General features: G+C 53.6%; 2 protein-coding genes and 1 pseudogene across 14 annotated transcripts; 1 reads left to right on the forward strand and 2 right to left on the reverse strand.

Moving 5' to 3' along the window:
- The first annotated feature begins 4,520 nt into the window (after positions 1–4,520).
- TCOF1 (treacle ribosome biogenesis factor 1) lies at positions 4,521–41,802 on the forward strand. Of its 12 annotated transcripts, none has more exons than XM_031036696.2 (28): positions 4,521–4,697; positions 7,293–7,348; positions 10,208–10,353; positions 12,408–12,481; positions 13,235–13,421; positions 14,037–14,110; positions 15,814–16,044; positions 17,180–17,392; positions 17,613–17,834; positions 17,999–18,163; positions 18,323–18,505; positions 18,669–18,920; positions 19,011–19,211; positions 23,393–23,530; positions 23,721–23,906; positions 23,992–24,177; positions 24,340–24,480; positions 26,621–26,731; positions 30,973–31,159; positions 32,873–33,006; positions 34,549–34,662; positions 35,013–35,232; positions 35,884–35,966; positions 36,465–36,645; positions 38,504–39,052; positions 39,764–39,861; positions 40,599–40,642; positions 41,331–41,802. In XM_031036696.2, exons 1-27 carry the CDS (start codon positions 4,590–4,592, stop codon positions 40,623–40,625), a joined length of 4,467 nt encoding a protein of 1,488 aa, XP_030892556.1. In that variant the 5' UTR covers positions 4,521–4,589; the 3' UTR covers positions 40,626–40,642; positions 41,331–41,802. The 12 variants fall into 12 exon arrangements, 11 of the variants coding, with proteins under 11 accessions (XP_030892556.1, XP_030892555.1, XP_030892558.1 ...); XM_031036695.2 differs by having other exon boundaries at positions 41,423–41,802; XM_031036698.2 differs by having other exon boundaries at positions 41,426–41,802.
- Positions 41,803–42,959: 1,157 nt separating this feature from the next.
- CD74 (CD74 molecule) lies at positions 42,960–51,740 on the reverse strand. 2 transcript variants are annotated; one of them, XM_006741266.3, is made up of 9 exons: positions 51,473–51,740; positions 47,516–47,688; positions 47,230–47,309; positions 46,608–46,670; positions 45,853–45,948; positions 45,466–45,550; positions 44,295–44,486; positions 43,812–43,874; positions 42,960–43,555 (listed from the first exon to the last, which is right to left on the reverse strand). In XM_006741266.3, exons 1-9 carry the CDS (start codon positions 51,547–51,549, stop codon positions 43,545–43,547), a joined length of 840 nt encoding a protein of 279 aa, XP_006741329.1. In that variant the 5' UTR covers positions 51,550–51,740; the 3' UTR covers positions 42,960–43,544. The 2 variants fall into 2 exon arrangements, with proteins under 2 accessions (XP_006741329.1, XP_030892564.1); XM_031036704.2 differs by lacking the exon at positions 44,295–44,486 and having other exon boundaries at positions 51,473–51,730.
- A 1,974-nt stretch (positions 51,741–53,714) lies between these two features.
- LOC115943609 (U4 spliceosomal RNA) lies at positions 53,715–53,830 on the reverse strand (annotated as a pseudogene).
- Positions 53,831–61,290: the final 7,460 nt, after the last annotated feature.

The raw sequence follows: 61,290 nt of genomic DNA on the forward strand, positions 1-61,290 counted from the left end.
TGAATTCTATTAGGAACAAAACAAAAACAAACAACCTGTTGCCAGACAGAAGGTATTAGACCATCCTGGTTTTGTTTTTGTTTTTTAATTTAATATCAGTTCTTCCTTTTTCCCAAGGTCAGCCAAAGACTCATGACCCAGTACCCTTTCCATTGACTTCTAGAAGCTTCCACATTTCTGCTTCCAGGCTTGTACTCACAACGTGTGCCCTGCCTGCTCTGCCCTCCTTTCTTCCTCAGGAGACAGACTATAATCACCCTTGCATTTGCCAATATTTGTTGACTGGTGTTGGAGATAACACAGCCAACAAGACAACCCCAAATCTGCCCTCGGGAAATTTATATCCTATGACAATTCATTCTCAATGAGGGTGATAATACCCCATGGGGGTGAAAATAAGTTCTTGGAGGGGTAAAAAAAAGCTTTGATTTACCCAAAGATTTGTATGCTCATCAGCCTATTGACTTATCTCAGTCAGTGGCCCATCCAGCCCCCCAATCAGGAACTTGGGCATTGCCATCAACTGGACTTGCCAACTGTCTTTCAGCTCCGGCTGCTGGTTATCAACCTCATGGTGGCCCATTCCCCAGAGGCTTCCACTCTCTCCCTGAAAATTGACTCCATCTGTCTCCACTTCCCTCCCTGCCCATTCTAGATCCCAGAGCCCAGAGACTGAGCACCTCTCTTGCCAACACTTTAGACCCCTGTGCCTCTTTTCCTCACCCATCTGGCAAAACCCAAGGCCTCTAGATAAACCCCACTAAGTACTTGCCCCCGGCCTGCACCTGGGTAGGTGAGCTACGAAGGGGGAAACCTCTTAGTGGGACGGGACAGGACGCGCGTAAATTAACCATCACCATCCTCAACTGGGTTGGTGACACTATCAGGCAATTGGGGATTTTGTGGGCAAGTTTGCTTCCCAAGTCTGAATGCTCATTCTCCTCCTTCCTCCAGACTCTTCACCACCTCTTCCTCGCTCTCAGCAGAGGACCTTGCCTCCCACTTTGCAGAAAAAATAGAAGCTCAAGATGAAATCTCCCTTAACATCCCACTACAAACCTACATCTACATCTGCACCCATCCTCTCTTTGTTCCTTCTTTTGGTTCTAGAGAAGTCATCCCTCCTCCTCTCTGAGACCAACCCCTCCACCCACATGCCTGATCCCATTCCCTCTTGCATATGCTCCTTATCCACATCACTTGCTGATTATCTCCCCTGTTCCCTATACCCCTAATTAAGCTCTCTCCCTTGATCTGCTTTTAAACAAACCCAGCTCTCTTGCACCTTATAACACACTTCCCCCAGCACACACACTGACCCTGTCACACTGTCTCTCTCCTTGCCTTTGCACAGAAACTTCTCCAAAGACCCACTGCCTCCTTCATCGCCCCCTTCACTCATCAGACCACTGCCACCTGACCTTCTCCATCACTCCACAGAAGAAGCGCTCCCTAAAGCCGTCAACAGTCACCACAGCCATCATTAAACCAAAGCTCATGGTCCCATCCTCATCCCATCTGACTTCTTAGAGCCTTCCCCATGGGCTCGCCCCACTTCCCTGAAACTCATCCCTTGCCTTCCTTCCCTACACCCACCCTCCTGGGTTTTCTCTTACCTCTCTGTTCGCTCCTTCTCAGCCTTGCCAGGCACATCCTCCTCTGCGCAGTCCTACCCTGTGGGTATGCCTCAGGGCTCCCTCCTGGGCCACCTTCTCTCCTCTGCGTTCTGCTCCCTGGTCAACCCGGCCCTCAGCCACAGCCTCAATCATCATCTCTCTTCTGACAACTTCCCATCTTCGGGTGGGTCCAAGCCCAGGCCCCCAAGTGCCTACCCGACACCTGCACTCCATGTCTCAAAGGCATTTCAAGCTCCACCTGCCTAAAGTGGAACTTAGCTTTTCATGGCCCCCTCGTCACCCTCCCCTCCCCACTCTGCCCCCATCCCTGTCCTCTCCAGGCTTCCCTTTCTCAGGGAAAGTCGCTGCTTGCCAGGCTGCACAAAACCTCACAGTCCATCCTGACGCTCCCTCTGCCTTGCCCTCCATTCCAACACATCTCTATGACAATTTTACTTCCTTACAACTCTGGAATCTTCCACCACTCTCCACCTCCGCTGCTACCAACATTGCCCCATTATATTCTCCCTGGATGCCTGCCTGCCCTCCTCACCCTAACTTGTCTTCTGGCATGGACGCACACACACCCTACTCCACTCTCCACAGGCATTCACACAGGTCACATTAAAATGAAAAATCATCCTGTCCTTCTTGGGCCTACACTGTCAGTGGCTTCCTATCATGCTTAAGATGAAAAGAAAGATTCCTTAATGTGGAATCTGCCTGTGCCCACCTTCCACATTCCCCAATCCCCCTGCTCTCCCCCAAGCCTTCCTACCAAGGCCTTTTCTCGCCTCTTCTCTCAGCTGCACCTTCTGCCTCAGGCCCTTTGCACGGGTTCTTCCCTCTGCCCAGGAATCCCGCCCCATCATCACCTACACATCATTCAGATTTCCTCACAAATATCACTTTCTCAACAAATCCTTCCCTAACCCCCAAGAAAGGATAGATCCCTCCTTCCTGTTAAATGCTTTCACAACAATCGCTAACATACATCTAGGCACAACTCTGTTGTTAGAAGCTCTTCTTAGCATTTCTGCTTAGAACTCAGTTACTCATGACAACCCTATGAGGTAGATATTACAATTATCTCTATTTTACAGATGAAGAAGCTGAGGCACAGAGAAGTTATGTAACTGACGCAAGGTTCCCTAGTTAACAAGAAGCAAAGCCAGAATTTGAACCCCAGCTGTGTGACTCCCGCACAGTGTTTACTGTTCCATAAGAAAACTCTATTCTTTTCCTCTCTGCATGGACTCACTGTTTGTAACAAAGTGTTCATATGACTGTTTAGCCTGTGTCTCCCCCTTTAGACTTCAAGCTCTGTTGGGGTGGAGACTACTTCATCCCAATAGTAGGTACTCAATAAATATTTTACTAAATGGCTGAATGCAGATTCCTCTCCTCCTTCTTCCTCACTCACTGTATTCAGTCACCTGGTCCTATCCCTGTTGCTTCCTGGAGCAGTAGTTCCTAACTCTAGGAGGTTCATTTATGTGCTTATCCACATCCTAAAATTGGTTTGAAAACGTTATGTGTCTGTACACATTCAAAATTTTCTACAGCAAAGTCTAAGTGGTTCATCCTATCTTCAGTTTCTCAATGGGTCCATGAAGTTAAAAAGAGCTGATTCAAATATTCCCCAGCCTACCTCATCCCCTCCCTGCCAACCTCCCCTCAACAAGTACAACAGCTTCACATCTGGTTTGTTTGTTTTTTTTTAAGATTTTATTTATTTACTTGAGAGAGAGAGAATGAGAGAGTGAGAACACATGAGAGGGGATAGGGTCAGAGGACGAAGCAGACTCCCTGCCGAGCAGGGAGCCCGATGCGGGACTCGATCCGGGGACTCCAGGATCATGACCTGAGCCGAAGGCAGTTGCTTAACCAACTGAGCCACCCAGGCGCCCCGCTTCACATCTAGTTTTGTTCTCCACAAATCCATCCTCCACATTTTGGTGATAGAAATCTCTTAAAAACACAAACCCGGGTCACCCTCCTACATAAAACCAGTCAGAGATTATCTATCACCTTTGGAACAAAGTGCAAGCTCTGCTCAGCAGGAGAGGGTGCTGTAGGGCCTGTTTACTTCTCCATCCTCCTGTGTCCTTGCTCATCCCCTCTTCCCCACAACTACAGCCCACCAGCACAGACCGGGTTCTATGTTTTGGCTTCCCAGCCTATACCAGGGTGGTTTCTCCTGTCTGTATACAGGCAGTGCCCTGTGCCTGGAATGCCAGTCCTCTCTTCTGCACCTAGAAATTCCTGCTCCAACTTTAAGCCTCAAATTAGATGTCTCTTTGGGGTTAGGTGCCCCTCCTCCTGGCTCCCATAGGCTGTGCCTGTCCCTGACAATGCACTCAAGGCATTGAACCATAGTTGCTTGGTTACCGAATCTCCCTTGAGCTTTGAGGGCAGCCACCATTTCTTATCCATCTTTTTATCCCTCCATTCTAGGTGAGCACTAGCCTAAAGTATGGTGCTCAAAAACGATTTAGGCAATGAATGAATAATGACGAATAGTCATGGGTCCTAAAAACTCTGTGAAGTGAATAAATGAGTGGGTAACTGGAAGTTCGGGACCAGAGAGAGATGCAGATTAAGATGTTCAGAGATGAGTAAAACCCTATCGCAGACGTCACAGCGAACATGGAACACAAATGCCTGCAGTGAGCAAGGCTAGAGGATTTAAGAGGGAGTCATTCAGCTCAAGGCCAGGAGGCGTGTCTAGGCCTGACCACGCCCTCCCCCGCCAATGGGAGGCCTCGTTATCCTCCAAGCCTCCGCCCCTTTCACCCGCCGGGGCGGGGCCGGCCACTCCAGGAAATAAGACTACATTTCCCGGCGCACCGCGCGGCGCGGGGCGAAAGAGGAGCCGGAAGTGGGGCGCGCGAGGTCTAAGGGCACGAGGGAAGTGGCGGGCGGGGACTGAGGGGGGCGTGCAGGTGAGCGGACGGGCCGGGTTTCGCCGGCATGGCCGAGGCCAGGAAGCGCCGGGAGTTGCTTCCCCTGATCTACCAGCATCTGTTAAAGGCGGGCTATGTGCGCGCGGCGCGGGAAGTGAAGGAGCAGAGTGGCCAGGTAAGCGTGCGCGAGCCGTGTACTAGGGCCGCGTGCAAGATTTGGAGAGCGACTACCTGCGCCCCCTCCCTTAGCGGCCTGGCGGGCGCCCGGAGCCGGACCCTGCGGTGCCCCGGGAGGCGGCCAGGGGTAGTGAAGGAGCCGCAGCCTCTGCCCCCTGCGGCTCCCTGTCCTTCTGGGCCTCAGTTTCCCCAGCTGTGCAGTGGGCGGGCCGGGATGTGAGATCCGACGCGCAGGGCTTTGTAATTCCCGCGCCCCTTACCTCCACCCCCTTCCTGGTAGTGGCGGTTTAAACTTTTCGAAGTCTCGGGCCACGTGGCTCAGCGCGGCCGCGGAGGGCGAGAGGGTTGCTGAGAGTCTGAGGGGTGAATTGCGACCAGACCCCGGGAAGCGTGAGGAGGCGAAAGAGCGCCGAGGGAAGGGGCTTGTGGCCCCTTACTTGAGGTGAAGCTCCGGCCCTCATCCCTCCCTTACTGGGTCAGACAGCTTTGGATTGCGAGCTTGTGGTGGAGTCATTGCTTACTTCATTCATTTTTTTCAGCACTCAACTCTGGCGCTCAGGGTGCTGGTGATAGAATGTTGAGCACGGTCCCCCAGCCCTCCTAGGGTTTACATTCTAAATCTAATAGGGGAAGTGGACATAAAGCAAAGAATCACAAAAGTAACTGTACACCTAACACATTAGGTGCCAAGAATGAGAGACATAGGGTGATAAGACAGGATGGCAAATTGTCCATGTCAGGGATATCCAGGACTGCTTTCCCCGCGAAGTGGATCTTGATTTGAGACCTGAGAGAAGGAAAGTGGATATTCCAGGCAGAGGTGCAAATGCTCTGTGGTGGGAGGGAACTTGTTGCATTTGTACTGGCCTCTGGAAAGTCCACTGTGGCTGAAGCATGGAGTACAGGGTGACAGTGGGTAGGGAGCTGGCTAGAGCCCTACTGTAGTTAGTTTGGGCTTTATCTGAAGAGCAGTGGTAAGCCACTGGAGGGTTTAAAGCTGGTAAAGTGGATATTGACCTGATTAGTCACCCCTTTGGCTGTGGTGTAGGCTCTGGTCCTGATGCTTGCTCCCAGGATCTCCCTGAAGGGTGATGGGCCCTAAGACATTATCCTAGTTTTTCTCAACCCTCTCTGGACCTTGATTGCCTTCTTACTCCATTTAGGTCACTTAACGGGTAAGTGGGGTAAGAGACAGTACCCATCTTCACTGGGGCATTTGTCTAGGCCAAAGTATTTTGTCCTCATGGAGCATACAGTGTAGCAGGAGCAGACAGATGACAAATATTTAAAAAAAAAAAAAAAGGTTAATGATGTAGTGTGTTAGGTGATCATAGGTGTTAGCTCTAAAAGTAAGGCAGGCAAGGAGGATAAAGAATATCAGGGTTCAGTTATAAATAGGGTGATCAGGAAGCCCCACTGAGAAGGTGACATTTCACCTGACATTTCACCTCTGAGAAGGCAGAGACCTTAAGGAAGTGAGGGAATGAGCTATGTAGTTAGCAGGAGAGAGCATTCCAGGCAGAAAGAAAAGCAGCACTTTTGAGGGCCAGTGAGGAAGCAAGTGTGCCTGGGGCAGAGCAGAGTGAAACCGACAATTGGAGTCTGTGTTATCAGCTCATGTGCTGGGCACTGACTAGAATATCTTGTTCAGGCCTGATAGCATCCTGCTAGGTGGGTGCTGCTCTTATCCCTGTGTTATAAAGAAGAGCCTGAAGTTTGAAGAGGTGAAGAGATTAGCTCAGCCAGTTAACAGAGGAGCTGTGCCTGACTCCACATGCAGCCTCTTGGCCATTCTGCCCGGATCCCTGATTCTGCCCTCACCTCACATTGCTCACTTGATCTCCCTGGGGCACTTGACACCCTGGGTTCTTGACATTTACAGAGTGGGCCATCTGGCCTTGGCTCCAAAGGGCTGGATTCCACCCAGTTCCCTCTGCTTCTATCAAGGGACCGGCCCATTTGGTTCTAGTCTCTTCCCAGCGAATGAGTGGACCGCGGTCATGCCACCTGGACGCCTTGGGTGTCTGGGCTGTGGTTCGTACTGCCCTGGGAAGATTGACCCACCTGGCCTTTCAAAGACTTTGGAAGGTCAGGGGTGGAAAAAACTCTGTCTTGTGGCCTCTAAGCATGGAGAGTGCAAGGGAGGTTGGGGGCTGCTGGATAAATGCTAGCCTGGAACATTCTAACTCCAGTATCTCAAAGGTACCTCTCACTAACATGTTGTCTTAAAGGTTTTTAGCTGCGGGGCGCCTGGGTGGCTCAGTTGGTTAAGTGACTGCCTTCGGCTCAGGTCATGATCCTGGAGTCCCGGGATCGAGTCCCACATCGGGCTCCCTCTCATGCTCTCTGTCTCTCATTTTCTCTCTCGCAAATAAATAAAATCTTAAAAAAAAATAAAAATAAAAATAAAAAGTTTATAGCTGCAAGTACTTGCTCTGCTTGTCTCTGGAAGGTTTGAGTGGTACTGACAGGGCCAAGCAGACATATTTTCCAGAGCAAAAAGTCTCCTGTGAGGTCGTGGAGAGTTGGGCCCCAAGGAGGACCCATATTGTGCTGGGGGGTTAATTGCTGCTTTCTCTTTACTTCTCTGCAGAAAAGTTTCCTGACTCAGCCTGTAACCCTTATGGACATCTATACTCACTGGCAACAGTAAGTCTGATGGGGCTGAAAGAGTGGAGTAGGGACCCCCCAACCCATCAGCTTGAAATAAGCTAGGATTCTAATCTGATCTGCGATCTGTCTGCATAGCCCACTGTGGACACCGGCATTGCCCTCGAGAAGCCAGGTCACAGGTATGGGTGTCTGATAGTGAGACAGAACGCTGAAAGCTGAGATCAGTGCTTTCAAGGACCACAGCTTCTCAGCAGCTTGTTACTCATTCAGTCAACAAACATTTATTGAGTACCTACCCGCTAAATGGCAGGTCCTATTCTAAGCATGGAGATAACGGTCATGAGTGAGACAGACATGGTTCCTTCTTTCCCGGAGCTGACATTGGAGTCAGGGAGGTAAGCATGCCTGAAAGAATGAAACAAATAAGTGGAAAATTAAAATGGTAGTAACAATTATGAAAAAGGACCTGGTGCCAAAACCCCATAAACGGGTTAGCTGGGCCTCATTTGGGGGTTTAGGAGGGGTTTCCCTGTGGTGACCTTTGGTATAAGGGCTGCAGGGAGTGGAGGAGAGAATTAGGCAATAGGTCTGGAGAGGCAGGTAGAGTGGGCCTGGCAGAAGGAACTGTGGTGCTGAGGCCGTAGCTGCAGCCACAGGCCAGAGGAGGCTGGACAGCTCGCAGGGTCCACCCCATGCAAGGCCTCATCGTCCATGGTGAGAAGTTGTGTCTTTGTCCCAAGGGCAGTGGGAGCCATGAAAGGGTGCAGTAGAGAGTGGTGAGATCACTCTGCAGGATGGCATGGCTGGTTGGGGCTGTGGACACCATCATCCAGGCAAGAGCCGATGGGGCTTGAGGCAGGAATAACAGAGGGGGTAGAGCATCAGATAGTCAATTCCAGGAATATTAGGGGATGAGACTGGGAGCTATGGATGGTCTGGAGGGGTGGGCTCCTTGACTCCCAGGTGCCTGGCTTGTGCCCTTGCATGGAAGGTGGGCCTGAGCAAGAAGCAAGAAGCAAGCCCAGTTTGGGGGGAGAGATGGAGGGAAGGGGAGGACATGTTGAGTGTGAAATGTCTGTGAAACATGCAGAAACAGGAAAGGGGGGATAATCCAAGGGCATATCAACAGAGGAATGGTGTGAGAGGGAGGGAGGGGATAATCATTCTCTCCGTGAACTGGCCTGACCACAGTCATCCAGGGGAGTGAAGGACCTGCAGTCATGTCCCATGAAGAGTGATTAGAAACTACTGAACTGTCCAGGTTGGACAAGAGATGGCAAAGGGGCAGGTGATATGTCTGCACATCTCTGAGGACAAAGGGAGTGGGCCGTTCCCTGGGGCTCTGAGAGACTAAAGTGGGACCCAGATGTACTGCAATAGGGAGACAGTCTTCAGCTTCTGAATATAAGCACTTGGTCATCAGAGCTATCCAAAATGAGGTAGGCTACTGTTTCCTGTCATCGGAGGTGTGTAAGCAAAGGCAAGAATGGTGTGGAAGAGATCCCAGCTTCCAGTGGAGAGCTAAGGTCTGTGAAGGCCCTGTCAGCTCTCAGTTCTCAGCTTTCCTCTGCTGTAAGGTAGGGTCAGAGTGCAGTGCACACCCTGCGCCCTGCACTTCCTCTCCCTCACCCGCTTCAGCGTGCCCAGGGGTCTGGCACTTCCTTCCCTAGAGAGCTGCTTCAGTGAGCCCCTTCCTTGTCACTGGTCCCTTCTGTGGGTGAGGGGTACTGAATGCAACGAGGACCTCACACCCACCAGAGGCAGCCTAGTCTAATGGTTCTCAGCAAAGTTCAAACCCCACGAGCTGTATGACCTTGGGCAAACTTGGCTTCCTTGAGTCTGTGTCTTCATCTGTAAAGTATAGTAATAATAAATAAGGGGCTAAACCTGGCCATCGGAGGTACCCCCCCCCATATTTATAGAGCAGCAGCTACTATGAGCCAGAACTGTTCTTGATATATCTGGAACCGACCAGAGAAAAATCCCCGCCCTTGTGAAACTTAGATTCTGTTGGCGTGAAAGGGGCAGAATGAATTGAGAAGTGTAATAAATGAAACCTCAGGGGAGTCCCAACAAGTGGCCTTCCTGGGAACAAGGGACCACAAACTGGCAGAGCACGTCTAGCCCAGCTGGAGAACACGGGGCATAGACAGGGATTCTGTCGGGGTGGGAGGGTGAGGTCAGAGGAGATGGTCCTTGCACATTCCAGGGATTCAGCCATCTGGGTTCTTGTCCTGCCCGTGCCGCAGACTTCCAAACCTCCTGCTCTCTGACCCTAAGCAAGTCACTTAGTTGTTCATTTTTTGAGATGTAAGCTACATGCTGAAGATACTTAGTGAGCCAGCAGAGGTTCCTGCCAGCCCCCCCCCCACCCCCTGGGGTTTGACTACGTAGTTGGGGAGTCAGGCAGGAAGTAAGTAGAATAGCAGAAGAGAGAAAAGTGCTCTGAAGAAAATGAAACAGGATGGCAGGGCAGAGACTGGCGGGGGTGGGGCACGATCAGGCAGGGCCTTTGAGGAGTCTGTATTGGCGCTGAGTCCTGAAGCACAGGAAGGACCTGAGCAGGGTCTTCCAGAAAGAGGGTAGTGCAGGTGCTGCAAGTTCTGGAGGAGGGGGAGCCTGGACGGTTCTATGAACGGCCTACAGGTGCTGGCTCATCCCACTCAGTGATTGTTGGCCATTGTTATATAATGTTATTGACCCTTCCTGACTATTTTGAAGACTAATAGTTTACGAAATGTGTGAAAATGCAGAATACAAGTGTATTACACCATGTTCTCAAACTCTCTATGCACATTTCCTCAGGGGGTGCGCGGGGGGCATGTCTTTCTTTTCAAATCTCCTGGAGGTGTCCTTGTCACCTGGTTGGTATAGCCAGTCACCCTTGTCCTGCAGAACCTCAGAGGTTGGTCAGAAGCGGAAGGCAGAGGAGGATGCGGCGCTGCAGGCTAAGAAGACCCGAGTATCAGACCCCATTAGCAGCACTGAGAGCTCAGAAGAGGAGGAAGAGGACGAGGCAGAAGCTGAAGCCACCAAAGCCAGTAAGAGTCCTGCACGCTGGGGGAGCTTCCATCGGTGTGTTTGTAGGGGCTCAGCCCAGGGCCCTGCAGCTTTGGGGAGCAGGCTTTTGGATATTGGGTTGTTCTGGGGGAGAGCCCCCCCCCCCCAGCTTCTCCTCCAGTGAGTCCTGGGAAGACCAGGACCTTTTAGAGAGAAAATTGGAAGCATCTCACATACCTCTTGCAATATTTAGTTGCGGCCTTTCTCGTGCCAAACATTGTGTGCCGGGGACTGGGAATCCAGTGGTGAGCAAAAACTGAGCTGGGCCCTTACAGCCTGATTTGGGGTACAGCGGCTACGTTGGTACAAGCCCCCAGGGATTCTGATAAAGATGGAAAGAAGCCCACACTTGTAGAAGAACTGCTGGAAAGATCTCAGAGGGCAGCTGGTGGGCACCCCTTCTGTGTGGCCTGTGGGCTGTGGGAGAGGGGCTGTGCTTTCTGTTGTTCTGGAAGAGTACGAGGTGGCTTGGGGAGGCTGTCCTGGGCGCTTTGCTTTCAGAGCTCTCGCAGGGGTGACCCCGTGAGGCCTGCCCAGCCCCTTCTCCCCAAGTCCTCAGGACAGTTCGTGCTTTAACCAATACAGCTATAACTCCACAGAGGAATTGTCCTTTTTCGCTGCAAGGTAATTGGGTTTTGCTTACGTAGAAGGTAATTCCTTAATTTTAGGTATATTTTCCGATTTCAAAGAAATCTGGGATTCACTGTGGACTGTTCATTATAGGATATATGAAAATGACTGGTTAAAAAGGCAGGAAAAAAATTATCCATACTCTTGCCACCTACCATTTGGCAAATTATTCTTCCATTTATTTTTCCTGAGCCTGTTTTCAAAAATATTCAAGATCATATTGAATATATATCTTATATCTTTCTTAATCTTTTAAAATTACAGTTGCAAAACAAGTTCACTTTGAACCATACAGAAGCATGTGGAAGAAAAATGAGAGGTTGTCTGTTCTCCTATCCTGGTTCCCTTTTCCCCCCTAAATGTATCCTGGTGGGTAGCTTTACAGCTCTCCCCTTTGCATCTAGTCCTACAGACAGCCGTCCATACATGCACACATCCATATCTACACACTTTGTAACACAAAAATTGGTCAATTTCATAGTGACTGATATTTGATATTAATGGATTTTTATTTAGTGATACTGTATGAATTTTTCCAGTGATAACAGAATCATAATTGAGTCCCCGTTGAGAGAAGCATATGGAAATATTTGTGGGCAGTGTGGTACAATGTCTGGCATTCTCTTCAGAATCATACTTGATGCCAGAAAGGCTGGGTGACATCACATTGGCCACAAGTTGCTAATGGTTGGGGCTGTGTGGTTCGCTGTACTTCCTCTCCACTTACAAACGTATCTAAAATTAAAAAGAGAGGGAGATGGAGTTAAATGCCAGGAAGGGAATTAGACCATGCTGTTCATCTCCACAGTGTCCTCTCTAATTCACAGCACACCCTAGAAATCTTGTCCTGTCTGAGATCTGGGGAGACAGTCTCCTGGTGTAAGAGCACCAGGAATCTGTGAGTCTCAACATCTGACCAGTTCCCGGGCCCATGGTTCAGCTGCCTTTCCGCTAGAAACCCTTGAAATCCCAAGCAGCTTTCTCTGTGGCCCCGGGGGCAGGCTGGCTGACCATTGCCCCCGTCCTGCTGCGTGACTCTCGGGCTGTAGTGTGGTCACCTGTCAGGCTGGCCCACCCTGAAGTTGGGCCGGGCCACCAAGGTATGCAACACGCCTGTGAGCCAGCCCTTTTCTCTGGGACCACCAGTTTCTCATGCCAGCAGGGAGTCGGGACTCCCTGGGGGACTCGGACCGGTGGCTTTCACGTCTCCCTGCCCTCTTGCTCCTTCTGGCTGGGGCTCCTGCACCCCGGAGCTCTTTTCCACAAGTCTGGGCTCAGCCTCAGGTCCTCGCGCCAGCACCAGACAGCCATACCAGTTGAACTGTCAGGTGAGCCAAGACCTGTTGGCTGTTCTTAATGAGAAAAAGCTCATCTGGCTCATCCCGCAGGTGTTTCTGTCTTGCAGCCCCAAGACTAGCGTCTACCAACTCCTCAGTGGCGGGGCCAGTTTTGCCATCAAGCGCAAAAGAAAAAGCCAAGGTGAGTAGGTCCACCTTCCAAGCTGTGGCCTATGGGAGTGAAGTGCCCTACAGGGGACAGTCCCCTGCGTCAGAGGAGGATAGGGTTGTGGGTAACGGACTGACTTGGATTCAAATGTCAGCCTTTGTCACCAGCTGTGTGATCCTAGCACATCCCTTCACCTCTCTGGGCCTCAGTTTCCTTTTCTGTAAGGTGGGAACAGTGCCCATTGCTCTGGGCCCCTGGGCCCAGTATGCACCTGTAACAGCTTCTTTCCGCCCGTCATCCCCGCATTCTCCTGTTCAGCCAACAACTTGTGACCCATCCAGTTACTTTCCAGCCACCATGGGAGGCAGTGGGGGCACCACAGTGAATAAGACACCTATGGTTCTGAAAGCGCGAAGCTCATTTTCTAGACTGAAACCACTTAGAGAGGAATACCATGTGCTGGTAGTCCAAAACGCAGCATCGGACACACAAGGATGCTGAGCTGCGTCCCCGAGCTGCCTGGCACGCTAGCAGCAATGCGAAGAAGTGCTAGGAACCACAGCTGACCGCTCGTTACCACTTAGCAAGTAACTCCTGTGTCCCAGGAACTGTAATTGGGCTTTCTCCACGCCTCTGTGAGGGCAGGTACCGCTGTCGGCCCCACCTTAAAGATGAAGAAACAGACCGAGGGAGGGAATTTGCCCAAACTCTCACGGCTAGGAAGGGGTCTGTGCTTGTCATTCACCAGGCCACACCCGGCATGTCTGTCACCCCTGTCCTTTGTAGGCAAAGACCAAGAAAGCCAGCCAGATGGTGAACTCCACACCACATCCGGCCTCTGGAAAGGCAGTGGCCCACCTTCTGTCTGGGAGGTCCCCCGGGAAGTCAGCAGGGCCCTCAGCAAATACCATCCTGGTCTCAGAAACTGAGGAGGAGGGCAGTGTCCCGGCCCTCGGAACCACGGCCAAGCCTGGTGAGCAGCGCTGACCTCTAGACGCGAAGCCCCCTGAGTTTGGGCTGGGGAGGCAGGCCCCGGGCGCTGCTCTATCCAGCTCTGGGACATTCTGGAATTTAGAGGTTTGTCTCCATGGCAGTAAGGGCTCTGCACCTCGATGAGGGAGGGTCTGCTGCAGGGACACGTCAGGCTTTGCCAAGGGAGCTGGAGCAGCCTGGGTGGTGGGGGAACATTTTCTGGTTTATTGCTCTCAGGTGGGTCCAGGGCCCACTGGAAAGGCTGAGGCTAAAGTGAGAGGCCTGGGTTTGCCTCAGTTTCTCATTGTCAAATAGGCGTTTGCCTGCCTGCCTCAGTGTGATGATGATGGAAGGAGATCTCTGAGCCATCAGACGCTGGCTTGTGTGTGTTAGGGCCTAGTCTAATGCTTCCCAGGGCCAAAGGAGTGTGGCAGCGCAGGGATACGAGTGGCATGCACCTCAGCTGTGGGGTTTCGGGATAGGTGGAGCAGAAACTCCGCACACGAGAAGTGAGCCCAGGGCACCTGCCTCTCATTGGCTGGCGTGGCAGAGTGCTGGCAAGGGGAGGGGAGTCTGGAAGGGCAGGCCCTCAGTCCTCTCCCTCTTCCTCCCTCAGGAATGGCATCAGCCAACCAGGCCGACAGCTCCAGCGAGGAGACCTCCAGCTCGAGCGATGAGACCTACGTGGAGGTAATGGCCACCATCCTCGGGAGGTGCCCTCTGCAAACCTCTAGCCCTCCCAGAGCCTGGCCGGGGCTTCGCACACCAATGGGGCCAAATCAGTTCAGCCAGTGTTTCAGGGGGACTGGGAGCTGGAAAGGCCGAGGCCTGGGGAGGGGAGCCAGGTGCTGCTCATCGCACCTTGGGCATGAGAGAGGTTTCGGGTTGGCAGGGAGAGACGCCAACCTGTCTGTGGGACAAGGGGAGCCTTCCTGGGAGAGGTGGCACTGGAGCAGGGCCTCGACGCACAGGGTACTCCCCAGGAAGGGATGTGGGGGAAAGTGTTTAAGCAGGAAGAGCTGCACGAGCCAAGGCCCAGGGGCAGGAGGGTGGCCGTCCCGTGGTGTGGTCAGGTGAGTTGGGTGAGGGGCTCTGGGCACGCTGGTGAATGCCAGGCCTGGGCACGTGGTCAGAGATGGTCAGGTGTTGGTCTGTGGCCTTAGCTCTTCTCTGAGCTGTGACCAGGGAGTCTTTCTTTATGGGGCACCTGGGCCTTGGGAATATAGTGGTAGGCAGGAGTGCATGATTCCTGCTGCCGTGGGGACGTGGAGGGGTCCTCAGAAGTTTGACTGCAGTGCTGAAGGTTGCTAGGGGAAATGTAGAGAGCCCCGAGGGGCAGCAACAAGGATGTGGCGCCGTAGACGAGGTGCAAGTTACAGAAAAAGGGTCAGAGGTAGGCAGGGGCCCCATTCTGCTGCCAGACCATGAGGGCCAGCAGGAGTTTGGGTTGTACTCTAGGCTCTGTGAGAAGCCATCTCAAAGTTTTCGGCATGGAGGTAAGGAGGCCTGATTTATGTTGGAGAAAGGTTGCTGGTCGTAGCCTGGGTTGGAGGACAGGGCAGAGGGAAAGTAGCAAGACCGTTGAAGCTGGCGGAGTGAGGCTGGTGGCAGGCGCCAGGGCGCCTACTAGAAAGGGCCTGTGGAGGGAGAACCAGCAGGAGTCGGGGCAGGAGGGTTGATCTGGTGCCCAGAGTACTTCTCCCTTGCTTCCTGCCTCACCCAGTAACCTCCTATCTACCCCAGGCCTGGCCGAGGGCCGCTCCCCACATCCCATCCCCACCTGGCTACAGCCATCAGGGCGCCCGGAAAGCCAGCAGTCAGACACACAGCTTCGGTGGGCCAGAGGCCAGCACAGGGCCCTAACAGTAGTGAGGAGTTTGTGATTGAGGAGATGGCTGTCCCGGGAACCCAGGGTCAGGTGAAATCTGATGACGGAGGTGGAGGTAGGGCACTGCCTGCCTTGGAAATATCAGAGTTTTAGAAGTCTAAGAAAGAGCTCAGAGGAATGTGCCCGAACAAGCCAGTGGTGAGACTGGAGTTCTAATCCTGGCCTCCCGGCCCTTGGGATGGCCACCACGATCAGATACTGTAGTCGAAGGGGCGGACAGGGTGAGCCTCCAGGTGGCAGAGGAGTATAGTGTTTGAGGGTTCTGCCCCCAAGGCCACACAGACAGGGGTTCTAGTCATGACTTTGCCCTTCATATTGGTCTTGAATGACTTAACCTCCCTGAACTTCTTGTCCTTTTCTGGAAAATGAGTGTAAAGATAGCATCTGTCTCAGGGACTTGAGAATCAGATGATACAAGGAAAGGACTTTATAAACCATAAAGCCTCTCCTGCCCCTCAGAGGCAAAGATGATTAGTTTTTCCCTAATCGCATTTTCTTGTTCCAGATGAAACCTTCAGTAAAACCGCCCCAGGTCAAAGCCTCACCAGCCCCTGCCAAGGACTCTATCGGGAGAGGGGCAGCCCCAACCTCTGGCAAGGCAGGGGATGTGACACCCCAAGTCAGAGGCGGTGCTCTGACCCCAGCCAGCAAGGCCAAGGAGCCAGAAGAGGACTCAGAGAGCAGTGAAGAGGAGTCTGAGAGTGAGGAGGGGGCCCCTGCGGAGCCACCCCACCAGGTGAGTCCTGGGGGCGGACTACCCCTCAGCGTCCCGCATCCCCCAGCAGCCAGGGAGTCTTCCATGGCCAGCAGAGGCAGGCCGAATGGCTACATAATGAGCACCTCCTCTGCCAGATAAGACTCACCTTAGGGTTTGGGGAGCAGGAGGTGGAGGTGTGAAAATTGAAGGGCAAGGACAGTTGGGCTTGCATCAGCCACCTGTGGAAATTGCCCTTCCTGCCCAACCAGCAGCCTAGAAGGGCTGCTTCCTACAGGATGGTCCTGCACCCCACTCTGTCAGTAACACCCCTTTACCTCAGCTTCCTTGTCTAGTGAATGGGATGTGGCCAGCTAGCCCTATTGTGAAGGGACTTAAGTTTTAATTGCCTGGTCGTCTGGCTTCTCGGGCCAAATCATGGTTTGTTAGCTAACAGGAATCCTGTTAACTTCCATCTGCTGGGATCCCCTCCCCTGGGCAAGTGGCCAGGGCTCTGGGCACATCTGAAGGGAAAGCAGTGGGGCTGGGAGGCTGTTGGGGCCGGAGAGCCAGGAGGAGGAAAGCATCAGATAGTGGTGGGAAAAGGCCCCGCAGCCCTGAGCTGGCCAGGTGAGGCCCAGGTCTGGATGATCAGGGGAGATGCAGTAAGTAAGGTTCACTTTGCTGGGTGTTAAAGAGGAAGGTCAGGTGGGCTGGGCTGTAGGAATGGCAATTGAGATAGAGTCCTCAGGGAAGGCCTTACAGAGACATCGAGGACCTGCCACACACACACGGCGCGGAAGTGGGCCAAGCCAGACTTGGTGCCTGTGCTTACAGAGCTCTCCCAGCGGGGGAGCCTGGCCGAGGGAGGCCCTGCCCCCTGTGTACGGGCAACTTTGGGAGCAGTGCAGGGGCCTCAGGGAGGACTGCCAAAGGAACTGGCGTCTGTCTCAGACCCAGAGGAGGAGGCAGTGGTGGCCTAGGGAGACGGGCAGGGCTGTGAAGGCCCCAGGAGTGAGAGAGAGAAGCTGACAGGCCAGGCCTGAGCACCAGTCAAGGTAGAGCGTGAGGAGAGAAGCGGGGGCGTCTTGTGAGCCCCAACTAAGGCCTCCGCTTTGTCCTGAAGGCACCACCAGAGGGTGAGGAGAGGAACAAACCACCCTTTCTCTTTTACTAGGTGAAGGCCTCAGAGAAAATTGTCCAGGTCAGAGCTGCCTCGGGTCCTGTCAAGGGGACCCCTGGGACAGGGGCCACCCCAGCACCTCCTGGGAAGGCAGGGCCTGCAGCTGCCCAGGCCAAGGCAGGGAAGCCAGAGGAGGACTCAGAGAGCAGCAGTGAGGAGGAGTCCGACAGCGAGGAGGAGGCGCCGGCGGCCAAGATGCCACTTCAGGTGAGGCCTGGGGAGGGAGAGTCCGTGCAGCCCTCGCCCCTCCCCTGAAGGCCTTCTGCGGACTTGTTCTGCCCTCTGCAAGAGCCCTAGACATGCTCAGAGCCCCGCCCCTTCTCCCCTGGGGTATGTGTGATGTCTTTTGCCCTGTCCGGTCTCTTGTGTCTCCTCCTCATGTCCACTCTCTGGGCTCCCTTCCCTGATTCCATTTGTCTCCCTTCAGGTGAAGCCTTCAGGGAAGACCCCCCAGGTCAAAGCTGCCTCAGCTTCTGCCAAGGAGTCCCCTAGGAAAGGGGCTCCTCCAGTGCCGCCTGGCAAGGCAGGGCCTGCAGCCTCCCAGGTGGGGAAGGGGAAGGGGGAAGAAGACCCAGAGAGTAGCACTGAGGAGTCCGACAGCGAGGAGGAGGCCCCAGCAGCTGTGCCCCCAGCCAAGAGCCCTGCTCAGGTGAGGCTGCAGGTGCCCCTGCTTGGAGAGCCCATCTGTCGGCTTGTCTTCCCCCTCCACACCTGGGGCCCTGCACCCTGCATTTGCATTCCTCCCCGCCTGTCTCCCCTCACACGCAGTCCCCTGTGGGCCCCTGCCCTGATCCTGTCTTTTGTTACTCCCAGGCAAAGCCCGTGGGGCAAAACTCCCAGATCAGAGCCGCCTCGGGTCCTGTCAAGGGGCCCCCTCAGAAGGTGGGGCCAGCAGCCACCCCAGTAGGGAAGCAGGAGGAGGGCTCTGAGAGCAGCAGCGAGGAGGAATCAGACAACGAGGGGGAGGTGCCGGCCCAGGTGAGGCCCCTGCCTGTGAGGCTCTTCTCTCCTCCTCAGTGTCGGGAGCATCCCCCCTCCCCACACACACACACTGACTCTGCTTGCCCTCTCGGTTTGTCTCTCTGCACACAGCCATGCTCTCCACTCCCTCCCCTGATCCTGTGTGTCTCACTGCAGGCAAAGTCCTCCGGGAAAATCCTTCAGGTCAGAGCTGCCTCAGGTCCTGCTAAGGGGCCCCCTCGGAAGGCAGGGCCTGTGGCCACCCAGGGCAAGGCCGAGGGGTCCAAGGATGACTCAGAGAGCAGTGAGGAGGAGTCAGACAGTGAAGAGGAGGCGCCTGCAGCCGTGGCTCCAGCCCAGGTGGGGCCCAGGAGGGGCTGCTCTGCAGCCTGACCTCACCACCCTCACCAGTCAGCTCCCCAGGGAGCAGAGGGGAAGGATGGCAGCAGGGCTCCACCCCAGAGCAGATGGGGGCCCTGAATTCAGGCTCCTTCTCTAGCTTCTGACTTCTGCTTCCTCTCAGGCAAAACCGGCTGTGAGAACACCCCTCACCAAGGCCTCCCCAAGGAAGGGCACTCCCATTACCCCAGCACCTGCCAAGGTCCCCCCGGTTCGAGTGGGCACACCAGCCCCTTGGAAGGCGGGAGCAGCAACTTCTCCAGCCTGCGCCTCATCCCCAGCTATGGCCAGGGGCGCCCAGAGGCCAGAGGACTCTTCAAGCAGCGAGGAGTCCGAGAGTGAGGAGGACCCCGCTCCTGCCCCAGCCGTGGGACAGGTGAGGCCAAGTTTATTCAGCTGACTCAGGGCCAGTGCTCACGTGGCCCCTGGGGCACCTGTGACCTGCTTCTCTTCCCTGTCATTCCAGGCAAAGCCTGTAGGGAAAGGTGTCACCCTGAAAGCTGCTTCCACACCCACCAAGGGGCCCTCAGGCCAAGGGACTGCCCCAGCACCCCCTGGGAAGGCAGGGCCTGCAGTGGCCCTGGTCAAAGCTGAGGCGCAGGAAGACTCCTCCGAGAGCAGTGAGGAGGACTCTGACAGTGAGGAGACGGCTGAAGCTCTAGCCCAGGTGAGGCCGAGGAAGGCCCAGCCCATCCCAGCCACACCAGAGCCTGGGGCAGGGCTGAGGAGAGGCTTTTCTGGGCTGCTCTTGCCCTCCCCGCCCCCCTCCCCCGCCCCCGGGTGTGCAGAAACCTCAAGGGCAGCCTCAGCTCAGCCTCCTTCCCCACTTTTCACTCCGTCTCCTCCGCCTGTCAGAGACGGCAAGATCTCCCCCGTGGCCTTTTGAGCTCCCATTGGGATTCCTTATGCCTTCCACAAGCTCTGTTGAGCACCCCATCTGCCAGGCGCTGTCCGGTCTCCCTCAGGGAGTTCCTAGTCTAGATGGGGGCATGGATGTGTGCCCAGGTTGTTCAGCATGGTGTGTGCTAAGGCTGAGAAGAGCGCGTAGCTGGGCTAACAGCATGGCTGGTGAGAGCGTGTAGGGGTTTCCTGGAGGGAGTGGCATCGGGAACTGGGCTGAGAGAGCCGGCCAGGGGAAGTGGAGTGTTGCAGGCAAAGAAGCTGGCCTGTGTGAAGGCCCAGAGGGTGGGAGAGCGCCTGGCCTGAGTGAACTGCCCCAAGCAGAGCATTTTGGTGGGATCACTGAGGGAGGTGGTGTGGCAGGGGCAGACGGCAGGGGTTTGGAGCCAAACCGCCTGGATTCAAGTCCCAGCTCCGTGTCCTAGCAAGTGACGGACTCCATCCAGGGCCTTTGTTTTACTCTTCTATAAATTGGAAATCAACCTTCACAGGATTGAGAATGTAACGAGCTCTCACCTACCACACCCAGCAAGGGGCCTGTGCGCTGCAGGCTTGCTCATCTGCCGCCCTGAGGGTGGGCCAGGCCAATGGGGAACAGAATCAGGAGTCCCCTCCCCATCTGGAAGAGTTAAGTTGCGAAAAGTGAAGATTGCTTATGCCCTGTGCTCACTCACCATTTTATTATTTGTAATCATCACTCTCCCCCGACCCACCCAATAACCACTCAGAAATTAGTCATTTCTTTTTTTTCCCTATACCAAAGCACACATTTTCTGTGGATTTTTTTTTTTCCCCTCTCCCTGTTGCGTTGTGGGACCCAGGTTCCTGTGATTCCCCTAGTGAGGTTTTGACCTGCGTGTGGGCCCTGCTGGAGTCCCAGCCCAGCAGCTCCTATCCCGTTTGTAAGCTATAGACACACCCCAGACCAATGCCTGAAAAGTTTCATTGTGCTTTATGGCTTAAGTATTTGTCTTCCCATCTGAGCCTCCCACCAGTACCATTAGACGGGTGTTCATTTGCTTTGCTTTCTGGAGGAGGAAATTAGAGCTTAGAAGAGTTGTTTGCTGACCTGCTTCAGCCCAGCCAGCCAGTGAGGGTCCGAGCTGGGCCCGGGGCCCCAGTGTGTCTGCCTCAAAAGCCTTGACTTTCACACATCCTTCTGCTACATCTTGGCCCAAACTTTTCCAACCACAGACATGATTATGCTCTGGGGTCTTATATTCTTCCAAGGTGCAAAGTAAAGCAGCTAATCCCTCTCTAGGGGAGCAGCTTTATAGCCTGATGCCCTGTCAGAAGATGGGGCCTTGCCCAGCTTCAAGAGGTCTGAATTGCCTCCACCGAGACAGGCGGCTCTGATAGGAGTCTTGTCTGAAGGATAAGGATAATTAAGCCTCTGTTGCGAGGTTCTGGTGAGGAAGAAATAAGAGAATCCTTGTATGGCTTCACTCTCAAAATGCTGTCTGCACACACTCAGTGGGTCCCACACTGCTCAGTATTGCTGGGGTCAAGGGAGTCAGATAGTCTCTGGTCTGCTCAGAGACACCAGCCAGCTCAAAGGAAACCATCCATGTGAGAGCTGAGGTTCAAAACAAAGGAACAAAGACAGGACTGGTTCTGGAAAACCAGATGTGCCGGAGCCTGAGAAGGAGGTGATTCTCCATTGCAATGCCATAGGAAGAGAGCCCTTGTGTGAGAGGGATGGGAGAGATGGTCAGTCAGCGTGTCATGATTGGCTGAATAAGTGGTACGGTGCCTTTCGGGCCTGACCTTGTGATGTATGTTGACCGTACATTTTTTTTTTTTTTTTAAGATTTTATTTATTTGTCAGAGAGCACAAGCAGGGGGGCGGCAGGCAGAGGGAGAAGCAGGCTCCCCACTGAGCAGGGAGCCCGATGCGGGACTCAGTCCCAGGACCCTGGGATCATGACCTGAGCTGAAGGCAGGCACTTAACCAGCTGAGCCACCCAGGCGTCCTTGTTGACCTTACATCTTACGACATTACATTTGCTTACCTGTTTTCCTGGCTTTTGTAGATTCCTTGGGATTTTCTATATACAAACCATGTTGTCTGTGAATAAGGACAGTTTTACTTTTTCCTCTTCAATCTAGATGGCGTTTATTTCTTTTTCTTGCCTTACAGGCCTGGCTAGGCCCTCCAGTACAGTGTTGAGTAGCAGTGGTGAGAACAGACACCCTTGCCTTGTTTTCTCATTTAGGGTATAGTGTTCAGTCTTTCACTGTTTAGTATGATTTTAGCTCTAAGTTTTTCAAAGATGCCCTTTATCAGTATGAGGAAGTTCTTTTTTTTTTTTTTAAGATTTTATTTTTAAGTAAGCTCTACACCCAATGTGGGGCTTGAACTCACAACCATAGGTTCAGGAGTCACATACTCCACTGACTGAGCCAGCCGGGTACCCCAAGGAAGTTCTTTTCTGTTCTTAGATTGTTGAGTTTTTATTATGAGTTGGAGTTGAATTTTTGTCAAATGCGTTTTTCGGTTGAAGTGATCTTACTGTTTTTTTCCTGTTCTTTTAATGCACTATATTGCACTTAGTTGATTTTCAGGTATTAAATCAACCTTTCATTCTTGCAATAAATCCCACTTGGTCATGCTCCCTTTTCTTTGTTGCTGGATTTGGTTTGCTAAGGTCTTTGTGTCTATATCCACCAGGAATATTAGTCTGTAGTTTTGGTGTAACGTCTTGGCCTGGGTTTGGTATCCGGGTGATACGGGCCTCCTGAAATGGGTTTGGTAGTATTCTCTCCTTTGTTTTCTGAGAGTTTATGTTGGATTGGTATTATTTCTTCCTTAATAGAATTCACCAAAAAAAGACACCTGGGCCTGGATTTTTTGTGTGTGGAAGAAGATTTTTAATTACTAAATCAATTTTGAAAATTATTATTGGTCTGTTCAGGTTTTTTTGTTTCTTGAGTCAGTTACATTTTATACTGTATTGAGACTTGTGAGGTCAACTTAGTGCTGGTGTCTTCTGTTTTCTTAAGTGAATGTAAAAGACATTGCTCCCCTCTGGATGACTTTTCTATGCTGATGAGCACCTTGACCTTAGCCAGACACAGTCTGTGCTTTAGAGGGCTTTCTTTCTTGACATGCTGATTCTTAGTTTCACTTGGTCTCGTGTGGATGGGGGAAGTCACTGATCAGATGGCATCTCTGAATGAGGCAGGGGCCTAGAGACACTGCCAGATTCCTCATTCTACTTCACATTAGCCCGGTTTGCTTTCACACTCCTGTCAGCAATCTCACTGTCAAAGATTTTACTCTTTGTTGCCCTCATCTCTCTAGGTCTGTGTTTGCTTGGATACCCCGAGAGGGCTTGGGGGATCCCTTGGATATCAGTTAAGATTAGGTTAAACTGAAGAAAACCTCTCACAGCCATGGTTTTCTGTCTTGTTCTGCCATCCTGAGTACCTGGCTCCTGCCTCATACGCTAAGATGGCTGCTAGAGCTCCAGCTGTTACCTCAGCATTTCTTCCAGCTGGGAGGAAGAAGACCCATGTTTTCTACCCGTGTAAGAAAGTTGAATTGTATACTTGACTTCCATTCTGTTAGCCGGAAGTTAAACTCATCGCTGCCTAGCTGAAAAGGGAGCCTGGAAAATACCTCTGCCTTGGGTAGGCTCCTGCTTAGCTAACACTAAGAAAAGTGCTCACAATAAATGAGTTTATGTGCCAGGCACCATGCTGAACACTGTGACTTTCCCATTTAATCCTCGTGATAACCCTGTGGGTGAGCCTTGTTGTTAGCCCCATTTTACAGAGAAGGAAACTGAGGCCACAGAGGTCAGTGAATTGCCCAGGTTCACACAGCTATTAAATGGACGAGCAAGAATCCACACTCAGGCAGCTGACTCCAGAACCGGCGTTCTTGGCTAACCACTCTGCTGCATCTCACCTTCTCCCTTCCGTAATTCCTGTTTCTCCTTCCAGGTGAAGGCCTCAGTGAAAATTCCTCAGAGCAAAGCCAGCCCAGCTCCCACCAGAGCAGCTTCAGCCAAAGGGGCAGCATCAGCTCCGGGAAAAGTGGTCACTGCCGTTGCTCCAGCCAAGCAGGAGTCCCCGGCCAAGGCAAGTGGGACCAGAAGCCCAGGTGCCGGAGGGGGGTGGAGCTCGGGAGGAGCACACAGCTGGCTCAGCCTAGCCAGGGCCCTGCACAGGCGGGAGAGACTTCCGCACAGTCACACCGTGGGTGGGCTTAACCTAAATGGAACCGTGCTGTCTGCTTCCTTCCCTAATGCTGCTACCTTCTCACATTCAGGTAAAGCCGCCAGCGAGAGCCCCCCAGAGCAGTGCTGTCTCGGTGAGGGGCCGGGGGGCCGTGCCGGCTGTGGGGAAGGCCGTGGCCACTGCAGCGCAGGCCCAGCCGGGGCCAGTCAAGAGCCCACCGGAGGACTCGGAGAGCAGCGAGGAGGAGTCGGACAGTGATGGGGAGGCCCCCACTCAGGTGAGGTCCCGGGGAGAGTGGAGAGCAGCTCTTGTGGTCCCTGTGGCTCTCTCCCCTAATTCTGTTTCTCTCACTCCCGGTGAAGCCCTCAGGGAAGACCCCCCAGGTCAGAACTGCCTCAGCCCCCGGCAAGGGGTTCTCCAGGAAAAGGGCTGCAGCAGCCTCTCCCGAGAAGACAGAAGCCACAGCCACCCGGGCTGGGAAACCGGAGGAGGCCTCGGAGAGCAGCAGTGAGGAGGAGTCGGACAGCGAGGAGGAGGCGCCGGCCCAGGTGAGGCCTAATGAGGAAGCCGCTACGACGCCAGGCCTCTGAGCCGTCACCGCCCACTCCTCGCGCAGGACTTGGGTTCAGGGCCAGGTGAGGAAGGAAGACCAGATGAAAGCCATGACTCCTGGACCCTTACCCCAGCCGCTGTCCTCTGTGTCTCTTTAGGTGAAACCTGCTGTAAAGCTCCCCCCAGCCAAGGCCTCCCTGATGAAAGGTGTCCCGGGCACTCCTGTTTCTGCTGAGGCCTCCACAGCACGAGTGGACACACCAGCCCCACAGAAGGCTAGACCAGCAACTCCTGCCAAGGTAAATGAGGCCAAGGATCTCAGGATGTCACAGGGAGTCTTGAGGAGGCTTGGGCTGCGATGCAGGTACCAGGAGGTGCTGGGGAGCTAGAGGAAGTCCCCTCCCTCATCTGGGCCTGGGACCCCAGGGAGAGCTCAGCTGGGTGAAGCCTAGGGAGTGGGGAGAGGGAGGGAATGAGGGACCGACTTCCATGTGGACGATTTCCCTTCTGTCTGTGTGCGGAAAGCAGCAGGAGTGGCTTCGGCCTGCAGAAGTTCAGGGAGCCAGACTCCAGGACATAGAGGGCTCCCGTGTGTGATGGCCTGGTAGCCACCATTGAGCCTTGGTGTCAGGAGAGGCAGTAGAAGGTGGTGGCAGCTAGGGCAAACTGGAGAGTTCTGGTCCCAGCTAGAAAGATGGTCCCTGTCAGCCCCAGCAGCTGATTATGACCGCATGTGGCCACATGTTTGTTTCTTAAGGGAAGCTGGAAGTCCCTGTGCCAGGCCGAGCTCCATCCCCTCTTAGGTTTCTGTTTTCTTCAGGAGTAAAACAAGCACCAAGAAGTTTGTTAAGTGCTCCTAGCACTGACCTCTGCCTTCAGTGCATCAGACCAACTACGAGCGCTCCATCTCGCGGATAGAGATAAAGGGATGAAAGATGTTGGCCCTGCTCTCATCTCATGGGGCCTGTAGTCAGTAGGGCAAGGTGAAGTAGTGGATTATTGGAGAATATTCTGGTAGTGCTCTGTCTGATGGAGCTGGGAGAACACGTCTCTAGAGGCCAGAAGAGATGATTGAGCAGAGCTTAAAGGAAGACCAGGGGTTCACCAGACAAGCGGAGCTAGGCCCTCCGGGGCGGGCGGGGGGTTGCAAAGGGGAGGGAATGTGAAGTCACGTGGGTTCCACAAAGGCCAGCCACCCTGTAGGCAATAGTCACTTCTAGTTGCTTGTCACCAGTCACATGTATGGGGGCCTAATGCCAGACTGAGACACAAGGGTCCCAGCCATGTTTAGACATAGCAGTATTTTGCTTTGTTTTTGTTTTTTAAGTTTTAAGTGGGTTCCTGGATCAGGACATCCTAATCTGCGGGAGAAAACCTAATTCCAAGAGCTTAAAGGAGATTGGTTCCATCATGGCACACAAAGCTTTGGGGTAAAGCTGCTCCAAAGGTGGTTCCTTCAGCTCTGCGTCATGGGTGACCCAGATTTCTTCCATCTTCTGCTCCCTGCCATGGCAGGGCTGCAGCGTCTCCAGAAGAGCTAGGAAGTCCCCCAGCAGACCTCCCTTCCCCTCACCTCCTTGTCCACATCTAAGGCATGTGCTTCCCCTGCCAAAAAAAAAGGCCGCTCACTGATAAGGGGCCTGTGGTTCTGTGATTGGCTGGGAGAGGGGGCCACCGTCCCCAGAGCCTGGTGAGCGGGTGGGGGGGGCGCTAGCAGAGCAGAGTCGGGGGCACAGCTGTTGTGGTGTAGGAAACGACACAAATCAGGATCTCCTAGCTGCTCTTGAGAAATTGGACTCGGGCAGCGTAGGTGGCTCTGCCACTTTGCTTGGCCGGACTGAGTAGTGAAGGAGGGGGGGACTCTGCCCCTGCCCTGGGCTCCCCTGAGCTGGTCACCACCAGTGCCTGCTACTCCGTGCTCTCCTCCTCTGGCTCCCCGACCGCAGCTCCTGCCCAGCCAGCCCCCCTCATTTATGCCTGGTCCGGCAGGAGGGGTGGCAGCCTTGGGACACTTCTGGCTGGCTCCTGCTCTTACCTGGGGGTGTTGCAGCCAGATGGGAGCTCGCTGGGACCACTACCACGGGCTCACCCCTGCAGCCTTGTCCCAAGCTGCTGTCTCCTCTCATCTGGACGCCGGGCCACCAGCACTGCAGCCCTCAGGTTTTAGTGGGGTCTGACTCCTACTTCCCTTTCAAGTTCAGAGTGGGCTCTGGAGGGAGCATTAGCAGAGGGGAAGGCTGTGTTTCCGGTGGCCGGGGGCATGCTGAGCCAGCAGCTGTCCTCCCATGCGGGTAGTAAGGGGCCGTGCTGCCTCCCGTGGACAGCCAGCGTACAAGGGCATGCTTGCTCGCTGGCCGTGGTTTCCCTGCCCCAGTCTCTCAGTCGTGTTCCCCTTCAGCTAACACCCCCTGCCCCCTACCCATGTGCTTGTCCCCTCAGAAGGAGGGTAACTCCAAAGCTGCCAGAAGCAAGCCCCTGGCCCCAGCACCCCCAGAGAAGAACACAGAGGGCTCCTCGGAGAGCAGCGACGAGGAGCTGCCGGCCAGCCAGGTAGGCCTTTCCTTCTCTTTGGGACACTGCAGACTCAGGGCAGCGGGCCCCTGAGGGGTTGCGAGGGCAGACCTTTGCCATTTAAACAGCACTTCACGGTCTCCTGGTTGAGCCATTCATCTTCACGGTAACCCCGGGAGGTAGGCAGCGGGGCATCACTGAGCATCCAGTCTTCAGAGCCAAACGGTGGAGGGTCAGTGCTGGTTCTCCCAGCTGCCAGTTCCGTGACCCCGGGCACACCCTGACCACCCTGAGGCCCAGGTATCTGCCCTGGAAGCAGGCAGGGTAGCAGTCCTCCTTCCTGCATCCCTGCACAACGCGCTGCCTGATGGGAGTGCCTGTTCCTGTGGGAGGGCACGTGTTGTGGCCCATTGGATGCATCAGGAATCAAAGCCCAGTGAGTTGAAGTCCATTCCCCAAATTCTCATGACCCATAAGAAGACAAGGCAGGGCCAGATGCTGGTCCCCTGGCTCCCGATACATCCCCGCTTGCTGTTTGGGACCGGGAGCCTTCTCTGCGGGGCTTGTCAGAATCCAGCGGGCATGTCCGGGACCTCACTCTGGCGCCCATGGCACGCGTTCACGTGCTCTGCTGCACCCGCGGCCTCCCCAGACTCCCCCTAAGGTTGGGACCAGGCCCACCTTATCTCCCCAGCTTGCTGAGTCCAGGCCTCTGCCTTTCCAGCAGATAGCAGTGCCCTTTGTCCTGTAGCCCCAGGTGCGTGGACGCCTCTGCCAGGTCCCCTCAGGGTCCCTGGAGTCCTATAATTACCAGACCCTCTGCTTAACCACCTCCCTCGTATACCTACCGTACCACATGCTGATTGGCCCACCAGTGAGGTCAGACGCTGCGTGCCACCCTCGGTGACGGGGTGGGGTGCTCGCTGCCGTTCTCTGCTCCGTAAAGTCCTGATGAACAGCTGCACCTAACGTTATCGGTCACTTTCTGTGTGCCAAACCCCGTACCTCGTTAGCCTGCTCAGTCCCCACAACAGCCCTCTGAGGGTAGGTCCTTCTTTTATTCCCGTTTGAAGGAGGAACGAGTGAGGCTCAGAGAAGTTGAGTGACCTGCCCTGGCGTCCCATGGCCAGAAACAAGGGGACAGACCTGGCGTTTGAACCCAGGCTGTGCATACGGTGCCCACGGGCTGGCACTGCCCGCACTGTTCTCTCTCCAGGGAAAGTGGAGGGCGGCCCGGGCCTTGCCCTCGGGCGGTCCAGGCGCCCTCAGGAGGCCGCCTCCTTGTCTGAGCAGGATCAGGACAGCTGGGAGGGAGGGCGCCGCCGCGCCCTGCGTTGTGGGGGCGGACTAACACAATTAAAATGAACATCATGCTTAAGTTGAACCATTTCATTGGTACATTAGTCCTGAAGATTCTGGAGTCCCTATCAAAAAAGAAGCAGGAAAAAAGTTGGCATTTTGTGCATTTCCCTAGGAGGGATTCAGGGAAGACGGCGCAGCCTGAGGAAGCTGCAGCCTCTCCTCCCTGCTGGGGGATTTTGAGCTCCTTCATCCCCAGCTCACTAATTATGATCATTATCGCTATTATGCATTTGTCAAGTACTTCTTTACTGACAGGTTTCACTCTGTTTTTATTATTAGCCTATCAGTGGAGAAAAGGGATCAATGCCAGAGTGGTGGGCAGAGCCTCAGGCTGGGGGGCAGGGGCGATCGTGGCTCCATTCCCAGGCTCCCTCGCTGTGCCTCAGTCTCCCCACCTACAAGGATGGACCCCAGCCTCTTTCCCTGAGATGGACTTTGGGGGGGGGGGGTCTGTGGCTCCGCCCTGTTGCTGGCATTATTAACCCTAGGCCAGGGTCTGTGCTGGGGTCGGTGCCGTATTAAAAAGACCTAAGCCCTGCCTTCAACGTTTCAGGTAGAGTCAGAGAAGAAGATCCGTAAGGAGCTAAATTAGGGTGTTAAGTCGAAACCCTAGCATGGTTGATCCTGGAAGGAGCTCCTGTCTGGTCCCTGGAGAGCAGACTTCCCAGTCCAGCTCTGGTACAGTTTGCTAGTCACCCTGGGTGAGGCCACTTTCCTTCTCAACCCGTGGGGTGACATTCCTTGGGGGCTGGTGAACCACGAGGCTGCAGGCCCAGCCTGGAGGGGGATTTCCCAGCCCTTTTGGGTGGGACTGGCCCAGGACCTGTTAACTAGGCCCCGGGCAGTTCTGCAAGGGGCTTTTGGGTGCCTTCTCAGCTCTGTCCCTTACCGCAGAGTTAACAGCCTGGACTGGCCAGCCCCCCACCCCCACTCAGCCCCAGACTGGAATGAGGGCAGAGTTGGTGAGCCCAGCTGTGACAGCGGGCCCCCAGGTTTGGTTCTGCAGTAGGAAGGGCGTCCCCGCTTCCCTCTGGGCCCTCGTGGCCTGGTGCCGACAGGGAGGCCCAGCCAAGTGTCCAGGCTGCATCAGCTTCCCATGAGTCTTTGTCACCTCTGTGTGTGCTGTGCTTTGCGGTTTTCAAGGCGCATCAGAGCCCCTCTGGTGAGCGAGCCCAGGCTGGGATTACTAGTAGCCTTTTCAACAGGTGGGAAACAGGCCCTCGAAGCTCAGGGGCCTCACCACATGGTGAGGTCTGGCAGAAGTGGGGTCAGAGGCGGGTTTCCCCATATCCCTGGGTCGCACGGCCCACCTTTTGAACGATCCGATGCTGCTGCTGCACTGTTGTCGTGTCCAGGGCCCAGCCCGGGGCCCCTCGTGTCCCTGCCCTCCAGTGCCAGGCCCCCTGCACCGCCCCCGGGGCCGAGGCCATGTGGGCAGGTGGAACTGGGAGGAGGAGGCTTTTGCTGCTGAGCTGCTTTTAACATCCCAGACGCTATTGTTTGCCTCGGTGGGTTCGGTGCCTGTCTTCGTCCCCGACAATCTGTTCTTCTGTCTTCTCACATATATATAGATCCCCCCCCCTCCCTCAACTGTAAGCCTTCTCCCACTTCCCATCCTTCTCTCTTTCATCATGTGGGAAGGCAGGCTCTGGAAGTGGCAGATCAGAGCAGCCGCGGGGGAGGCTGTTTGGCAAGGGTGGGAAGGGCCCCAGCCCAGCAGAACTCCCACCCTCGGGCGGGCACCTCTCTGCTTGACTTTTCAGGATGCCTCTCCCACCGCGCCCTGGGCTGCCCTGGGCCCCCCTGGGCCCCGGAGGTGGGCGGGGTGGGGTGATGGGCGAGACGGGGTCCCAGACCTTGGCCTCGGGCAGCTTCCTCCTGCTGTCTTGTGTTTCCCCCCGGGCAAGGGAGGGTGTGGAACTTAGACCGAGTCTGACCTCGGGGGATGGGAGGTGCAGGCTCCATGTGTGTGAGGGTGCCCTTGTGTACGGTGGACATGTCCACCAGAGCTGCCACCCCGGCCTGGTCCGCAGGATCCCAGGGAGCAGCCACTTTCTCTCTCTTTTACTGCCTCACTGGAAGCTGCAAAGCCTGCCCAAAGATAGAACAGCGTGCAGAACCCCCGCGTGCCTTCCCCAGCCTCAGCGGGTCTGCACTTGTGACCAGGCTCGCTTCATGCAAGCCCTCCACTCCTTCCCCAGCACCCCTGGCTTCCTCTCTTTGATGAGAGGACGGCCACCATACAGTATCACTCCTAAGAAACTGGCCTGCGCGCTCGGCATCCCCACTTCCCAGATTGTCTCATGAACGATAGTCTACATCTGGTGTGTTCGGATAACAGTTCACACAGGGCACACACTGCATTGGGTCCCTTGAGTCTTCACCTTGGCTTTCCCCCCGTGCGGTTTGTTTGTTGAAGACATGGGGTCAGCGTGAAGTCAGGTCGTTGTGCCCTGGGCCACAGCTCAGGAGGCTGCACCAGCGTGGCTGGGGTGGGGGCAGCTCGGTTATGCTGGGCAGCTGAGGGGCCTGCTGCTTGGAGCACCCGGCTCGGCCAGCGTCTGTCCGGCCCTGAAGTCAGCCAGAGGAAAGAAGGCTGAATTGGCTCTTCTGGCCCTGGCTGTACAGTCAGTAAGCTGTGCAGCCTTGGGCAACTCTTCTCCCCTCTCTGGACTTCTAGTTTTCCCAGCTGTACAGTGGAGCCAGGACCGCTGACCTCAGGGGCTCCTGGGGGCTGTGAGGTGCTGTGTGGGTCTTAGCAGGTGCATGGGCGGGTGGCGCACTGAGAGTGCTGTGGGTGGCCGGAATGGCCTCTGCCTGCCCGGCTGCCCTGCGCGCGCTGGACCCCTCCCAACCTCCCCTTTGCCTGGCCAAACCTTTAATCACTGGGGGGGTATGTTTTGTTTTTGTTTTTCAAGGTGATTAAACCCCCTCTGATTTTTGTCGACCCTAATCGTAGTCCAGCTGGCCCGGCTGCTACCGCCACACAAACCCCGGCGGCAAACACCCCGAGGAAGGCCCGGGCCTCGGCGAGCACAGCCAGGAGCTCCTCCTCTGAGAGTGAGGATGAGGATGTGATCCCCGCCACGCAGTGCTCCACTCCTGGTGAGCACGGGCCCGCTACGCAGGGCTGAGTCCCGTGCCGCAACCGCCAGGCTCGCCTGGCAGGGGCCGCCGGGCTCGCACGCAGCGCACGCAGCACACACAGCTCACTGTGGCCCAAGGGGAGAGGCTGCTGGCTGAGTCACACAGCACACAGTTGTTGGTCCGGAGGGGCTTGGAGCCAGGTCTCTGCCCCTGGCATTGGTTCGTCCCGATAAGGAACTACTCTGGTCTCCATCTCCGGAGACAGCATTTGCCGGGACTTCTCTGTGCCAGCTCCAAGGGGTGGTACCCACGCCAGTGGCTAGAAGCTGCAGACAGCAGGTTCCTACGTAATCTAAGGGAGAGCTTTGTAACAGCTGCCTGCCTGAACGGGGAGAGGGCTGTGAGGTGGTAGTGAGCCTCGTGGTCCTGGTGGCATGTACAGAGGGTTAGGTAATCCCTAACCAGACATCGTAGGCAAGGATTCCATCTATCAGTGGGAGACAGGACCCTATCTGGGGTTTCTTTTGACTTCTGAGAATCTGGTACTCCCGTTGCCATCAGGAAAATGGCTAATGTTGTTGTGACATTCTGTGAGGATAATAATAAGACCTGATTTTGGTGGGCTCATTAAATACAGAATAGCACAGAAGAAGAAATGTCACCGTAATCACGCTGTCTGGAATAATTACTGACGTTTTAGAACTGTTAATTTTACCGAAACTACAGGAACTGCAGCTGTATCTGTGTTTTTAGTGAGGTCATAGTGTGCACACGTGCTCTGTAATTTTTACTTGACGAACTGTGACATTACGTATTTACCGTGTGAGTCCTGCTGGTCACAGAGCTGTCCTTTGGGTGGGCTTAGCATAGTTTATGTGGGTGGTGCCAGGCTGGAGGAAGCGACGGGCTTTGTGTGGGGGCTTTGGGGTTATCACGAACAGTGCTACAGTGAGCGCACGGGACTGAGCCTTTGCAAATGACCATGACATTCTTACGAAGACTCTTCTAGGGACCCCTGGGTGGCTCAGTCGATTAAAGCGTCTGCCTTCGGCTCAGGTCATGATCCCGGGGTTCTGGGATCGAGCCCCACATTGGGCTCCCTGCTCAGCAGGGAGTCTGCTTCTCCCTCTGCCTGCCGGCCGCTCCCCTACTTGTGCTCTCTCTCTCTGTTCTGCCAAGTAAATAAATAAAATCTTAAAAAAAAAAAAGACTCTTCTAAATGCACAGAGTCCCATTTGGTAGCTGTGCTCCCCACCAGTGCTCAAAGTGGTGGCCTGGCCAGCTGAGGGGCGGCAGCATCGAGGACTGAAGTGTGGGGAGGGGCCAGGGAGAAAGCCTGGGGTCACAGTAGTCCTGTGGTTCCCCTGAGCTCGTGACACAGAGCTAGTGACGGCTCCTGCCTGTGAGGCTCAGGGATGGCGTTTGGTTTTTTAATTTTATTTATTTTTGTGAGAGAGAGAGCATGAGCCAGGGATTCGGGGACAGAGGGAGAAGGAGACTCCCCACGGAGCAGGGAGCCCGATGCGGGGCTCGATCCCAGGACCCTGGGATCACGACCTGAGCCGAAGGCAGACGCTTAACGACTGAGCCAGCCAGGCGCCCTCGGGGAGGACATTAAACAGGCTTCTGCTGCAAATGCCGTGAGCACTGGGCCCTGTCCCCAGGAAGGGCTGATAATTGGGGATTGCTGCATGTGTGCCCTGACTTGCACCCCATCCTGCTCCATTTCAGCCAGTAGAACCAAAGCAGCCGTGCTCACGGCGCACCCAAGGCCAGCTGTCAGGGCCAGCACTGTTGGGGCCGGCAGCAGGGAGGCGTCCGGTCGGGTGTCAGAAGGCAAGAAACAGGAGGCGCCTGTCGCTCAGGTACAGCAGGCAAGGGAGGGCCGTGCAGGCCGGCAGGGGCGAGGGGACCCCCCCCCCGCCCTCCCCGCCCCCACACATGCTGCTGGGTGGGGCTGCCGTCACTCTCCTCCACACACCGCCCCCCCCAAGGAGCCACCCCCTCGCAGCCAAGCGCCTTCCCTGGCTTGGCTGCAGCCCCGACCAGGCTCCCAGATACCTCTGAGCTGTGAGGAAGAGTAGTCTGGGAGCGTGGCCCCCAGGCAGAGCCACGCTGTGGCTCCGCGCGCCCCTCGGCAGCCGTTCCAACGTGGTTGCGCTTTTGGTTTGTTTGCCTTTTCCGTCCCGGTTTGGAAATGCTGTGAACAAACCTTGTCTCTCTTAGTGTGGATAATGGTGACTTCCTGGCCTTCACCATTTTCAGTGCATTTCTGTTGGGTCTTTGCCTAAATCTACAGCCTGAGCAGGGTAGAGTTAGCGGCTCCTTGTGCGAACGACAGAGCTGAGCGCTGTCCCTCAAGACCGTTGAGGCCTGTCCAGGATTAGGCAGGGCCAGAACCCAGGTGTCCTCACTCCTCACCCCGCTCCTGGGCCACGTGGGCTAGTTTTCCCATCCCACTGCACCCCACCTCTCTCTTCTAAGAGGGCAGGAGGGAGCTGGGCGCCCCCAGCCCAGAGGGGCTCACCACGAGCTACAGCCCAAGAAAAGCTTCCTGGGAGCACGGGTGCCGGCCAGCTGTGCTGTGGTCACTGCGCCCGGCAGCCCGCCTCCGTTCGGCCAGCAGGTGGTGCCGAGCATCTGTCCGCACCAGGCAGACGGCAGGGAGGGGCCCGTGGGCCATGAAACAAGGAAGCCAAAAAGTACTCACCAGTTGGTGGGTACTTTGAAAGAAACTGAGTCTAAACTAGAGAATAATGAGGTGAGCTGCTTTAGGAAGGATGGGCAGGAAAGGGCAGCCTCCCCATCGAGGCTAGAGAAGCAGCCAAGCCAGGGCGAGCCAGGGAGGACTCCAGCCAGGGGAACCCGGGCTGGGACCGTCTGGGGAAGCACTTGGGCGGGAGAGCTGGGGGAAGCAGCAAGGCGAGAGGAGCCAGGCCCGACAGGCCGTGGTGAGGGCCGCCCAGGTTTGCAGGGGGAGCCCCGCCCGGCTCCTTTCCAGTTCTGTCTTCCTGACTGGTGGCAGGTGTGGGAAGCAGGAGTGGCACCAGGGAGACCTTTGAGGAGGTTTTTGCAGCCACCAGACTAGAGGCTTTTCCCAAGTGCAAGCTCAGATTGAGTTGGGGGGGCCTCAGGTGGGAGCCGAGCTGCTTCCCTCCCCTGGGCTAAAAGCTGTCTTTGGCTCCACTGAGAACAGTAGGATCAGCTGACAACCTACAGCCCGGCCCTGTTTTCTGCCCCTGAGGGTGGTATTACCCCCTTGACTGTCCCTCAGTCCACTCCTCCAGCCCCGTGGCTCCTTGTGCAGATACAGGTCCCCTCCGACCCCAGCCGGGATCTGAGCAGGGCCTGGCACAGATGGCATCCCGAGGACTACGAGTCTCAGGGCTGCCTGTGGCTGTCCACAGGTGACAAAGAGGAGCCCTGCTCGCCTCCCTCTGACCCAGGCCGCCCTGAAGGTCCTTGCCCAGAAAGCCAGTGAGGCCCAGCCTCCTGCTGCCAGGACCCCGTCTTCCAGTGGGGTGAGCGGGGAGCCTGGGGGGGGGGCCGGCCCCACCCTGGAGGGGACAGTGAGCAAAAATGACAGACCATAGAAGGGAGGGGCCAGGGAGGGGCCCAGGTCCCAGCGCCAGCATTTACCGCCCTGTGACTGTCGCATGCACACGTCTGTAACCCACACCACCCCCCCCCAGCCTCCGCTGCCCGGCTCAGCGTTTGTGGGAGGGCTGAGTGAGGTCTGGTACAGAGCAGCTAACAGGCGCCTAGCCCTGAGGTAACTGGGGTGTTCGGTAGGCACCAAGTTTATTTCCCTTCATTTTTTTTTTTCTGTTCTCTCTCTCTCTCTCTTTTTTTTTTTTTAAAACCAAATTAGGTTGACAATGCTCTGGGAACACTCCCTGTGCAGGCCAAGGGGACCAACAAGCTCAGAAAGCCTGAGGTTCCTGCGGTCCAGCGGTCCACAGCCACTCCTGCCGGACGTGCCAAAGCCAAGGCCTCTGACACCTCCAATGACAGTGACAGCAGCAGCAGCTCTTCAGGGAGCGAGGAGGGTGCTGCCGGGCCCCAGATGGCTCCCTCGGCCCCCAGGCTAGGTGAGGGTCCCAGGAGAAGGCTAGGTGGGCCCCGAGCGGGGGAGTGGTGGCCTCGGCTCTGTATCTCCACCTGTTCTGCAGCCTGGGCCCAGTCACCCCATGCTGGGCCTCAGTTTCCCATCTGTACAACCCCACGAGGAGGTTGGTCCAAATGATACCAAAGATCTTCCAGCTCTGCTGTTTGACCACTGCCTGCTTTTTACTCTCAGGCTCCCATAACTGACCCCCCAAAGTCCCGGGGTCATGCTTCCCGCACAGAATGGGGCACCTGGGTGGCTCAGGCGGTTAAGCATCTATCTGCCTTCGGCTCAGGTCGTGATTCCAGGACCTCATCGGGCTCCTTGCTCAGCGGGGAGCCTGCTTCTCCCTCTTCCTGCCACTCCCTCTGCTTGTGCGTGTGCACGCTCTCTGATAAATAAATAAAAACCTTTAAAGAAAGAAAAGCAGGGAAGCAGAAGTCGGGCCTCAGGAATTAGAATGGAAGGTTTTGGCATTGAGATGTCTTGCTTAGAAGGCTGCGAATAGCCATTGAGCTGGGAGGGAGTCGTAGGAGCAGGTAAAGCCTTGGGCAGGAGGGCGAGGGACCAGCGGAAGGCTCAGGCCATCCCAGGGCCTCCCGACAGCTGGCCTCTGCCCCCCCACCCCCGGTAGGTCCGGCCCCCTCCACGACGGAGACCTTGGTGGAGGAGACCACAGCGGAGTCCAGTGAGGACGAGGTGGTGGCACCCTCTCAGGTAATGGTGAGGGAGGGGACTGGCCCCTTGGGGGCCTTCGGGCGGGCGCTAGAGGCCACGTGCTGCAGTGTTAGGCCGAGGCCATCCGCCACGGCGGGGCCCCGTCTCTCCCCCTGAGGCTCTCTTTCAGCATAGAGCCATGAGTAGTGGACTCCTAGAGCCTGTAGGAAAGGCTTGCCTTGATTTTAGATGAGTCCCAGAAAAAAAAAGACATTTTGGAACAGATGGGATTTCTCTAAGGTTATCTTCTGTACACGGCAAGTGCTAGTGATTTTCCATTCGCGTTAGTGGTGAGAGATTGTCTTCTTAAATGTGGCTGAGGGAAATCTGTATTAATTAAAATAGTGCAGGAGGTCCATATGAAGGGCTCATGTGCCCCACGCCAGGCCCGAGAGGGCTGGCCCGACCTTAGGGGCTCCTGGGACGGCTTCCTCAGAGTAGGCCCTGCACTCACGGGTGGAGCAGGGTTCCAGCCACGTTCACACTGGGTTTCTTCAGTCTCTCCTCTCAGGTTATGTGACCCCTGGGCCGACTCTGGCCAATTCCCAGGCTTCAAAGGCCACTGCTAGGCCAGACCTCAACCCCTCGGCGTCCTCTACTTCTGCCACCAAAGATGCCCCAGACGGCAAGCAGGAAGTGGAGCCCCAACATGTAGCAGGCACCGTATCCCCTAAAACAAGTGAGTCAAGGGCCACAGGAGAGACACGGGGACACGGAGGGACAAGGCAGTGGGCCCTTTCTCTGCCTCCCTCACGAACAGTCCTACCAGTATGGTCCTGTCTGTCACAAGGGCCTCTCCAAGCAAGGCCTGGTGCCCCACATCTGGGTGTCTGGCTCTTACGACCTGGGACGGCCTGGAAGTTGGGTTTTCCAGCTCTGTGGGATGCTGGTGCATCTGGTCGGGTGATCCGTGCCTTCGAGCGGCCTTGGCTTTCTCTGACTGTCCCCGTTGCCTCTGCTTCCTAACAAATGGACACATGGTGTGGGGTGTGGGAACTGAGGCAGCTCAGATGGAAGGCAGGAGCCATTTTTGGAGAAGTCTCTAGCACATGGCAGAGACGCCAGGTGATGGGCTGACTTGTAAAGCCTCAGACAGGACCCTAGCCACACTGGGCCTCTGGGTCTTAACCACAGAGGGCAGAGTAGATCCATCCAGTGAGTGTCAGGGCGTGGCACACACAGTTGTCACGCGGTGTTTGGAGGGCAGACCGGAGTTGCCGAGGTCACCCAGCCTGGGGCATTGCCAGTGCTGAGGGACAGGTAGCTCTGATGGGCACGCCTGGGACAGCTCTAGGCATTCCCCAGCTGTGGTGTTCTAGGGTGTTTGTAGACAGGAAGCAGAGACGTGGGCTGCAGGGAAGGAGGTTGCCAGCTCAAACCTCCTCAGCTTCCCTCTCCAGCCAACCCCTGCCCTTGCCAAGAAGCACCAAACAACTGAATTGGGCCTCCGTCTGTCCTGGGACGCCACCCCCCACGACCCCTGCTCAGCCTGCCGTCTGCGCCTCCCCTGAGCTCCCACCCTGGGCCCACCGCATGCTGCGGGCAACAGGCCCCAGCCCCATGACGGGGAGCTGGGCCGGGCCACAGGGCGCCTCTCAGAGCCAGCGTGTAGGCACGGTTGTGTGTGTGAGGCCCAGAATGAGTGCAAACCTGCCGAGTCACCCGGGAAGTCAGGGGCAGCAGCGGGATACTGCTAATGTTGCCCCCCCCCCGCCCCCGCCCCCCGATACCCCAGCCTTGGCTTTAGCTGCACCTCACCGCTGCTGGGTCAGCAGAAGGGTCGTTGCTCACTGTCTGCCCCAGTGTTCTTTGTGAGGGGCGGGGGTGACGGGGAGACATTTTAGAGGGGGCTGTGGACGGGTTTTTTCACACGTGTAGTCAGCACACAATTATCAAAGGAGAGCAGAGGCGTGGAAAATTCTAAACAAAGGCTGCACCAGAAGTCACTCTGGCAGGCAGCAAACCTGCTTCGTCAGCCACCATGTGCGTATACACCAGGCCCATCACCCGCTAGGCTGCCTTGTCCCCTGACCAGCTCTTATCATGAGTCTGTGACTTAGAATAGAGGCCTCACCGTTCATCTGAGCCCTTATTTTACCAATGGGGAGACTGAGGCCAAGGGAGGAGCACAGTCCCACAGCATGCTGGTGGTAGTCAAACCTGGAATCCAAGTCCCTTGCCTCCCAGCTCTGGACTTCTGACTGGACAATACCATCTCCCTCCTGTCTGACCTTTCATTTTGTTGGTAGAGTTCACTCCCCATCCTTAAGATTCTGGAGTCCTTCTCCATCTCCAACCTGACTGGAGTGCAAGGAGACGAAAGAGCTAAGTTAGAAACTGCTGGAAAGGTGTGAGCCAGGCAGTGGGGCAGAGTGACCGCTGGGCCGCCCTTTCCCTGTCTGTACCTTGTCCGAGGAGGTCAGGTGTGTCCCTAGACGCCCCCTTGGCTTATACGTGAGTAGGCCGCACCCTGCACGTGCAGGGTGAGCCTGTTTCCTAACTCTCCCGATCCGTGACCCCATGTTCTCTCTCCACAGGCAGAAGGGAGGCTAATCCCACGCCTCAGAAGCCCCGGAAGCCCAGGAAGGAGGCCGAGAGTCCCCAGGCCTCCATACTGGCACTGCAGAGCGACCTCAGCCGGCGCCTCCTGAGCGAGCCCTGGCCCCTGAACGAGGCCGGAGTCCAGGCCTCGGTGGTGAAGGTCCTGACGGAGCTGCTGGAGCAGGAGAGGAAGAAGGCCGCGGATGCTGCCAAGGAGAGCAGCAGGAAGGGCCGGGTGGGCCGCAAGCGGAAGCTGTCGGGGGACCAGACGGCCGCCAGAGCCCCCAAGAGCAAGAAGAAGCAGCAGCTGGTGGCTGGGGGAGGTGGGGAGGGTGCCGGCTCGCCAGAAAAGGCCCTCAGGACTCCCAAGGGGAAAGCCAAGAGAGACGGAGTGAGTGGTGACATCAAGGAGAAGAAGGAGAAAGCGTCTCCTGGCTCCCAGGGGGCCAAGGAGAAGCCAGAAGGGGAGCCAGGGACACTGAAGGTTGAGGGTGGAGACCAAGGCAACCCAAAGAGCAAGAAGGAGAAGAAGAAATCCGACAAGAGTAAGTGGCTGGCCGGCTGCAGCCTGGAACAGGCTTCGGGGCCCATGCGGAGAGCCTCCAGTCAGCATGCCGTGGGGGCGGGCAGCCGGCGGGCACAGAAGGGACAGGCTGCGAACTGGTTGGTCTGGGGCCGGGGTGAGGGTGGCAGAGCCGGAGCTGGGTCCCGGAGCTCTGGGCTGACCTGCCGGGGAGATGCAGCTGCAGGGTGCAGGGTGCGGCCTACTCACGGGCCAGCGGTGCTCGCTCCCGGCGGGCGGCCAGTTGTCACGCGCGCTTCAGCGTCCTGCTTCTGCAGCCCAGGCACCTAGATAGAAGCTTCCCCTCAGAGCTCATGGCGGCAGGCCCTTCCCAAGCTCTGCGATAGACTCTGCGTGCCGCAGAACCTCCTTTCGTCCAGCCCTGTCTGTCCCTTAGGTGATGTTTCCGTTTACAGGTAGAATGTCACTTTTTAAAATGTGTGGAAGTTTTAAAAAGTGAGTTAGAAATAGTAGTCCACATGGTCCGTGATGGGCTCTTGGGCCAGGGCAGGTGGTCACAGAGGCCTGGGCCTGTGTTTTGATGGGTCCCCGGAGTGTGGGGAGAACTGGGGACCTGGCATTGGGAGGAGTGGTTCTAGGATCCCTTGAGACCAGCCCTGTCTCTTGACATTGACCCCCCACCCCCACCCCCACCATGCTTCTGTTATTTAGGGGCTTTACTTTCTTTCCTTAGAAAAAAAAGACAAGGAAAAAAAGGAAAAGAAGAAGAAAGTAAAAAAGGCCTCAACCAAAGACCCTGATTCACCATTCCAGAAAAAAAAGAAGAAAAAGGTAGCGTGAGTTCCTGAGGGGTCTCCAGCCAGAAAAAGGACCCGAACCCAGTCCCCAGGGTGAATGTGATCAGCCCCATCCTGTGTGTGTCAGAGTGCGGGTGGGGCAGGCCAGACCTGCTCCCTGCCCCCGATCCATTCTCAGGGTCCAGAGGTTGGGGCCTCATGAATTGTGACAAGCTGGCAAAGATGGGTGGAAGGCACGGGCCACCCTGAGGGAGGGACATGGCCTGTGTGTGTGAAGCCGTGGGAGTGGCCCCGTCTTTGTGAGGTGAAGGATGTTCTTGGGATGGGTGAAGGAAGGAGAGCCCTGAGGTGGGGGGCAGGGAGGCTAGCCAGGTAGACTGAGGTGAGAGGGTACATTCCCTGGGATGTATGTACCCCAGCTGGCAGGGTATCCCCATCACAGAAACACACCCCTCTGCTTTATGGGTTCCAGAGGCTGATCACCGGAGTAGGGGGGCCTCCGCACCTTACACGGTGCAGTTCTCACCATGGCCAGCGGGGCCTCAGCTGTGTTCAGCTGAGCATCTGCTGGCTTCAGTGTCCCGGGCTCCTTCCTGGGCAAATAGGGCCCCAGCTCTGCCCTTGGGGATCCCTGTATACCCAATATCTGTTCCGGGAGGGGGAGCTGCAAGTCCTCAGGAGAGAACCGGTTATCGCGTCCGCTCTGGGGGGAGGGGGCATGGGGGGGGGCTGCTTCAGGTACAGGAGCTTCTCCTCCTTCTCTCCTCACAGAAGAAGACAGCAGAGCAGACTGTCTGAGGGGCACACGGCGACAGGTATGCTTCCTGGCCGGGGGATCCCTGCTGACCTCCCCTCCCTGGTGAGGGTAGGAGGGTAACTCTAGCATCTGGCCTGGTCGCAGGGGCCAAGCAGGGGGAAGGAGTGGGGGCTGGAGAAAGTGGTTCTGTCCCTCAAGGTCAGTGGGGCCAGTGAGGCGATGCCAGAAAGCAGAGCTGCAGAATCAGAAGGATCTAGAATAATGATGGCCGGGACCAACACAGCACTCCCTGGGTGCGGGCACTGGGATAGTGCCTCTTTGTAGAGGAGGATGAGGCTCGAGGTCAAGTACAGCTCGGTCTCTTCCCGCCACTGTCCACTTCCTCTTCCTTGTGATCTTGTCATTTGAGGGCATTCCTCATGGGGAAGAAGATGTTTCCTCAGGATCAGCCACTCTGACGGAGCTGTGCTTTCCGGGTGGTGGTGAAGCGGCTGATGGGACCCCAGCAGCCACCAGCCCCCTGGAAATGGGGGGGGGACACAGCCTGCCTGGCTGGCGTTGAGGATTAAGTGAAGTGTGGAGCACTAAAGCGCCCAGCCCCGTTCTGGGACACGGTCCGCACTGAAGCGCCCGCTGTGGTTAAAGCTCCTCCCCTGCATCAGAGACGCTGGGTTTTGATTTTATTTTCTTCTCTTTGGAGAAAAAGGTCGGGAAATCTTATATCTGGATATGTTTCCTTCACCCAGGGATTTCCTAGCCAAGTGGTGACCAGCCCCATGCCTCTGCCCTCTGGCCACCATGGGTTGGGATTCAATCTTTAACTTCCCTCCCTCCCCAGAAGAAGCCAGCCCGCCGCAGAGCCCGTGCTGGCCGAGCTAGTGAGCCCTGCACAGGCTGGTCCGAGGAGGAGGAGGAGAAGTGACTTGCGCTCACCGACTCCGCGTCTGACTTCTGTCCTGACACAGAATGCTTCAGATAGATGTGTACAGTATATATATATTTTTTTAAGTGACCTGCCCCTCCCCCTTCAAACCCAGCAGGCCCAGGGGCCTCGGGACTTTCCATCTCTTGGCACTGCAGACCTAGCAAGGCCCAGCCTGCAGCTCCTTCCACGTCTCTGGTCTCTGGCTGATGCTGAGGCTTTGTCCTCTGTCAGTTTTTCCCTGTTTTGTTTGTGGTTTTTTGTATCAACTCAGAAAATAAAAGGCTTGAAGGAAAGGTTCGAGTTCCCAGTGCATCGGGGACAAATGTTTTGCAGTTGACTTATTCTTGGAAGGGACGCCTGGCTGATGCTTGGAGGTGACCAAATCCCGCTCAGGATTTGTTCTTGGCTACATATCAAGCTCTGGGACGCTGTGGTGAGTGGAACGGACAGGTTGCCAGAGAACAAGACTCTGCGAAGTGCCCCAGGTGCTGAGTCAGCGTGGGGAAGGCTTCCCGGAGGAAGTGGCATCTCCGCTAAGGGGGACCTCGTGCATCGTCACAGCTGGTTGGTTAGGGCCAGGCAAACATCCAGAGGCAGAAAGTGGAAGAGGGCGGGTGGGGGATGACTTTCCAAGCCACCTTTTGAAGGTGGGGTGTGAGCTGGAGTCAGGCCCTCTTGATGTGCCTGGTAGAGAATAGGTAACCGCGGGCAGAGTAGGAGCAGGGAAACCAGTTAGGATTGAGTTGCCTTCGTGTCCAGATAACGAAGGTTCTAGGATGATGAAGACAAGAAATATATGAACTCCAGAGATCTGTCTGGGTGCCGTATCTGCAGCAAGCGGCGAGGGCAGCCATGCCATTGCCCGGAGCTGCGTGGAGCCCCAGAGGACGCCGAGCTTTCTCTCCAGGGCCCTGAGCCTCCTGCCAGCGAGAGTAAGAGGCCATGTGGAAAAGGAGAGCGCTGGGCTGGAGGTCTCGGAGACCCGGGTTGGCATCCGCTGCACCCTTCACTCGGGGCCCTGCCCCGTATTAGCTTCTCTCTCCTGCTAAGCGTGTTGGTCTCGAACGGGTCTACATAGGGCGTGGGCCCCTGGCTCCCCACAGCTGCCCCCTTCCTGGCAGTCCCAACACCGGGGCCTACAGCACTGCTGTCCGTCCTCACACTCACGCTGTTCTTAGTAGAGAAATGAGGACGGGACGAACTTGTACTTAAACGATTCTGGGCAAGAGCCTATTTCTTTCTGGAAGTAGAGTACGCCTGTGTGTCCCCACGGCAAGCTGGCATGCCTGCGTCCCACGAGTGCACTCCCGCAGCCTGGCCGGGCCCCACGGGCATCTGGGGCTGGGCTCGCTGGGCTGTGCCCTCCCACCCACGCCACTGGATTCAAGGTCTCAGGTACCTCCTTGGGGTCCCCGAGCCAGATCCCAACAACAGTCAGGAGCCAGAAGCGTTCTACTTACTACCTTTTATTTTCACAGAGCTGCGGCCCTGAGGGCCAGTGACAAGCTTGGCCGCATGGAGGGAAGGGGGAGGGGGTTGTGGAGAGGCTGGTTCTTCCTGGGGGAGTGCTGCTGGGGAGGGGAAGCGTGGCTCCTCCCCGCAGCTAGGTAGGCTAGAAAGGCAAGGCCAAAAGGGCAGGAACAGCTAACATGTTGGGTGTGGGGGAGCACTGTCCCCTCTCCCTGCACCTTCCATCTTGTCTGTGGGCCTGGATCTTGGGGCTCCATGTTGGAGGCTGAAATGGGGGTCAGCCTAGCTCCTGGTCTACCTCCTTGGGCCATGCGTTCCTGCTGATGGATGAGGGGTCAGGCAGCAGGACCCTCCTGCATCATTCCATCTGTGTTCTCTGACGTGACTTGTGTCTAAGGCTGATGGAGAGCCAGGTGCCAGGGTGTTGTGGAAGGAGGCGCAGAGTGGGAGACAGTGGGAGACAGTGTGTAAGGGAAGGAGGGGGGCTAGGGCTGAGGGTGGAGGGGAGCAAGGAGGCAGAGGCCATGCGGGGCAGGCTGCGTGCTGGCATCTGCGTCTGCTTGTCTCATACGCCCGCTACGGAGAAGAGAAGCAGCAGGTTAGGGTGGGGGTCACCTGTTGGCCCTGCCCCTTCCCAGCACCCTGGGATCTCAGGGCAGTTGAGGACTCTCCACCCCCACAGCCCCTAGTAGCGGTCCTCAGTTGTGAAATGAGTGTCCCGGGGAGATTGGAGAATGGCCCGGGGTCATGCTGTACCAGAGGGCCCGAGAGGGATTTGGCCCCTCGGGGGATAAGCTGCTGGGGCCCAGATGACCCCTACAGGGGCCCTTACCGTGGCCCAGGTCCTGCTTGGTCAGGCCCAGCCCAGATGACAGGTCTTCCATGTCCAGTGGCTCTGCAAGGGAATAGCAAGGCCATGTGTCACTGGGCAGTCCAGCCTCCCACACCCATTGGCGAGAGGCTGGGGTCATTCGTCCCAGCCTGGCCACCGGCCTCGTGCCTGGTGGAGGCAGGACTGGCTGGATGGCAGCACTAAGGTGTGCTCGGGGCAGGCCAAGGGAGGGAGCCATGACACGAGGTGGGTGGGCCTGCAGGGCTCCTGGATGCACCGTGGGCGGCGTGAGCGTCGCAGATGGAGGAGGGAAGGACAGATGAGTGAGCAGATGAGTGGATGTAAGGAGAGAGAGGACTGACGGACAGACGACTGCATGCGTAGGTGGACGAAGGGGCGGCTGAGGGGCTGTCCCCCGTGTGCCAGGGCCTTCTGGGTCCTGCTGCTGCTTTGACGCTCCCTGGCCCAGTAGGCACTGCTTACCACTGCAGTGATGGTGCCCACGGCTCCTGGTGTGGGGGACCTCGGTGCCGTTGGGGAAGACGCACCAGCAATAGCCGGTGCTCCCATAGCACTGGAGCGGCTTATAGTGGCCGTTCTCATCACACTGGGGCCTGAACGTGCCAGGGTGGACGGCGGGGATGTGGCTGACCTCCTCCTGGCACTTGGTCGGTACTGAAGCGACAGGCACGGTGAAGACAGTGAGCGAGCAAGCCCTGGGCCGGCACCGCAGCAGAACCAGACGTCTGCATGCCGCCGCCGTGGGCCTAATGCCTTCTGCCCACCGGGCTGTGCTCGCTCTACCCCGGCACAGGTGGGGAAACTAAGGCCTGGACCAACAAGGTGTGAGATCGAAGTGGAAGTGAATGGCCACGAGGCTGACTTATCCCAGAACTCGGTTTCTTCTGACACTCAATGCCTATTAAAGTTTGGAATTGCACCTGTGATTCTTATTTCTAGGGAAAAGCAATGGGCATCCTGGTAAGTCTGAGCCTCTCTTACTGGAGTTATCCAGGTACAAATGGGGCTTTGAGGATGTGGTAGAGGGATTCAAACATCAGCTGGCAGTTGGTCACCATGGCATCGAAGGTGCCTTCTATGAATCTATGTTGGGAAAATTGGAGGCCTCTGGTGGGACGGGCTGGGCCCCTGATCTTCCACTCCCCAAACTGAAGCCTAGAGGGAAGACACTTCCCAAAGTTGTGTGGCAAATTAGTGCCAGGAGGAAGACATGGCCCTCTTTGAGGCTTTAGGGCCGAAAATCCTATCATACCTTGTCCCCAAGACGGAAAAACCCCAAGGTCCTCTCGTCTGGTGTGTACTGGCTGTGTGAGCTTGGGGAGGTCCCTCAGCAGGTGGGGTCATGAGCCCTGCCCAGCCCCGTCACTAGAACCTGCGTGGGGTTGAGTGGAGAAGGTCACTGTGATGACACCTGGGATGTGTCGGGTCCTTGTCTCCAGGTCCCACGTGTGCAGTGCCAGCCTCCACGAGGGAGGTCAGCCTCTAAAGGGAGTGCGAGGGGGAGCAGCCAAGCCCAGAAGGAACAGGTGGGAGCGACAGGAGTGAGAGACTGGGGGAGTCCCACTGCAGCTCCCAGAGAGCCCTGAGGGAGCTTCCAGAAGCCCTGGCATCCCAAGGCTCCTGCTCCCCATACCTCTTAGTGGAACCTCGGGCTTATTCTCCAGGGAGTTCTTGCTCATTTCAAACAGGAGCCACTGATAGATCCAGCTCTCGAAGACCTAATGGGATAGAGGCAAGGGGTCAGGCCCCACAGCCCCCTCCAGCCCTGCCTGACTTTGCCCCTGGGAACAGACATGGAGGGTCCAAGAGGGACCCAACACCCCAGAGTCCAGCTGCAGCCAAGTTCCCTCTTAGAGACCTATAGGGTTTGGTCGAGGTGGTTCCTCAGCTCGGAGCCTTCATGTCTGTGGCTCTGTTGGCGCTGGTGCACCACCCCCCAGCTCCCTGGGGATAGCTTCCCCGAGCCAGCCGGTCCCAGGCGTTGGGGATGAGAGGGGGCAGCACAGGGCAAGCCGCTGACCTTCCAGTCCAGCGGCCCCATGGTGTTCTTAAGGTGTTTCAGGTTCTCTGGGAAGTTCCCCTTGAGCTTCGGGTACACCTTCAGGGGGTCAGCCTCCTGTGGGGTAGCAAGGCAGGAAGGAAGGTGTAAAAAGAGCTCTCTGGCAGGCAAGGTGAAATGTGCAAGCTGCGTTCCCTGCACCTCTGCCATAATGGGGCCAAGGAGTGGGGAGGCAGCAAGGGCCTTGCAGCTGCACGGCTATGTGATCCTAGGGCTGGGAGTTCAGAGACCCAGGTTCCAGGCCCGGTTCTACCCATAACCCCCAGTCTTCTATTCCTTGCAGACTCCTACTCATCCTCCAGATCTCCCCTCATCAACACCCCTGCACCACCCCCCACCCCCCTGCTGGGTCCTCTGCTGCTTTCCTCTGCGCGTCCCTTATCACCTGGTCACTTGTCTAACTCCCACATCAGCCTGGGACCCCTGTGGGGTTGGAAGCAGAGTCTGACTGCTTCCCAGTGTGAGCCCAGAGCCTTGCACAGAAACTCGGGAAGGGAAAATGGGCATCTTGAGCAAGTCACTTCTGGGCTTTGGGCCTCAGGTTCTCCATCTCAAACACTCAAGCGGACGGCAGGGCTAGACGACATATGACAGCTAAGGGCCACATTGGCATTCTTTCGCTAATCTGGTGAGGCCGGAATCGTGCAGGCCTTGGAGTGCGGTGTCGCGGGAACCATGGGTGGGCAGGCAGGGCCACCCATGGGGTCCCAACTCACCAGAAGCATGTGCATCACGTGGTCCTGTGTCATGTTGCCGTACTTGGTGGCGTTCTGCATGGGCTGTGGAAGGAAAGAAATGGGGGTTACCGGTACCGACCCACAGAGGAGGGGCCCTGCAACAGAGCCAGCAGCTCTGGGTCTGGGTAGGAGTCCGGAGTTCAGCTGCTCAACAGGAACAGGCCCATCTCCGCCACCTCGGAGTAGGAGCCCAAGTAGGAGAGCTCAAGCCAGTCACTTGCCCTTACTGCGTCAACGTCCTTAGTGGTCAAATCTGCATAAGCTTTCCTGCCCAGGGCTTTGTGGACAGCAGATTGTTTCAGGACAGAAACATTACCCATATAGGACATCAAGGGCTTTGAGAAGGGAGGGGGCCGTGAGATGCTCTGGGAAACGAGAAGCATTTTGTAAACATCCCAGGGATGGCCCCAAGAGGCTCTTTCCTCCCCCACCCCTGGGAGCCCTCTTCTTCCTAAGGCAGGCCCTGTCCTCCCCCAACAGCTCCCCCCCACCCCCGGCTGGGCTTTTCCTGGCTCAGCCATCCTCCCCTGGCCTTCGGCACCTGCCTTCCATCCAGGCTAGATGACACCTCCCCGTTCCACCGCCCTCGGGTTGTCCTTACCCCCTGGAGCAGGCCTGGCATGGGCAGCGCCTGCATCATCATGGGGGTGGCAACCCTCATCTTGTTCAAAGGCTTGGGAGCTGTGGGAACAGGAGGTACAGTATGAGTGTGGCCCCAGTGCCCAGGGAAGAGAGCACCTGGATTGGGGACCAAGATCAACCCAGTGAGGAGGGGCTGGAATCCCAGACCCGAGGGAGAAGAGAGTGGGCCCAGCTGGGTGCAGGGATGGGGTCTCGAGGGAAGGATGGTGGGGTGGGGGAGGTCGGGATGGAGGTGGGGCACGCACACTTGGGGAGCTTCATGCGCAGGTTCTCCAGCTGCAGGTTCTGGGAGGTGACCGTCAGCTTGTCCAGCCGGCCCTGCTGCTGGTACAGGAAGTAGGCGGTGGTGGCCTGGCCAGCCAGGAGCAGAGCCACCAGGACAGAAAAGCCTGTGTACATAGCTCCTCGGCTGCACTTGCTGTTGGGGGGCAGGAGGTAGGTCAGAGGAGGGTCCACAGACGTGGCTGCCCCAAGGGCTGACTGAGAGCAGGGGGATGCCCCCTGTTTCCGTCAGCTCCTCCACCCCCTCAGCTACCCCGAACACACACACACACAAGTGCCTATGGACACACAGCTCAAAGACGTTCCCCCAGCCCCACAATTCTAACCACTGCTTCTCCTACAGTCCTCCTGAGCAGAAATCCTAGCGCTGCCCCTGGACCTAGGATGAGTGGGGAAGAGCCAGAGACGAGTGCCTTGTCCTTCCTGGGCCTCGTCCCACCTGTGCTCCAAGGGCTTGACATGGAGGGTCTCCCCGGGTTCTTTCTGCCAGCGGGGTCTCCTGAGCATCAGGACTGCCCTCAAGGGGAACAGGTTTCACCTCCCTACCTCCCCAACCCTTGGAGTGAAATCAGAGAAACGGGAAGGAAGTGGGCCCTGGACAGCAGAGCATGTGGCCCACCTGAAAACGAGAAGTGAGGCCTTGACATTTTAGGAGCAGGCTGGGGGCAGTGGATGATGTCAGACTGGAGCAGAGTCGGGCACCACTCCCTCTGGGGACACATCCTCACCCCACACTCTCCGTGTCTTTGAGCAAGTCTCTGCCATTCTCCGGGCCTGTCATGTGGGTGCCTCTCACCTCAGCAACTCTAGGATTTGGTGGTTTTCTTCTTTGAAGCAAGATCTGACTGTGACCACGCAAGTATTTCAGATGGTACTACCCACCCAGGGGGGGATTTCAGTAGGAGTATGGTGCCTGAGCCTGTGTGACTGGGAGAATGTCTCACATTCTCTAAACGAGTTGGCTGCACAGGGAGGGGTGGCCAGACCTCAGGTAGTTCTTGGAATTGTTGGCCTTGGATACGGTTTTGGGGGCACATGAATATGTCACAGCTTAGGGAAGGTAAGGATCCTGCCCCAGGACCCTGAGAGTTCCTGGCCTGTTTTCTCCCACCTCACCCCAGCGGTAGGGCTACCAGAACCCCACTGGAAACTGTCAGCATGAGACTACACTCTGCTTACTCCAGGAACCAAACAAGGACAGTTTAGGAAACTCCAGGAGACCCTTCTGCCTAGTAACTCATGACATCACACACATAGCTCATTCTCATTGGCTCTCTGCTTGCCAGTCCTCTGCATGTTCTGGGCCAAGGTCCGGGCCAAAAGGTTGTTGTTCTGTTAGGAGAAAGCAAAAACCCCACGTGGGGAAAAGGAGGAGACCAGACAGGAGGAGAAAACAAGTACCACTTCTTGGCCTTCTCCAGGAACAGGGGTGGCCTGGCTTCTGTGAACATCCACCCAAGCCTGGGTCTTGCCTGGGTTCAAGCTCTCCAGCTCATTATCTACATGCTCACCCCTCCGCAACCCCAATCAGGTCCCAGTTCTACCTTCCACTATACCTTCTCTGAACCTCAGTTTCTCATAAGGCCTAAGAATCTACAGTCGTATTGGAGATGAGACCTGGAGTGGAATCCTGGCTCTGCCACCCCCTTAGGTCAGGGAGCTGGGGTAAGTCAACCCCTCCGAGTAACTTGAAGTAGGAACAGCTACTCAAAGGGTTGTTATATAAAATAAGATCATGAGGGTAAAGCTCTTGGCTCCACACCTAGGTACACAGTTAGCACTGAGTACTATTCTCAAGGGAGTTAATAGTTAACTTTAGCATCTGGTTTCCTTCCTCCTTCTGCCCCTTGAATGCGGGTCCCCTGATTCTGGATGACTGCCAACTCTTGCCACCTCTCTCTTCATTTCCTCCTTTCCATGGCCTCCTTCTTGAATGAAAAATAATAATAATAATTGGCTGAAGTCAAGAGCCAACCAGAACTAGCAGGAACCATGATACAAATGTTGTGAAGCAGAAGTGTTCACAAAGGGGTCTGAGAAACAGGCTCAAGGCTGGAATGGACTGAGCACACAGGACCAGGCCCAGTTTTAGAAGCAGTCCCTGAACTAAAAGGAGAGTCAGGCAAGGATTTGAGGAGGGGACACGCTCTCTGTACACTGAGCTCGTGCTAGGTCTGCGACTCACTGCGTGGCCCTCCCTGCCCTCTCTGCAAATCCTGCCTCTAGAAGGAGGCCAGATGGTAGAGTGGGCTCATATTTCGAAGTCAGGCTAGTCCTGGATTCAAATTCTCACTAGCTCACTCCAATACTCACTAGCTGTGATAACTTCACTAAGCTGCTAACAAAGCCTCAATTTTCTCTTATGTAAAAACGGGGATGATAAAAATACCGGACTTATAGGGCTACTGTGAGAGTTAGGGTTGGGTTTAGCACATAACTAATCATAGGAATTACTAACCCTGGCTGAGGACTGGTGACAGGTAGTCAGTGAATGGGAACTATTATCACAACTAGTGTCTTCATTGTTTTTATTGTTACTGAGACCCAGAGAGAAGTAGCAATTTGTCCAAGTCACATGTGACAGCAGCAGAACCCGGACCAGAATCTAGCCCTCACAGGAGAGTCAGCCCTCCTAGCCCTGGGATTCCTTGGGGTTTTCACAGGAATGCTCTGATGGTCTATATCTGGTCCTGCAGAATGCAGTTCCTCATGACATCTCTGAGTGTCTCTCCCAAACCTCTTTCTGCCTGGCAACAGCTGACATCACTGCTCTGAGTCCCTATAATTTGCAAATTACTTTTTTTTTTTAAGTCATCTCTACATCCAACATGGGGCTCAAACCCACAACCCTGAGATCAAGAGTCTCATGCTCTACTGACTGAGCCAGCCAATCGCCCCAATTTGCAAATTACTTTTTGAAGATTGGGAAGAGTGGGGCCATGGGGTAGCCGCATTCTAACCCTGTTTCTTTCCTTGTCTTTTTTTTCCAGGGAAACACCTGGATGAGACAATCCTGGGCCTGGGAAAGGGGTCCTGGGGTCCTCCTGGATGGCTGTGCTGGCCCCTTGCTGCAAGGGAGAGGGACACAGGCAGGGCATGACCCACATCAACTTCAATCCCTTCTAAAAATTTAGCCAGAGCCCCCACCCTTGCCTTTTCCTGACTCCTCCCGGCATCTCTCAATCCCTCCTGTAATGGCGGATGCGTCCATCTACTCACACTTCCCTGATACAAACACATACACCTATCCGTGGTAATTAGAGAGAAAGTCCACTGTGATGAGCAGCTTCTACCATCCTCTCTGAGAAACTCTGTTTCTCCATCTAGGATCCATAACATTTTCCAAATCTAGTCCAAGGTTTCTAACCTAGGATTCACAGTCTAGCTTCAGGGGGTCTGGGAATCCCCTGGTATTATGTGAAAGTCTAGGGGGAGAATCCAGGGCTCTCTTATGATTTTGAGGACAGAAGTGTATCATGCAAAGAAATTTAAGACCCCTGCCCTGGAGAAGCTCCCTCATTTTAAAGCTTTTTTTTTTTTTTTTAAGATTTTATTTATTTACTTGAGAGAGAGAATGAGAGAGAGAGAGCACATGAGAGGGGGGAGGGTCAGAGGGAGAAGCAGACTCCCTGCCGAGCAGGGAGCCGGATGTGGGACTTGATCCCGGGACTCCAGGATCATGACCTGAGCTGAAGACAGTCGCTCAACCAACTGAGCCACCCAGGCGCCCCCGAAGCTCCCTCATTTTAAAGGAGGGAAGACAGAAGCCCAGAGCAGGCCAGAGACTTGCTCAAAATCACCCAGAGGCAGGGCCTGAATCCATCCCTCCCGTGGCTCCCTGTCTAGTGCTCTTCCCACGGCACCCAGGCACGTCTGTGTGGTCCAGGATTTGTGTGCTCTCTCCTGCAGCTCACACATACCTCTCTGGGGCGCTGGGGCGTTGGCCGAGCATGGGCAGCTGCTCATGGTTGGAGATGAGGTCGCGCTGGTCTTCCATGGTTCTGGCCTCTGGTCTTCCCCACACTTGCTGCTTCTGCTGCTGCTGCCGCCGCCTGGGTGTCTGGAACCCTGAGCCCCTGGCTTACCTCTTGAAGTTGGAGCTGAGGAGGAATCTGATTTGTCCACCGGAGGCCACTCCGCCCACCTGGTAAAAGTGGAAGTGAAAACCACAAAGCTGGAAATAACCCCACTTGGGCAAAGCTGCCTTTAACAGGACAGGATGGGGAGGCGGGGGCTCCCCAGACAGGTAGAAAGGCCAGCATACTTCCAATTGGCTACTCAGGGCCGTCATCACTTGTTTCTGGGCAGACCTTTGGAATCATAAGGCACTTTGGATATTGCAAGAAACAGGCAAACATTCACTCCCTAGACGGAAAATCACTTTGAAACAGCAAATACCTTTGTCTCCCCTGCTTCCCCACTGAAAAGTGGGTGCAGAAGGTGGGGGGTGGGGTGGGGAATGATCCGCTCAGGGTTCCCCATGCTCCCTTCTAACTTGAACATTTTATGAGCCTGAGTCCACAGTTCTAAGGCTCTGGTACTAACATTTGCTGGCACTTACTAAGCCTTCCTTTGTGCCAGGCACCGTGCTAATTGTTTTACATGCTTTGTTTCATTGAATCTCTAGAGTGACCCTTTGAGGCCTGTTTTATTTTATTATTTCCTTTTATAGGTAGGGACACTGAGGCTTTGAGAGGCTATGTGCTCGCGCAGGATCATGCATCCAAGAAGTGGGGAATCCATGGTTTTAATCACTCTGCTCTTGTGTCATGCTGATGTCCAAACCATGTGGTTCAAATTCAGGACAGTGGGGGTCTCTGCAGAGGGCCTGGAAAGGGTACCCAAGGGAGATTTAACTATGTTGGCAAGGTTTTATTTCTTACAATTTTGTAGCTTACCTACCATATTTGTTTTATTAATCTTTATGTCTTCTGCGTATTTCAAAATTTACATTAATTTTTTTTTGTAATTTTAGTAGTTTTAAATTTAAAAACTTTGTGGTCTGGGCACCTGGGTGGCTCAGTCAGTTGGGCATCTGCCTTCGGTTTGGGTGGTGATCCCAGGGTCCTGGGATCGAGTCCCGCATTGGGCTCCCTGCTCCAAGGGGAGTCTGCTTCTCCCTCTACCTCTGCCTCTCTCTCTCTCTCTGTCTCTCATGAATGAGTAAATAAAATCTTTAAAAATAAATAAATAAATAAAAATAAAAACTTTGTGGTTTGAAGATTCAATGAGTCTTAGATTTCAAGAATCAAGGGAGATAGTATATGTATTTTGAGGGGAGGGGAAAAAGCAGACATGGCCTTCGATGCACCAGACCCGAGTTCAAATCCCAAGTCAGAAAGACCCTAGCCCCATGACCTGAGCCAGCCCCCTGACCTTTCTGAATTGGTTTTCTTCTTTGGAAAGGAAGGACAATAACACTAAACTTGCAGCGATGTAAGATTAAGTAAGCATTTAGCACAGAGCCTGGTACCATAGGAGATGCTCAAGAAATGAAACTGTTACTCAAATATTTACCAGATATTTTCTGGATAATCAAGACAAATGAAATTATGTATCCATACAAACTTGAGCACAAATGTTCCTAATAGCCCCAAACTGGAAACAACCCAAATGTCCATCAACAGGTGACTAGACAAACAAACTGTGATTCATTCATACAATGGAATACTACTCAGCAATATAAAGGAATGAACTGTTGATACTCACACCAACCTGGATGAATCTCAAAATAATTACGCTATATGAAAGAAGCCAGAACAAAAGAGTATATACTGGGACGCCTGGGTGGCTCAGTCAGGTTAAGCGTCTGCCTTCGGCTCAGGTCATGATCCCAGGGTCCTGGGATCGAGTCCCGCATCGGGCTCCCTGCTCCGCAGGGAGCCTGCTTCTCCCTCTGCCTCTGCCTCTCTCTCTCTCTATCTCTCTATCTCTCATGAATAAATAAATAAAAAATCTTTAAAAAAAAAAGTATATACTGTATGATTCCATTTAGATAAAATTCTAGGAAATGCAAACTAATTTACAGTGATAGAGAAGAGATGAGTAGTTACCTGAGGATGGGGGTGGGGGGCAGTGCAAGAAGGGACAAAAAGGAGGGATGACAAAGGGATACAAAGAAACTGTGGGGGGCATTATCTTGATTGTAGAGCTATTTTCATGATGTATGCATTTGTCAAAGCTTGCCAAATTGTGCCCTTTAGGGAAAAGTTTTCAATTAGCAATAACCGCGCCTCGGATAAACCTCATTGGCTACGATACTGCCACTGCGCAAAGCTTAAATTGTGCCCTTTAAATTCGTAAAGTTTATTATGTGTCAATTATATCTCAATAAAGCTATTTTTAAAATAAGACTTTTGAGAAACAAGTGACAAAGAAAAATAGCGTGTGTATTTCAAAGGTCACTATTAAGAAAGTGAAAAGTCAGCCCATAAAATAGGAGAAAATATTTACATATTATATATCTGATAAGGATCTAATGTCCAGAATATATGAAGAGATATTAGAACTCAATAGTCACAAGACAACCTGATTCCAAATGGGCAAAGGATTTCAGTAGATTTTTCTCCAAAGATGTGCAAATGGTCAATAAGCACAGGAAAAGATGCTCCCCATCACTTGTCATTGGGGAAATGCAAAATCAAAGCCACCATAAGGTGCCACTTCACACCCACTGTGACGGCTACCAACAAAAAGACAGACGATAACAAGTGTTGTCAAGATGTGGAAAAAGTGGAACTGTCATTATTGCTGGTGGGAACGTAAAATGGTGCAGCTGGAGCGCCTGGCTGGCTCAGTCCATAGAGCATGTGACTCTTGATCTCAGGGTTGTGAGTTCGAGCACCACGTTGGGGACAGAGTTTACTTTAAAAAAATAAAATGGAGGGCGCCTGGGTGGCTCAGTTGGTTAAGCGACTGCCTTCGGCTCGGGTCATGATCCCAGGGTCCTGGGATCAAGTCCCACATCGGGCTCCCGGCTCAGCAGGAAGCCTGCTTCTCCCTCTCCCACTCCCCCTGCTTGTGTTCCTGCTCTCGCTGTCTCTGTCTCTGTCAAATAAATAAATAAAATCTTTAAAAAAATAAAATAAAATAAAATAAAATGGTACAGCTACTTTGAAAAACAATTTGATAATTCCTCAAAAAATTAAACAGAGTTATCATGTGACCCAGTAATTCTGCTCCTAGATCTCTACACAAGAGAAATGAAAACATACCTCCCACACAAAAAATTGTACACCAATATTCATAGCGCCATTATTCCTAGTAGTCCAAAAGTGAAAACAACCCAAATAGCCATCAACTGATGAGTGAGTGAATAAAACGTGGCATATCCACACAATAGAATATTATTTAGCCATAAAGAGGAGTTAAAATCTCAACAGAATTGTTGTTTTTAAAAAACAATGAAGTACTGATTCATGCCACAAAATGTTTGAATTTGGAAAACATTATGCGAAAGGAAATAAACCAGACATAAAAGGCTACATATTGTATGATTCTATTTCTGCGAAATGTCTAGAATAGGCAAATCCATAGAGACAGAAGGTAGATTAGTGGCTGCCAGGGGCTGGGTGGGGAGGGGGCAGGAGGGGGGTATAGAGGATGATTGTTAACGGGTACAGGGTTTCCTTTTGGGGTGATGAAAATATTCTGGAATTAGATAGTGTTGATGGTTACACAACTTTATGGATATATGGAAAACCACTGAGTTGAACAATTTTAAAAGCTTGAATATTGTGGTATGTGAATTATACCTCAACTTAAAAAAAGATTTCTTGGTAAGGATGGCTAGAACACACATATAGCTTTGCTTCCTCTCACAAATGACTTTTTTTTTTTTTTTTTTAATGTAAACTCTAAGGACAAAGAGGACAGAAGAGAAAACAGCAGCAGAATTTTGGAAGCTGGAGAGCATACAGACTAGTGGTAAATCTCGTAGCAGACTCCAGAAAGCTAAATCTTAAACCTGCAGCTAGAAAAGCTGAGAAGCTACCTATTTACATGGCAGAACAGGCTCAGGAATTGGGATGTTAGGCAACTGGGTGGGAGTAAAGGTGGGGCTAAGAGGAAGAAGACTGGTTGGAAGTCTGTTTATGAAACAGTTGGATACCCACTTCCTCTCCCTCCCCCTCTCTGAGAGAAGACTGGAAGTTTATCCCCAGGTGTAGTAAAGAGCATGGGCCAGTACTAAAGCTGAGAGTCCCAACCGTCTCCCCCTCCCAGTTCCCAGAATGCTAGAAGGCAGGCCTCTCCCTTCAGTAATACTTGGAAAGATCCTTCTTTGGGGAACATGACCATATCAGGAGGAATGATCTAAATATTCTAACATTGGGGGTTTCCCCAATGAACAGGTAATGCTATAGGGAAGCCCTCAGCAGATAAGCCCTACTCATGGATCACGGCTTCCATTTGGTTTTTTAGACAATCAAGGATCATGGAACATCTGAAGAAAGCCTCCAACATAAAAGAGAATGAACTAAACAAATAACCAAACCCCAAAAAAGCACCATGGAGGAAAACAAATGGCCATGAATAGCCTTAGGGACATAAAAGATGATACTGTACCCATGAAACAAGAACAGGATGCTATAAAGATATAGGTGCTATTAGAAGAAAAATACAGCTACTGAAGATTAAAAGTACAAGGGCAGATATTAAATAATTGGTAGATGGAAGATAAAGTTTTTTTAATGTTTCAGAAAGATAAATTTCCCACAAGGATAAAAAGAAAAATCAGAAAGAAAAGAGAATTAAAGCCAATCTGAGAAACCCAACAGCCAAATATCAGAGCTTAAGAAATAGAGAACAGAGAAAATCAGGGGGAAGAAACCATCAGTGAAATAACTCAGTACCATTTCCAGAAGTCAAGGACATACATTTCCAAACTGAAAGGGCCCAGTGAGTACCAAGGAAAAGGCATAAAATAGTTTCAAACGAAGGGACATCATGGTGGAGGTTTCAGAAAAATAAAGACAAAGAAGAGTCCACAAATTCCAAATTTCCAAAAAGGGAAAAAAAAAAAAACCACATATAAAAACCCAGGAATCACAATGACTTTGGACTTCTTAACAGCGACCCTGGACACCAGAAGATATTGGAGCAATGCCCTCAAAAGTCTATGGGAAAATGATTTCCACCCTACTAAGCCAAATTATCAAATATGTGAGGGTGTCATTAAGATATTCTCAGACACTCAATATCTCAAAAATTTTCCTTTCTCAGAAAGCTTCAGGAAGTTATGCTCTACCAAAATGAAGTTCACTAAAAATAAGAGAAGACCTGGGACACAGGAAACTGAAATTCAATTAGTGAGAGGGAATGGGGATGTCCAGGAGAGTGGCACACAGAAATTCTAGGAGTAAAACAAAATATCTACATTGGATCAGGCCCAAGAGCTCTGAAAGACATCTCCTCAACATGACAAACTTGATAGATATCTGATATGCCTGGATGTACTGAGATGCAATTTTGGGAGTATATGAGATTAAATTATAATTTCACAGAAAATTAAGTAAATAAAGGAACACTCATGCACCATTGGTGGGAACATGAACTGGTACAGCCATTCTGGAAAACTGTATGGAGGTTCCTCAAAAAGCTAAAAATAGAACTACCCTACAATCCAGCAATCTCATTACTAGGTATTTACCCAAAAAATGCAAAAACACGAATTCAAAGGGATACATGCATCCCTATGCTTATTGCACCATTATTTACAATAGCCAAACTATTGAAGCAGCCCAAGTGTCCATCAAAAGATGATGGATAAGAAGATGGAATGAAACACAACTGAATATTATTCAGCCATAAAATATTGAAGTCTTGCCATTTGCAACAACATGAAGGGAGCTAGAGAGTATACTAAGCAACTAAGTCAGAGAAAGAGAAATATATGATTTCACTCTTATGTAGAATTTAAGAAACAAAAGAAAATGAGCAAAGGAAAAGAAAAAAGAGAGACAAACCAAGAAACAGACTTTTTTTTTTAAAGATTTTATTTATTTATTTGACAGAGACACAGTGAGAGAGGGAACACAAGCAGGGAGAGCAGGAGAGGGAGAAGCAGGCTTCCCGTGGGGCAGGGAGCCAGATGTGCGGCACGATCCCAGGACCCTGAGATCAGGACCTGAGCCGAAGGCAGACACCTAACAACTGAGCCACCCAGGCGCCCCAAGAAACAGACTCTTACCTATAGACAACAAACTGATGGTTACCAGAGAGGAGGTGGGTAGGGGATGGGTGAAAGAGGTAATGGAGATTGAAGAGTACACTTATCATGATGAGCCCTGAGTAATGTACAGAATTGTTGAATCACTCTATTGTACTGCTGGAACTAATACAACACTGTATGTTAACTCTACTGGAATTAAAATAAAAAATTTAATTAAAAAAAAGAAAGAATATTAAATAAATGAAAAACCAAGACAACTATTAAGTCTTGGGAAAACAAAAGTTATTTAGGAAATGTTAGTAATCCTAGTATACTGTGTAGCTTAAAGTGAATGATGTACACACTGTCATAATATGGTGAACATTAAATGCTGATCATACATAACCAAACATACAATAGAGGCATAAGGGAGGATGAAAGGACAGAAGGAGTGACAGAGAGGGACAGAGGAGGAAAGAGGGCTAAATCTTCATCTTCCACTGTGAAAAACCAACCAGATAATGTTTAAAATTGAAAAATCAGGAAGTAATACCAGAAGCTATTCAGAGGTACAGAGATAAATACCAAAAGAATCGGCTAAAAAAGTTTAAAGTAGTATGAAGAGGAAGGTGAGGAAATGCTATTTTTCACAGCAAGCCTTATAGAGTATTTGATTCTTTAAATATGTAAATTTGTAACTTGGATACAAAGTAAAACTAAATTTAAAAATAAAGAAAAAATGCAACAGTTGATTCTAGGCTGATTGTGAAAATAAAAGTGGCAGCGCAAACCCTTTCCCTTGTTTTTTTTTTAAAGGTTTTATTTATTTATTTGACACAGAGAGAGAGAGCACAAGCAGGGGGAGCGGCAGGCAGAGGGAGAAGCAGACTCCCCACTGAGCAGGGAGCCCATCACCGGGCTTGATCCCAGGACCCTGGGATCACGACCTGAGCCGAAGGCAGACGCTTAACCGACTGAGCCACCCAGGTGCCCCCAAACCCTTTCCCTTGTGAAGCAACTTTAGGTCAAAGCTGAGGATGTCCCCAAAGATCAACCTGGCCTTGCCCAGAGGAGGCTGTAGACTAATTCCAGCCAGGAGGGTATACCCCAAGACTGACTTTCCCCGGGATTGGCGGGAGAGGGCTCCCTCCATCTTTTCTAATTGTAGGGTAGTATGTCAGTTGTCATATAGGCCCCACTGCCCAGCGTAGGAGTCCTGTGCCACCCCTCTCCTTGCATGGGGAAGGAGACAAAGTGATGGAAAGTAGGAAGGCTTGGTATGTGACCCATCCTTAGGGGGATACAGGGTTAAGGCAGGATTCAGCTCCCCATTTTTCAAATGGAGAAAGTCTGGCTCAGAAGGGGAAAGGAACTGACCCAAGGTCACACAGCAAGGTCACACAGAGCTGAGACTAGCCCCTGCAGTTAAACAAAAGAACTCTGGGGCAGACTTCCTGTATTCACACCCAAGTTCCAATAGCTGGATCACAGGGTAGAGGAAAAGAAAGTACAGGTACGTGTGTTGGAGACATCTTTTTTTCCAGAAAACAAGGAAATGCTCAGACTACTGGGATTTGTCAGAAGGATCCAGGATCTGGGGCAACTGGGTGGCTCAGTCAGTTGACAGTCTGACTCTTGATTTCAGCTCAGGTCATGATCTCAGGGTCATAAGATAGAGAGAGCCCTGAGTTGGGCTCCACACTCAATGCAGAATCTGCTTCAGATTCTCTCTCTCCCTCCCTCTCTGCCCCTCCCTGATGCTCATGCTCGCTCTCTAAATAAATAAAATCTTTAAAATGGAACTCCTTTAAAAAAGAAGAAGGATCCAGGATCCAACTCGAATGGGCACCTGCCAGCCAAATATGGGACAATTCCAGAATCAATTAGAATAATTCACCTTGCCTCTTTGGAAACTATAGTTCAATCCCAGTTGATAAAGAAAAATTCTTCTTTGCATAAGAATGCAAGAAAACTAACATAAAAGAAAATATAGAATTAGAAAATCACCTTTTTATAACCTCAGTGTAATAGCCGGTTCAGGCAAGGGCCACCAATGGATGCCAAAACCATGAGATGAAATGTTGCAGGGCGACAGGATATCCACACACAGCAGTATCATCCCAGAGGTCCCTGCTGGTGGCAAAGAGGGAACGGGACTTTACTGCTGTCACTACCAAGTGACCAAACTTTTAGTATCACCAACAGTGGGACAACCTGACATTATGTTTCCTAATGGGGTGTAATACTCAGCATCATCCAGGAAATACCTTTTCTAAAAAATCATTAATCTGAATCTACCTTTAGACCTAAGTTCCAGTTTACAGTAATTAGAGGGGTAGAAGAACAAGTTAAATGACACCATGAGGAAATAAAAAATTCCAGGGACAGTCTGCAAGACAGTGACTGTTACCATCAAAGGGTCAATGCCATGAAAAAGATATGTGTGTGAGAGGGTTTTATATTTTAAAAGATTAAAGAAATGTAGGGGTGGGGTGCCTAGGTGGCTCAGTTGGTTAAGCGTCTGCCTTCGCTTAGGTCATGATCTCAGCGTCCTGGAATTGTGCTCCCTCTCTCTCTCTCCTCGTACTCATGTTCTTGCTCGCTCTGCTCTCTCTCTCAAATAAATAAATAAATAAATGATCTTTTTTTTTTTTTAAGATTTTATTTATTTGACAGAGAGAGACACAGCGAGAGAGGGAACATAAGCACGGCGAGCGGGAGAGGAAGAAGCAGGCTTCCCGCTGAGCAGGGAGCCTGATGTGGGGCTCGATCCCAGGACGCTGGGACCATGACCGGAGCCGAAGGCAGATGCTTAACAACTGAGCCATCCAGGCGCCCTAACTAATCTTAAAAGAAAGAAAGACATGCAGGGGAACCAGCTGGCTCAGTCAGTGGAGCGTAGGACTCTTGATCTCAGGGTTGTGAGTTCGAGCCCCAAGTTGGGTGTAGAGATTACAAAAAAAAAAAAATCTTTAAAAAAAGATTAAGGAAATGTAATAACCAGATATAATTTGTGAATCTTTTTTTTTTAAATATTTTATTTATTTATTTGAGAGAGAGAGAATGAGAGAGAGAGAAAGCACATGAGAGGGGGAAGGGTCAGAGGGAGAAGCAGACTGCCTGCCGAGCAGGGAGCCCAATGCGGGACTCGATCCAGGGACTCCAGGATCATGACCTGAGGCGAAGGCAGTTGCTTAACCAACTGAGCCACCCAGGTGCCCCAATTTGTGAATCTTTTTAAAAAAGATTTTATTTATCAGAGAGAGAGAATGAGAGAGAGGGGGCACAAGCAGGGGGAGCAGGAGGCAGAGGAAGAAGCAGACTCCCCACTGAGCAAGGAGTCCAATGAGGGACTCGATCCCAGAACTCTGGGATCATAACCTGAGCCAAAGGCAGACACTTCACTGACCGAGCCACACAGGCGTCCCTGCAATTTGTGAATCTTGACAAGATTCTGGTTTGGAAAAAAAAAAAGCTACAAACGGTATTTTTGAGAAACTGAGGAAATGTGAATCTGGATAGATTATTAGAGGATATTTGGGAATTATTGTTTTTTTAGGTGTGATAATGGAATTTTCGGCCATTAAG

The sequence above is a fragment of the Leptonychotes weddellii genome, chromosome 7 (assembly GCF_054177405.1).
Source record: "Leptonychotes weddellii isolate Sample4059 chromosome 7, ASM5417740v2, whole genome shotgun sequence".
Taxonomy (NCBI): Eukaryota; Metazoa; Chordata; class Mammalia; order Carnivora; family Phocidae; genus Leptonychotes; species Leptonychotes weddellii.

What these genes read in the sequence shown, in the direction of transcription:
- TCOF1 (XM_031036696.2), top strand. Translation starts at nt 4,590, where the DNA reads ATGGCCGAGGCCAGGAAGCGCCGGGAGTTGCTTCCCCTGATCTACCAG. An exon ending in CTGCGGAGCCACCCCACCAG is followed by an intron (nt 16,045 to 17,179) that starts GTGAGTCCTGGG and finishes CTCTTTTACTAG; the next exon opens with GTGAAGGCCTCAGAGAAAAT. An exon ending in CGGCCAAGATGCCACTTCAG is followed by an intron (nt 17,393 to 17,612) that starts GTGAGGCCTGGG and finishes GTCTCCCTTCAG; the next exon opens with GTGAAGCCTTCAGGGAAGAC.
- CD74 (XM_006741266.3), bottom strand. Translation starts at nt 51,549, where the DNA reads ATGGAAGACCAGCGCGACCTCATCTCCAACCATGAGCAGCTGCCCATG. An exon ending in CGCCCCAGCGCCCCAGAGAG is followed by an intron (nt 47,689 to 51,472) that starts GTATGTGTGAGC and finishes GCCCCCCAACAG; the next exon opens with CAAGTGCAGCCGAGGAGCTA. An exon ending in TGGGCACCATCACTGCAGTG is followed by an intron (nt 43,875 to 44,294) that starts GTAAGCAGTGCC and finishes ATTCCCTTGCAG; the next exon opens with AGCCACTGGACATGGAAGAC.